The 70,046-nt window shown below is 33.9% G+C and overlaps 8 protein-coding genes and 1 long non-coding RNA gene across 16 annotated transcripts in view; 4 read left to right on the forward strand and 5 right to left on the reverse strand.

The window, feature by feature from the left end:
* Positions 1-5,438: 5,438 nt before the first annotated feature.
* LOC114718118 (CBL-interacting serine/threonine-protein kinase 23) lies at positions 5,439-13,657 on the forward strand. Of its 3 annotated transcripts, XM_028903380.1 has the most exons (16): positions 5,441-6,163; positions 7,428-7,490; positions 7,669-7,740; positions 7,830-7,937; positions 8,144-8,224; positions 8,307-8,360; positions 8,459-8,584; positions 10,004-10,093; positions 10,230-10,349; positions 10,440-10,565; positions 10,770-10,886; positions 11,632-11,688; positions 11,804-11,878; positions 12,546-12,618; positions 13,117-13,164; positions 13,296-13,657. In XM_028903380.1, the coding sequence occupies exons 1-15, from the start codon at positions 5,981-5,983 to the stop codon at positions 13,134-13,136; spliced, it is 1,365 nt and encodes a 454-aa protein (XP_028759213.1). In that variant the 5' UTR covers positions 5,441-5,980; the 3' UTR covers positions 13,137-13,164; positions 13,296-13,657. The 3 variants fall into 3 exon arrangements, 2 of the variants coding, with proteins under 2 accessions (XP_028759213.1, XP_028759212.1); XM_028903379.1 differs by having other exon boundaries at positions 13,117-13,657; XR_003737782.1 differs by lacking the exons at positions 11,804-11,878; positions 12,546-12,618; positions 13,117-13,164; positions 13,296-13,657 and adding an exon at positions 11,354-11,466 and having other exon boundaries at positions 5,439-6,163.
* Positions 13,658-15,758: 2,101 nt separating this feature from the next.
* Positions 15,759-24,715, forward strand: LOC114718116 (uncharacterized). 4 transcript variants are annotated; one of them, XM_028903375.1, is made up of 8 exons: positions 15,759-15,846; positions 17,273-17,522; positions 18,698-18,821; positions 20,285-20,643; positions 20,738-22,496; positions 23,445-23,698; positions 23,837-23,942; positions 24,285-24,715. In XM_028903375.1, exons 1-7 carry the CDS (start codon positions 15,797-15,799, stop codon positions 23,906-23,908), a joined length of 2,868 nt encoding a protein of 955 aa, XP_028759208.1. In that variant the 5' UTR covers positions 15,759-15,796; the 3' UTR covers positions 23,909-23,942; positions 24,285-24,715. The 4 variants fall into 4 exon arrangements, with proteins under 4 accessions (XP_028759208.1, XP_028759209.1, XP_028759210.1 ...); XM_028903376.1 differs by having other exon boundaries at positions 23,837-23,926; XM_028903377.1 differs by having other exon boundaries at positions 17,318-17,522.
* Positions 24,716-25,720: 1,005 nt separating this feature from the next.
* Positions 25,721-26,949, forward strand: LOC114718119 (transcription termination factor MTEF1, chloroplastic). Its single transcript, XM_028903382.1, has one exon. The coding sequence runs from the start codon at positions 25,757-25,759 to the stop codon at positions 26,663-26,665; it is 909 nt and encodes a 302-aa protein (XP_028759215.1). The 5' UTR covers positions 25,721-25,756; the 3' UTR covers positions 26,666-26,949.
* Positions 26,950-29,378: 2,429 nt separating this feature from the next.
* LOC114718089 (uncharacterized) lies at positions 29,379-32,948 on the reverse strand. 2 transcript variants are annotated; one of them, XM_028903331.1, is made up of 5 exons: positions 32,448-32,948; positions 31,100-31,688; positions 30,616-30,714; positions 30,116-30,292; positions 29,379-29,749 (listed from the first exon to the last, which is right to left on the reverse strand). In XM_028903331.1, exons 1-5 carry the CDS (start codon positions 32,933-32,935, stop codon positions 29,708-29,710), a joined length of 1,395 nt encoding a protein of 464 aa, XP_028759164.1. In that variant the 5' UTR covers positions 32,936-32,948; the 3' UTR covers positions 29,379-29,707. The 2 variants fall into 2 exon arrangements, with proteins under 2 accessions (XP_028759164.1, XP_028759163.1); XM_028903330.1 differs by having other exon boundaries at positions 31,100-31,709.
* A 7,116-nt stretch (positions 32,949-40,064) lies between these two features.
* Positions 40,065-44,233, reverse strand: LOC114718125 (pentatricopeptide repeat-containing protein At3g04760, chloroplastic-like). Its single transcript, XM_028903387.1, has 3 exons — positions 41,780-44,233; positions 41,269-41,635; positions 40,065-40,597 (listed from the first exon to the last, which is right to left on the reverse strand). Exon 1 carries the CDS (start codon positions 44,231-44,233, stop codon positions 41,801-41,803), a length of 2,433 nt encoding a protein of 810 aa, XP_028759220.1. The 3' UTR covers positions 40,065-40,597; positions 41,269-41,635; positions 41,780-41,800.
* Positions 44,234-54,898: 10,665 nt separating this feature from the next.
* Positions 54,899-59,240, forward strand: LOC114718092 (flocculation protein FLO11). The gene is made up of 6 exons (XM_028903334.1): positions 54,899-55,020; positions 55,628-55,799; positions 56,556-57,248; positions 57,685-58,129; positions 58,256-58,337; positions 58,778-59,240. Exons 1-6 carry the CDS (start codon positions 54,991-54,993, stop codon positions 58,979-58,981), a joined length of 1,626 nt encoding a protein of 541 aa, XP_028759167.1. The 5' UTR covers positions 54,899-54,990; the 3' UTR covers positions 58,982-59,240.
* Positions 57,905-60,784, reverse strand: LOC114718094 (uncharacterized). The gene is made up of 3 exons (XR_003737780.1): positions 60,516-60,784; positions 58,347-58,430; positions 57,905-57,990 (listed from the first exon to the last, which is right to left on the reverse strand). It is a non-coding gene; the product is annotated as an uncharacterized LOC114718094 (long non-coding RNA).
* Positions 60,785-61,218: 434 nt separating this feature from the next.
* LOC114718102 (60S ribosomal protein L38) lies at positions 61,219-62,746 on the reverse strand. The gene is made up of 3 exons (XM_028903348.1): positions 62,660-62,746; positions 61,676-61,859; positions 61,219-61,426 (listed from the first exon to the last, which is right to left on the reverse strand). The coding sequence occupies exons 1-3, from the start codon at positions 62,660-62,662 to the stop codon at positions 61,404-61,406; spliced, it is 210 nt and encodes a 69-aa protein (XP_028759181.1). The 5' UTR covers positions 62,663-62,746; the 3' UTR covers positions 61,219-61,403.
* Positions 62,747-66,830: 4,084 nt separating this feature from the next.
* The window catches only part of LOC114718100 (auxin response factor 6), a 6,644-nt gene continuing 3,428 nt past the window's right edge, over positions 66,831-70,046 (reverse strand). For both annotated transcript variants that reach the window (XM_028903346.1, XM_028903347.1), the window contains exons 9-14: positions 69,857-69,979; positions 69,468-69,543; positions 69,171-69,318; positions 67,863-69,019; positions 67,549-67,739; positions 66,831-67,269 (exon numbers count right to left, since the gene is read on the reverse strand). In XM_028903346.1, the coding sequence (XP_028759179.1) occupies positions 67,071-67,269; positions 67,549-67,739; positions 67,863-69,019; positions 69,171-69,318; positions 69,468-69,543; positions 69,857-69,979 (1,894 nt within the window). In that variant the 3' untranslated portion in view covers positions 66,831-67,070. The remainder of the gene's footprint in view (positions 67,270-67,548; positions 67,740-67,862; positions 69,020-69,170; positions 69,319-69,467; positions 69,544-69,856; positions 69,980-70,046) is intronic.

Below are 70,046 nucleotides of genomic sequence, written 5' to 3' on the forward strand. Positions count from 1 at the left end.
TTCTGTCAGGCATCCATTCCATAGAATCCGCATTGAGGCTGTGGTAACACTTCTCATGATCAGATGTATGAAATTTTGTCTCATTCCCAAACTCTTTAGGTTATCTTCAATGAAAACCCAATCTAAGCGATCATACGCTTTCTCCATATCAACTTTGATCACAACATATCCTTCTCTTTTTTTTATGGTTCTCATGATATGAATAGCTTCCTAGGCCAAGATGATATTATCGCTCCCTTGCCTGGATGGCAAATTCTATTTTGTTCTGCAGTAACGTGACCATTAACCAACAGGAATTACCATTGAGAGACAAGAAATTGAAATTACAATTTTTGTTTAATAATCAATTTTGTTGTAATTCCTCTATCTCTTTTGTGGTTTGATTTATTGAATTCTTATTAATCAATCAGGAATTGTTCTTTTTTTTTTTTAATGAACAGGGGATTTTATTGCTAAAAATATTTACGTCAAGGTTCTACAAGAAGTCCAACAATCAAAATAAGAGAGTACAGGAGATTAAATAAGATTTACAGATCTAAGTGTCCCAATAGTCTCAATGGTATATTGAGTGAGCTCTATGGCTTCTGAGTATCCCATGAGCGTTCGTCCTCTCATGAGGGAAAAGGCAAGCATTTTTGGCATTTCAAAACTTCCAGCAAAGCATACCAAGGAACAAAAAACGGACCAGATACTAAATCAGTTGAGATAGTGGTTCAAGAGTCAGTAGGTCAAATCGTAGTTAATTAGGGATCAAACTGGTCATATTAAAATAATTTAATTTAATTAAAAATAACAAAATATAATAACATTAATAATAACTAATAATAAAATATAAACAAATACAACAATAGTTTGATTATAATAATAACAAAGCATAATAACATTGAGAATTTTGATCTTTATGATTCCTCAATAACTAAAATTAATAACTACTGATACCAAAATTATCATTAAAATTCATTCAAATTTATAGTAATTGAGGTATTAGGAATTGAATGAGAAAAAATAGGATCAATAGCAACATAATCATTTAAACCAGTTTATACCAATTTTCATCGACTCATATCGATTTGACCGGTTTGATACCAGTTTGATCTTTGACTAGTTTAGCACTTGAACCAAACCAAACCGATGAACCGACCGATTCGATCACGTATTTCCTTCCACAGAGCAAACTAAAGAGTGAAGGGAGGAATAACTTTATTAAACTAAACTTGATGATCATCTATATTATGGCTATCGACAGGACCAATATAGTAGAGTCCAACCTCTTCAAATAGTATTGATCTAGAACCATTGATCATACCCCAAGCATATTCATCAACTTCTGCAGCCAACTCATGCATAGGGCCACCAATTTGTTTGGTTACTACCTGTAATAATCTCATTTTGTGCATAATTAGTTTCAATTAAATTTCAAAGAAGTGTTTACCCATCAATATGCTCAAAACCCTAAATCTAATACTCACCAAGAGCTTAAGTTTTGCACATAAAAGATGACCAAGTGTTTACCAAGAACTTTAACAATATAAAAAGGGTTTAAAGTAAACTTCAGCTTCTAATCTCAAAAAGACCAATTAAATATTGTCGAATAAAAAAAATATTAGTTTCTCTCCTATGTGAAGAAGCTATGGGAATATAGGAAGCACAAAAAAGAAGGTACCATCTGCCTTTTTAATGTAGCATGATTTTCATGGCCTGATGATAGTCTAGTATCAAAAGTGTAGAGTCAACCGATATGCATGTAATTGCAAAATTCATCTTCAAAACAAACTTGCCATTGCAGAATTTGGCATGTAATGTTCAGAAGCCTTAAAAGCTACTTTCAGAAAACATATATCACTACTTCAAGGAAACGGTGATCTGATTCAAATAAAAATGGCTCTAATACAAACCCAAAAGCATTCTCATTGCACAAGATATAAAATACAGAGGCAGAAAGAGGTAGATGTGATTAAGGAAGGAATGAGCACAAGTCCAGAAGCACAATGGGTCCACCGATGAAGCCATGGTGATTCTATCCCTTAACGATAATCTTCGACGGAAGATGACCATAATCGCTGGCATTTCCATCACCGTCATGGGTTAGAAGGGAATGGGAAATGACTTTCAGAGATGGCTAGGGATTTAGTTTGAACCGATATAACAAAGTGGATGATCGAGATTCAATTTTAAAAGCTGCATGTTGTGGCTTTTTTTTTTTTGAATGCTTGGATCAATTAGACAGTCAAAATTCAGAGATTTTGAGGGACACTAAGAAAATTGCTTCTAAGAGAAACTTATTCATGTTGATTATTGTGACTTTCTGCGGTGAACCTAACTCTAATAGTAAAAAAAAAATGGAACAACTAATGAAAATGACTCTGATACCGGTGTTCTTTTCACAATGAATTTGTAAACAAGTAATATTAATAGAAAATGCTATCCTTGTATCAACAATACAGGTTTCTGAGAGTTTTTAGCTAGCTATATAAAAATTCTTTATCACAATATAAATTTGTACACAAGAAGCCTCCTATAAACGATTTCATGTAATAATAAAAACAATATTACTTCCAATTCAATAAGTGAAAAGCCACATGAAAACAAAGTTGGCCAACACTTCATCTATCCAGAATGTCAGCAAATCATTTGAGTCAGTCTTCATGATCAGCCTAAAGGTGCTTGCCAATAGTCTGGATCAGTTTATTTCATCCTCTTCAACTCCCCTACTTACCATACATCAAAACTAGTACACTATATTGAAGATTTTTGCCTTCATTCAGAAGTTTAAGAAATGCATGCATGAATTTTATAACATTCAAATGTCTTGTGCACTCTAAAGCCACATGCTGTTTTTGAAGAACAAAAGTAATGGAAATGACTTTGATACCATCATTTTTTTATATGTAAATATTAATGTACATATCATACATACATGTTGCTTGTAACGTACAAAAAAAAATATTTTATTAAAATAATATTTTTATTAATATGATATTTTATTAAAATAATATTTTATTAGAAAAAAAAGAAGACAACCCCCCTTCCATGGAGAGTTGAAAATTGGGGGGTAATTAATACAAAGGAAAAAGAAGGGGTGAGGGACGACTGAAGGGAAATAGGATAAGGCGTAGGCAGTGAAAAAAATTAAACATAAGGCTATTAAATACCTTCACCCCAGTTGATTTTCAAGTCAAGGGAGTAGACGGAAGAGGAAGAGAGTAAAAGAAGAGAGAAGAGAGTGAGAAGCAGAGAGGAAAAGAGAGAGAGAGCCGAGTTGCAGAGTACCTGACAGTTTTGGGGATAGTTTAAGTACACAAAACTACTTTTTTTTGTCAAATTTTCTTTATGAATATTTCCTATATATTTATAGCTTTATATTTTTAGTATCATTATAATATTTAGAGAAAATTTTACTATTTGGGTATAGAGTAAATATGAAGTTTTGACAATGTATCATCGTAAAAATTTAAAGATACATTATTAAGAAATTTTAATCCGTTTATATTTGTTTATTGATGGTTTTGGGAATTTTAAATTAAGATTTTAGTTGAAAAAGTTGTTATTCAAGACTTATAGAATATTTTTACCGATTAAATTTAAGTTAAATAATTTGTTTGAGTTATTTAATATATTATTAAGATTTTAGTCGGTTAGAATATTGAGTATGTCCAAGATATATTGTTGAAATAATTTTTGGAAGTATAAAGAATTGTAAATTGAGAATTTTATAAAAATTAAAATTTATTTATACTTCAAAGGAGTTCCTTAGCTGATGAAAAATTTTAAATGGGACTATAATAAATAGTTGAGATTTTAATATAAAATATTTATATTGTAAGAAATATATATTTAAGTTATTAAATTTAAATAGTCTTATATGTAAATGATATTTTCAAAATATTATATTTATTATAAATAGCAAAATTTGGGAGAGTTAATATGTTTATGTATTTTTGGTTTAGAGGGTAGTCTTAGAATTTTAGAATAGTTTTGGAATAGTTTCGTGTTTTATATTAATAAATATTTATGTGTAATTTTGTAGACCCTTGAGAATTTTGGAGTAAAGTTTGTGTAATTATTTGTAAATTAAAGAGTACTAGATAACTCTGAAAATTCTTTCTTGTACATATGAATTGTGTACGATTATATCGTGGATTTACTAATCATTATATTATTGAAATATAATATTATGATTTTTTTGTAAAATAAATGTTTTGGTATGTTACGTGATTTTATTAAGATTTGTTGCTAGTAATTATTATCAATATTTAAATATATTAATAGCTATGAAATTATCATGAGTTATTGTTAAATGGTATATGAATTTTATTGCTATCTTATCATTAATAATATATTTGAGAATATAGTTATGATGTACCATTATTCGCATATGACATGCATTGTTGGATTAAGGATAGAAGGAGATTACATGGATATAAAATTACCACGTGGTATGCTATCACTCGGTGCACAGTGGATGGCACTTGTCAGGTCCCCTTCTTCCATTTTTCCTTTGGCCAGGAATTCATTGGAGCTGTGGGACATGTGACACCTCCCTATTCACAAAGGAGGGGAGCCATAATCCGAGCTTGAGCTCTATATCTTTGGCTGGGTATATCTCTCGTATCGGTGAGCTTGGAATAATTCAGTAAAATGGATTAGTTCCTATCGGACTATGTGTTAGCCTATGACTCCAGTCAGCGGTATAAGGGTGGACGGTGATATAAGGGAGGTAGCATATTGCATTATTTTTGGATATATTAGAAAAATGATATTGGTATATTGTTGACAAAAAAATGAAATTGAATTGAATGTATCAAATACTTTATTTTTAATATATTTATATACACATATATAAACAGATTTTTGGTTTATCATATATGATTTGCTTGTATAGGTTAGAATTTCAGTAGTTACTGAGACGTTTGATCTCACCCCCTATATTAACAATTTTCAGGCGAAAGATCTAGTAGGAATCAAGGGAAGGTACCAATAGAGTGAGCCGTGAAGGCTTTTGTGCTCCTCAAGCACATGCTATGTTATATTTTTATTTGCCATGACTATAAGACTTTAATAGTTTATGTTGTTAAGTTATGTTAGAAATGTTTTGAAATTTTGACTTGTTTGCAGTATTAGAAATATGTATAGACTTTTAAATTAAATATTTTATTACGTATATTGATATAATTACGTGAAGTGTTACATTAGCATTGCTCACCAAACACATTTTTAAATTTAGAAAAATTTGTTAATTAAATGTATTTTTTGATATATGAGAATGTATTATGAATGACTTATATTAGCATGCATATTACCAAATAGAATAAATATGAATTGTTTAAAAAAAAAAAAAAAAAAAAGGAGGTCGCCACTTTTGTCCGTATATGCCTCCTCCCACGCTTTCCCACGGGCTTGACAATCATGTTCCTGTGACTAACAGAAACGCGCATTCTTTTTAGTAATCTTGAGATCCCCTTCGTTTCGCTCTCCACCACCCATACCATTTCAATTTTGCTTTTCATTCTTCATACCAGATGCCTTCAGATCTCTGCCTGTCCAACATTCAATTTATTTCTCACACGGAAAGGAAAATAATTTATTCGATATGCTTTCTGAATTCTAAATTCTCTTGTATTCTCTTTTTGATCTCCTCAGAGTTTCTCCTCCGTTGATCCATCCGAATTTATGGGTCCTATCTTTGATCGAACAGTGGGCCACTTCACGACTTGTTTCTACTTTAAGTACGAAGGTTAAGATTATTTGGATTGATTCCTTCCATCTTAGGGTCCCTGCAGGATCAGGGGCGGTTTTTGTTTCTTATTTGGGTGCTTCACGTAAAGGAAGAGAAGATGAAGGTGACGAAGTCTCAGGTGTGGCAGCCATGCAAGAAGAAGAGGTATTGATAGCTTTTTTGGGAAGCTGTAGAGAGGCAGTGAAGAGATTTTAGCAGATACAGAACCAAAGGGCAGTTTCAGCAAAAGGGAAGAAGAAAACGATGTCATCTCGTACCGGAACTTCTAGCGCGAAAACCCGCGTGGGAAAGTTCGAGCTGGGTCGGACACTAGGTGAGGGCAATTTCGCCAAGGTAAAGCTTGCCCGGCATGTCGAGACTGGAGAGAATGTGGCTATCAAGATTCTTGACAAGGACAAGATTCTCAAACACAAAATGATTCGCCAGGTATGTGACTTTCAGTAATTTATGTGCACATTCCTCTGATCGTCTTAAGAAATGATCATGGTTTTTGTAAATCAAGTAGTTTTTCTCCCATCTTTTTAATTCTTTTTTAAATTGTTGATTTGATCTGAGGTTGTGTAATAGTTGATCTGGTTTTCTTTCTTTTAGACAAAGTTATAAAAGTCAAATTTACCGGTTTATTTGTTGAATTGATTTTTAATTTTCTGAACCGTCTTTAGTGTCTATTTTTCCACTATATGGTGGTTGTTGGGAGTCGTTGTTCTGCTTTATCAATTGAGAATATCCTTTGGTTATGCTGGGATTTACAGTTGTGAGAGGATGTAATCTTGCAGACTCTGTAATTGTAAATTAAGGAAAATGGTTAACTTTGATTTGATTTGTTCCCTGTAAACTCAGCTAAAGCTGAAAAATTATGAGAGAGAGTCCTGTAAATTAGAATCATGTATTTTTCTTCACTTTTGTGAAAAAGAATCAAAGTTGACTCAAATTACTTGCTTACCTTTCTGGAGCTTCTGATTGATTTGTCTCCAGGGATAACTTATTATTATTATTATATTTTTTTTTTACGAGTTTATTTGTTGAATAAACTTTATCAGTTTCTGAGCCGTCTTTTGTGTCTATTTTCCCGATACTTGGTTGTTGGGAGCAGTTGTAGATTGAGGAAAATGGTCAACTGTGATTTGATGTGTTCCCTGTAAACTCAGCTAAAGCTGAAAAATGGTGAGAGAATATATTATATGATTAGGATCATGTATTTTTCTTCACATTTGTGGAAAGTAATCGAAGTTGAGTAAGATTACTCAGTCATCTTTGTGGAGCTTCTGGCTGGTTTGTCTCTATAGATATTCTTCTATTTTATTGGATTCATTCACCTTCTGAACCTGCTATATCACTTCCTCGGTCATTGAACTTCCCTGCGAAATTGATTGCATCAAGCAAAAGTGGACTTTGCTGCTGTGGATGTAAAACCCCCTTTTGGTTGAGTTATCAAACCCAAAATTCTGCCCACTGAGACATGTATTAGTGATGTTATTGAGAGGCAACAAAATAGCTAGTGCTGTCAGTTTCATCTTATTCGTGTTGTGCAACACTGCAATAGCTTAGCTAACATTGCCAGGGAAGTACCCTGCTTTAGTACAATGTCATGCATAAATTGTGCGAGTGTTGCAATCTTCTGCTAAATAACTAAGACTATTCTTTCAAGCTTGAACATTCTAGTCTCATTTGTGTTTATTTCCTTATGCAGATAAAGCGAGAGATTTCAACAATGAAATTGATTAGGCACCCAAATGTCATACGCTTGTATGAGGTTAGGAGGAAGTAAATGATTGCTTCCATGTATTTCAATTTTGCATGATATATTTCTTTTACCCCGAGTTTGCTCAAAATTTTCTATGGGAGATTGATCGTTCATGCATACTCTTCCTTAAATTTTTTCCCCTTTGTAATATGTGTAATAAGCAACTTCCGCGGCATTTATGTTGTAGGTGATGGCTAGCAAGACAAAGATATATATTGTACTAGAATTTGTGACTGGTGGAGAACTGTTTGATAAAATTGTAAGACAGTTAACCTTTCTCTTTCTTTCTGATGTTAAACTATTGTAATTTGAGTTCAATGCCAATTTCATTCCTATGTTCTTGAGCAGGCAAGCAAAGGCAGGTTAAAAGAAGATGAAGCAAGAAAATATTTCCAGCAGCTTATATGTGCTGTGGATTATTGTCACAGTAGAGGTGTTTGCCATAGGGACCTAAAGGTGAGTCATTATTGTTGTTCGTAACTTCTGTATCTTTCACTATTTTTCTTGTTTTGCCTGGCTTTTTGTTTGGGTGGGGGTTTTTTTTTTGGGGGGGGGGGGGGAGCTGAAGGTCTCTTCCATGATGTATTCTGAGTGAACTTATATTGTCTAGGATGGAATGTACTGATCCATTAACATGTTTAACTGTATTTTGTCTGTTACAGCCTGAAAATTTGTTGCTGGATGCTAATGGAGTTCTTAAAGTTTCAGATTTTGGATTGAGTGCACTGCCTCAACAGCTTCGAGTTAGTATATTTATTAATTTATTATAATATCGAATACAAGTATATTCAATTTTTCAATTAATTATTCTTCGATCTGCCTCAGGAAGATGGGCTGCTTCACACAACATGTGGTACACCAAATTATGTTGCTCCAGAGGTATTTTGGCTGCTGCTGCAATTTAACATATTTTTTTCTCACGGACTTGTCTTTCTTTTTTTTTTTTTTTTTGGTGATTTCTGCTTCCATTTTTTCAGGTGATCCACAACAAAGGATATGATGGCAAAAAGGCAGATCTTTGGTCATGTGGTGTTATTCTTTTTGTTTTAATGGCTGGCTACTTGCCCTTTGAAGATACTAACATTATGTCTTTATATAAAAAGGTAATTATTTTCTTGGCTATACTTGGGAAGGAACTCATAATTTATGTTCCGAATGTGACCTTAATTAGGGGTGTTGTTACATCTTTGTAATTAGGACAAGAGAGAAAAAGAGAGAAGGGAAGAGAGAAGGGAAGAGGGAAGGGAAACAGAAAGAAAGAGAGATTAAGAGGGTAAAGAGAGAATAACAGAGGAGGGTTGAGAGGGACGGAAACAGGGTAATGCATGCATCCAGATCATAATCTGGGTTACAAGTAGGTGTTTACATCAATTTATAGGCAGTGCGATGACTTTGTTGACTAATTACTACCCCTTATTTTGCCAACTAATGCTCAAGACTGCTTACAACTACCTGTGACTTATTCTGTTATTTTTTATATTATCATTACATAACAGGTGTGTATGTGCCAAATATTGAAAAACCAATCAAAAGACAAATAAAAACACAAAATAATAGTTTTGGTTTATTGCCGTTTTTTAAAAGAAGAAGAAGAAGCAGTTTTTAATGGCTGCATCGGTTCACTTTTTGGCTGCTTCTTTGGTCTTCTGGACCAGGCATATGGCCAAGTCCCCGCCCCACTGGATCAAACTAGCTAGTCTGGTTTTGACAACACTGGCGTTATGTATAAAAATTTAGAGATATGTGATAATAATATGACAGATTGGGCTAAATTGGTTGGATGTCTTTGCTTATAGCCCAGCCCCACTCAGCTGTCCAGCCCTGGCACCTCCCCTCAAGATTGACCTTTTTGTGCTTGGCTTGTTTGGGCTGGCCTAGTCATGCCTGGTGGTTCAATGTATAGTATACCGCTGCTCTTAATGAGAGTGGATGGTCTGCCAATTTATATTGTATTCCATAAATATGTCATCCTGTAATAATTGTATATTACTTGATGAAATGCAATATTTTGAAAAGCATGCGTGATCCCACCTCAATGCCTGGCATTTTCATTTTTGTTGTCGCTACAACTTTGTCTTTGTTATATTTCCTACTTGTGTCACTAGAAATTTACTGCCTCTATGATACTAATACCTGTAATATACTGATACTGCTATGAAATATGCTGCTGTTGGTTATCTGTTGCATCTCGAAAAGTTGGCTAAACTCCAATTACTCAAATTCTTCTTTTAAGTTAATGAATTTTACTTGCTAAGTAGATGCTGAGAAACTGAGGAAAGGGTGGGAAAGTACTGTTGAGTTCTCAGAGAGACAAACATACATTATGAAAACAGTTTCTTAAACTCAATTAGAGATTTGAACTAGGGGCCTTCCCATGTCCTGTGGCTGTGCTAGCTAACTTTAATTTTGACTGCTAAACAATAGAATATAGGGCTTTTTCTGCATCTTTGCTTGAGTTGCTTTTTTGCTGTTTTCTGTTTATGTGCTACTTCAAATTGTTCTTGACATACCATGGCTCACAGATCTTCAAGGCTGATTTCACATGCCCTCCATGGTTCTCATCAAGTGCAAAGAAATTAATCAAGAGAATTCTTGATCCCAATCCTGCTACAGTATGCCCCTTGCCTATGTTAATTTAGCTCAAGTTACTTTATGTCTCCATAAATCCTTCTTTTAGCTGATGCCTATTAGGCCGTTTTCCATAAATGTAAAAACAAGCTGTTTTTATTTGTTGTTGTTGTGAAACAGCGAATAACATTTGCTGAGGTTATTGAGAATGATTGGTTTAAGAAGGGATATGTGCCTCCTAGATTCGAGCAAGCAGATGTTACTCTTGATGATGTAGATGCTATTTTTGGTGAATCAGCGGTGCGAGTTTTGTTTTTACTTCTGCCTTTATTATGATTCATTCGAGCATCTGAGTTCTATTTATGATCTTAGCTTCCTTATGGTGCACAGGATTCTCACAATTTTGTTGTTGAGAGGCGAGAAGAGGCACCAGTGGCACCTATGGCTATGAATGCTTTTGAACTTATCTCTACATCTCAAGGCCTTAACCTTAGTAGTCTTTTTGAGAAACAAATGGTATGTTCATAGCAAAAAGAATGGTAGCATTGACAATTCTTGATTAAGATTCCTCTAATTATAGGATGGTATATTTCGATTTTGACTCTATTATGTCGTTGGTTTGAAGTTGTTTGGAATAGGAGTACCAAATCTCTCCGTCTTGATGCAAATAGAATTTATTTTGAATATAGATTATGATTAGTTTACCTTCCTGGCAACTAGGGACTTGTTAAGAGGGAAACAAGATTCACATCCAAATGTCCAGCGAATGAGATAATTTCAAAAATTGAGCAGACCGCAGCACCTATGGGTTTTGGTGTTAGGAAGAATCACTACAAGGTAAGACTGCCATTGTCTTGTCTTATTCTCTTTTCAGTCAATAATTTAGTTCCATCTTTCTTTTAACTCAAGCGTACCTACACTTTGATGGCTTCTTTGCTCTTTTGTTATTATTCACCTATGTTACATTGGCATTGGCGCAAATATTGGTGTGGGGTATGGCAATTTTCAGAAAATATTGGGTACTGCTATCCTATAAGATGTAATTGTCCACAAAAAAAAGAAGAAGTAATATTTATAATTTTTATCAGTATTAAAAATAAAATATGCTTGATATTTTGTTAATCAACCTGATAAATTAAATTTGCTTAAATCAATCTAATGTTTATCTAATTGAATTGGAAATATAAACTTGAAAAACGAGGAAGTCACTTAGCTGGAACCTGGAACACACACAGACTGATGTTGAGTTCAAGAGGACCCACGGCAAGTAAATTAAACCAACACCATTTTATACAATTTTGCAACCTGCAGAGCTTGGAGAGATAATAGGAAAAATCCGGAGTGCTATCCAATAAATGTATCTGCCAACCCTATTCTTGCCCAAACCAATACTGGGTAGCCATCCTGCACTCCACAGGCTGACGCGCAGACAAACATTACAGTACTTAAAAACTCCTTAAGAATTATACTTGCCTGGGCTTATTTGTAACTCAGTCCTCACATAACATGGCTTCATAGTAATAACTTATTGTTGTGAATGTTTTACTTTTGATAACACCTATTGTCTGTCGCTTCATCTCAGTTAAAGCTTCAAGGGGAAAAGAGTGGACGCAAAGGACATCTATCTATTTCAACTGAGGTATGTGTTTTTCAAAGTATTTCTTTTCAAAAGGTGCTCTCTATTTCTGCTTTTTAATTTCCTTGTAATGAGGAGTAAGGTATATTTCTGGTGATTGGTTTTATTGTTTTTATAGATATTTGAGGTGGCCCCTTCGCTTTGCATGGTTGAGCTCCGCAAGTCTGGAGGAGATACTCTGGAATTTCATAAGGTTGCGTTTTAGAATGCTTAAATAAATGTTTAATTTTTTTTCAAATACCCTCCCTCCATTAGTGAAGGAGTCGGGTAAAATCTTTTTGCTCGTAGAGTAGAGAAGGCTTACAATGTAAAGGGGCTAGTCAGCGATAATTAGGCTCCAGATCCTCAAGATTACAATCGGTAAAATCAGAGTTCTAAGAGATGTATTTGATCCCATAATATCAGGCATACAATAAGACAAAAACCGACTAGGATTTGACTAGGAAAAGAAGAGGTAACAGGCCTATAGTATTGGGCGGAGCCTACTGTTCATTAATTAGTAAGGGTTTTGGTTCTTTTTCCCTTTAGAGCAGATTTTTTTTTCTGTCATTTAGCCAGTCACTGTCTATCGTGGTGCTTATTCACCCAATTACATGTTATTGAATGCTGCATCGGTACGCAAAAAGGTGTTTTCTAAAGAGGAAATATGAAAATGCATTGCAATATAAGGCTACACACCATTTCCTTTCTAGAAAACATTTTTCCGCGTACTAAACATTGCTTAAATGTCTGTATCCCAAACCATGTTCAGAAGCTTCTGCATGCTGTTCAAAAAACAAAAGTCCTTTTGTGCTATGTGAGTTTCATACAAATATTTCCTAGTCTGTTGGACTGAATTTTGGACCAATTGTCTTTTACAGTTCTACAAGAACCTATCTACGGGGCTGAAAGATGTTGTTTGGAAAGCAGAACCTATAGATGAAGAAACAAATGGTTAGTATCAATTAGCACTCGTCTTGAGTACCAACTGCAGTTTCATGCCAAATTCTAATGCTTAGTGTAGTGGGGATATATTGTTAGCAATCGTCCTATTCGTCTATTCCTTCTTACCCTCTTGCGTAGGATTTGAGAAGACTTAGCTTGGATAATGCTCCAAATATAACCTTGACATAGTACGTACAAAGAATTCTGGCCCAAAAAAAGAAGTCAAAAAGAAAGTTGGACAGCGTTTTTACGTTTTCCCCCTCTCAAAAGCATTTTTGGCGGGTTAAAGTTGGGAAGGGCAAGTCAATGGCTTTATAGCCTAATGACATGAAAGCTCCCTGTAAATGAGGGGTTGCAAGTTTCGCTTATCAAACTGTTAGCGTCTGCCCTTCTAATTCAAAAATAAAATAAAATAAAGTCAGGAAGGGCTTCTCTGTTTTTAGGGTCTTTTTGGGAGACTTGTTTGAAATTATTAAATAACATTTCTATGAATTCCCTTTTGTACAGGTGGTGCAGCATCAAAATAGCTTTGTTTCCACATCTTCACGACTGCATGTGAGCCTTCAGGATCTTAGCTTCCTTGGATTTTTCTTTTTTGAGGGGTTCTCTTGCTGTGTCATTCTGAATGAGACAATATTATGTGTGTCAAAACACTGGAAACCAATAAATGGCACTGGTTTTAATAGCTTCTCCGCTGCGCTGGCTGTGTGTGGACACAGATTTGTACTCTTGTTTGGCTTATTTTTCAGGATTTGGAATTTTGGATTCCCCCAGGTGGCGGCAAAAGAATCCTCGTGTTTGTGAAATTCTGTGTGGCTTGGCTTGGACTTTTGTTTGGTTTGTGCCATTTCAACAACTTGCTCTTCCAAGTTCTAATCTCTATTCAAAATCGATCAGGGTTCTCTTTGTTTGTTTTATTGATTTGAAAACTAAATTAAAAACAATGAAGTTTATTAAGAAAAAGACTTTTGTTATATCTTTGAATAACTCCTTTAAATATCTAACTTCGAAGACCAATGATAACTTTGATGTATTTTATATTGATTTATTGATTGTTGTATTACTGAATTTGATATATTTTATATTTGGTTCAAAAAATTTGTAGGTAATAAAGAACAAAACACGAAACTCTTGAAACTTAATTTTAAATGTCATGAGTAAATCAGTAGATAATAAGATCATTAGTTAGATAAATTTTGCATAAAGGACATTTGGCAATGGTGGCCATTGGTCAATTTATTTCAGATTGGGTTTTTTTGGTAAGAATTAATTTAATTTTACATTGTTATTGGAAAAACTACTGAGAAATGTTGGGAAAATGTTATCGTAAGAATTATGTTTTTATCGTATAAAAAGGTTTACATTTTAGACTTTTATCCATTATGCACGATGTGAGCAAGCCTCAAGTGGCTGTGTGAGTGAAAATTTTAATTGAGAATAATTGACTTTTAGGTTTTTCAAGCAAAAGATAAAAAGGATTATTTTTTTGTGAACTAATAAATAAAAAATGATTTGAAAAGCTTAAGAACTTCTTTAAATTTCTTATAACTAATTCGTTTTAGACGAGCTTGTAATTAAATTAGATATTAAGAGAATTCCTTCAAATTTCCCCAAAGATGGATTCAAAGGTATTGGAATTTGGAAGTGACCCCCAAAGCCCCCGGGGGGGTGGTTGGGTAGCAGAAGCAAGTGCAAGTGTGCATGATTTTGTGTTTCACATTACAACGTGAATTTTACGTTGAAATTAGCGAATTTTATATTACATTGGATTATACATTATTTTAAAAAAAATATAAATCACTTCATAGATTTTTATAAATTGACTTGTATTATATGAACAAGAGAAACTTCTCAAAGCTCACATACAAATAAGAGCAGAGAAAATATCAATATTTGTTGTGTTTTTTTGCTTGAAAGGAAGCATATATTTGTGACAGATTTAACATAACTCACTAATTCCAAAAAATAAAAGGGAAGAGTATTTTAGCTTTACGACTCAAAGCATTAAAACAAACAATCCAAAATCCAATATTCTACATCATAATATTATTTACGAGTTACATATATTATGAGAGTTCAAACACTTTATTATTACACACACTTCATTCTATTCTTACTATCTAAACTAGCCTAGCTAGCTTGTTGGAGTAATTTTGATCTAAGTTGTGATAAGGATTAGTAGGTATTTTAAAAATTGGAACTAATCATAAAATAATTTACTAAGTTTTAATTTACAAATAAGATTGATTTTTTTTCGGATTTTATAATCAAATTACAGAAAATTATGTAATTTCTTGACAAAATTATATAAGTATTATATGATAGTTGAAATGTTCTACAATTTTCATATTTACTATACAATAAAGACATTAAATATTTTGTATATAAATCATCATCAATAAATCAACATGCTATATTTTTAAAAAAATAACAATAGTGCTATTATTTTATTAGTTATATTGTTTTGTTAATCAATTGATTTATTTTCTTCTTGATTTTGTAGTTGTTTTTATTGAATTGAAGTAATATGAATTATTATGGGGATGAGGTATATTCAGCATCCTCAACTGTCTCTTGTAGAACATTAGGGTTTGTTGAAAGTTAGGTTCGATTTTAAATATAAAATCTTAATTTATTTTGTTTTGTCTTTTATTTTTCTTAAAATATTCTTATTGATCACTCACCAAAAATTTTTAATGTACATGATTAAAGAAGATAGTTTGTGAAAATCAACACACACGATAGTAACAAATAACTAACTTAACTATTATTTTTAATATCCTCAAATTAGTTATTTAGCTCTTATATTAAACATTTTCAAATATAATTGTTGTCTTTAAAGTTTTTTTTTTCAGGATGAATTTTAACATCACTATTAATTTTTCAAAAAGTCCATCAAATAATTATGTATTAAGCATATTAAAGTATTTTCAGCAATTTTTTAAAATGTTTGATGCACATAAAAGCATTTTTGAATAAACACAAAATACTGAGAAAATACTTTAACGTTTAATCAGTTAACCTTACCCAAAAGGATCCGAATGTCCAAATTCAAATGGACATTGCTTCCATGTCATCAGCAAACCTCTCATTCTCGGAGGCACGCGCTGACACTCGCCTATATAACGAAGCTCGCATCCCGCGTACGCAGAATTCCATTGCTTCGAAAATAGAGAAAGCGAGAGAGATGAGAGAAGAAGTAATCAGCTCCGGGGGCACCGTTGATCCCACAGCTAGGTACCTACTACCCCCCCTTCTCTCTGCCTCTCTCTCTCTCTATTCCTCAGGTTCACGTAATTGTGCAAGCAAAATATTGTAATGCTCTCTTATTAGGGTTTCAATCTACATTCCAGTTTTGAGATTTTTCTGTTTTGCCTTTGGGATTTTCAATTAGCTTGGTTTGGCTAAATTTCTAAGATTTAAACTTGAATTGGATTGTAAAAAGCTAATTTGATGGTTGCTGTATGTGGTATGAGTCTCTTTTGTTGGTCCAATGGTACTGTGGTTGCTTCTGCTGATGGAAAACTGGATCTAATGGAAAAGCATCGCTTGCTGTTTGTGTTATTGGCTTTTAGCCATTTGTCTGGACGTTTGGACTTGGTCAGAGAAGTTGTTTAACTGTTTAAATGAAATTTTTGGAGCCAACTCTCACCTTGAATGTAGGCATCATGCATACTGTTGGACGGTAGTCCTGGATAGTGTGGCAGGTTCTAAATTACCCTGCTGGATTGGGTCTTCGTTTGTCGCTTATTCGTTGCTCATGAAATTTTTGCTTGCACTTGATATAAATGTTCGGTTTTAGCCACTGACTGAGTTATCTTTTCTGATTCCAATTGTTGGAAGCAAAACAAATGAAACTTAAACTTTCTTGATAGCTCGACATTCCCTGGTTTACTCAAACTTCATATGGGTGACCCCGTATTGAATGTCTTAACATCCAGCGTCTGGAGTGTAAAATGAAGGCCTCCATTTTTACCTCATCACCATACGAAATTCCTCTTTTTTGATGTGGTTCATGTCATTAGGAAGATTGATGGTTGCCTGATTGGAAAGCTATTATAAGACTGTTCGTAGGGCCATTTCCCCCAATGTTTGCATGCTTATATACTGTAGGTTCATTTTTAATCCCTTTTTTGGTAATCTTCTATATATAATGTTTCAAAAGTGAAACATGACTTTCTTAAGCAGTTAAATATTAAAAAATATAATATATTCTGGTGAATTCATTTTCATATAGAATGATAGGTCATGTAGAAAATCAGACGTGAAGCTGTATGGGACTTTATGGAATGAAAATGCAAAATAGTTATATGTGAGCTGTAATTTTATTTAGGCCCTGTTTGGCATCACTTAAATAACATATAAGCGCGCTCTAAGACAAAACTCTTTTCACATACTTACTTGTATTTCATAAATCAAGATTGAAAAGCTGTTTATAAGCCATTCTAAGCGGGCCTTTAAGCAATAAGTTTCTTAAATTTTTGTGGATTTGAACTCCTACCAAAGCTTGCTTTTAAGTCAGAATGACTTTTGTATGTGGGATGTGTGGTTGGTGGCATTAAATGTTAGTATCTCGTAAGAGTATTTGATTATCATGCCTAGCTATCATTTACTTTTTTTATTGTAATTCCTGGAAAGACTAATCATACATACATTTTATCAGTTCTGCTGCGGCATCCTCACCAGCTGTTCCAGTAAATGTTGGCAGTTTAGATGGATCAAGTCATGGGCAAGGCTCCAAAGCAGCTTCTCTTTCTTGTGTTGGTTCGCAACCACCATGGACTTCCTTGAGCACAAGTGCTGGGGGTTCTACTTTTGGGTCGTCAAGACCTTCATGTAGGCCCTGGGAAAGGGGGGATTTATTAAGGCGTCTGGCAACGTTTAATCCATTAAACTGGCTTGGGAAGCCTAAGGTTTGAACTTGACATGGTTTTCCAAGAATAAGTATATTATTGTCACAATTATAATGGATATTTAGGTATCCCTCATTTTTACCACATTTTGATTGGTTGGTCTCTGATAATTGATGCGTTTTGCGTCTTCAATTCATTGTGTTTCCTTTATAACATTCAATTATTTGTTAGTCCTCATGCAAAATGCAATCTGCTTGCTATGTTAATACACCAAGCCTATAGTGTTGTACAATCCAAATCACTGTTATTTGTCACGGTTTTTCAACTTTTTTTTTTTAACTGAGAATAGTGATCTTGCTTTTTCTTCCCATCCTTTGATCTGATTATCTGTCTCGCTTTGGTCTCTTGATTTCTTTTGGCTAGTGATTACTAGCCCTTGAAATGACTCATTTAATGTCTTGGCTTTGAGAGAGGAAGTGGGAACAGAAAGAAGAAAATTAATTCATTGCTCAAATGGTGCAAGAAAATTTCCCATTTTATGTTTTTTTTTTTTTGGGAAAAAGTTATGAAGCCAACTTAAATATCAAAGCAACTTTTTTCTTTCTACAGAAATATTAACTAGAATGTTTGCTATCAGGCAATGCACCATTAATTCTTCTCACGCACTGGTCTTTATGATGCATTTCTGCTTTCTATGTTTGTGATATATGCCCTGTGGTGGTTGCATATCATAAAAATGATAGTTCTTACTCTCTCATGGTTTGTGGGCTACTCTTGTATACTTGGTATCCATGAGGGCACTGATACATTATTTATTTTGGGCGATTTCTCTTGTAAATTTGTGAAGGATCTGGAAAACTCATTCAAACTGATATACTGTTACTTCATTTTCTTTTTCTAGCAAGATTTCCTGCCTCCTTTTTCTGCGGTTTCTTTAAATGAATTCTTCTTTTGAAAAAAAAAAAAGACAGTTTGAAATGCTTGATCCAGTCAAAATTTTGGCTCATAGAGCTCTCGCATAGTTTGTGTGCTACTGTTGTATACTTGGTATCCATGATGGTGCCTATTTATTTAGGGGGCTTTCTCTTGTGAATTTGTCATTCTTTCTAGTATTGTTTCACATTTTCCCCATCCATAAGCTATAGCCTGATCTCTTTGATTATATTCATCACCATGGTTTGGACTTGCATTTTGATTTGGGCTTTTTGCTTGGCCAATGCCTTAATTTCTTCCAGATCATCAGCTCACTGGCTTGTGCTCAAAAAGGTTGGATGAATGTTGGTGTTGACAAAATTGCATGTGAGTCATGTGGTGCATGCCTGAGTTTTGCATCATCATCATCTTGGACATCAGAGGAAGGTTAGTAATTGCAATTTAAATATGTCAATTTACTTCCATTTGCTTTTGAAAGTTTATTGTTTCTTAGGTGAGGTGTGTGAGAATAACCAGGGCAAGGATTGCAAATAATATTCATTACCTTTAGGTGGACCATGGATGTTAATGAAGGTTCAATTTGATTCAGGCGCCCCTTAATTTATATAAGGAATATCTGAAGTCAATTATGATGCAGAGAGTTTTTTGAGAAGTTATAGGATCAGGATGAACTTCTCCATGGTTAAAATGAGCGTTTCTTTAATTTAATTTCTGTCTTTTGTTAACCAGTAAATGAACGAATATAAATATACTTGTAATCAGGCTTGTGTAATGTGTATGCTTAACAGTGGCGGCAGTGCTGCTGATAAATGAACGAATATAGTATGAAGATGAACCTAGTATTAATGGTTCATAATGATGGAATAATATCTGATCCCATACTAATGATACAGATTATATTATTTACATTAGTGAGAGATTATTCTAATAATATCTTTACAGCTGCCTTTATGGGCCTCCTTTTGTCAAAAGTCCAATATAACTCGTGATGCATAATTTGTATCCTATGAATTGTAATCCAATATTTGATATATCCTATATTATTTGGCTGATATATGTATAGGGAAAATTGCATTAAGGTCCCACTCTAGAGAATTAAATACAAAAAAGTCTCTTGAAACCACCATATTAATTTGAAGTTCCAAAGGATCTCATTGCAAGAAATTTACTAGTTCAATTACTAAATTGCCTTCATTTTTTTATTTATTTTAAGTATGCATTGTCAACTAAAGGGATAATCATTAACAACTTAAGATGCAATAATTAATAACTATCGCTGCAGGAATTAACACCCCATGCATTACATTTTTGTGATGCGTTGAGAGAATGTGTTGTTGATACCTGCCGTGATAGTTGTTAATTGTTGCACTTGAATTTGTTAACGACTACCTTTTCAATTATTAATACATACTTTAAAAGAAAAAATGAGGGGATTTAGTAATTGAACAAGTTGAATCTTTTACAATGACGTCCTTGGGACTTCAAATTAATTTGATGATTTCAAGAGATCTTTTTATATTTAATTCTCTTGGGTGGGACCTTGATGCAATTTTCCCATAAATATATTGCTATATTTTGGTATAATCTCTATTTGAGATTAATGCTGGGTACTATTTGTCCCATCAAATATCAGATTTCATAGTTTTAGGTTAGTCATCAAATATAGTAGCTTTTATAAATAATAGTCAGATTAATATATCATGGCACTTGTTCCAAGGTTCCCAAAGCACGGGGCAGTTTCAACTTTCAATTTAAAGAATCGACAGCTTTAATGCTTCCTAACTAGTTTTCCAAACTAACTTTATCTGATAATGTGGAAAAGAAACTTATCTTTTGTTATTGCTGATTGTATTCTTCCGTGTTTGTTAACTTTTTTTTAATGGTTGAAGCTCAAAACGCCCGTGAGTCCTTTGCCGGGCAGCTGGACTCAGGCCATACAGCTAATTGCTCATGGAGAGGTAATAGCTGTCCAGAAAGCTTGGTGCAGTTCCCTCCAACTCCTCAGTCTGCATTAATTGGTGGGTACAAAGACAGATGTGATGGGCTTGTGCAGTTTCAGCATTTACCTGTTGTTGCACTCTCTGCAATTGAGTTAATGCATGCTTCTCGAGGCCCACAGATTGATCGCTTTCTGTCACAGTCACAGTCACAGTCTCAGAATTTTATGCTGGCAGAAGTAGAAATCAAACCAGAGATTGTATCAGAACTTGAAAACTCTCGAGATGAGGCATACTGCCTATTTTCTCGCGTAAGAATTTCTATAAATTCTGTCCTTGTAGTTGGCAGTTAACTTTGTTATATATATATTGTTATTTTCTTCTTGCATATCTTCCTTTTGACAGGCACAGAAGCTTATAAGCCTTTGTGGGTGGGAACCAAGATGGCTTTTAAACGTTCAGGATTGTGAAGAACACTCAGCTCAGTCTACAAGAAATGAACATTCGTTTGGCCCGGGCCAGACTCAGCTCCATCTTACTCAGGATTCTGGACCAAAAGCAGTTTCTGCTTCTGCTAAACCGGACTCCAGAAAGACTAAGGTGTCTCGAAAGGAGTCTAGACCTGAACCTAGGTCACCTTTGCTTGATTGTAGCTTATGTGGAGCTACAATTAGAGTTATGGATTTTTTGACTGTCCCTCGCCCTTCTCGTTTTGCTCCTAACAGCATAGATATTCCCGAAACTAGCAAGAAAATGGGATTGACCCGTGGAGTGAGTGCAGCAAGTGGGATAAATGGTTGGGTTGCAGCTGATGATACAGAGAAAGATCAAACTGAAGACCGTGATGAAGTGACAACAACCAATGAAGGGAAATTTTTTACTAATACAGACGTAGACTTGACTCTTTCTATGGCAGGGGGTTTGCCATGTGCTTCATTGGGAAGGATAGCAACATCTGAAAAAAGTCATGATGTAGATATGGGAAGGGATTTAATGATTGGTCAACCTTCAGGGAGTGAGATTGGTGATCGTGCAGCTTCATATGAATCACGAGGTCCAAGCTCTCGTAAGAGGACTCTTGAAAAGGGTGGAAGCTCAGATGATAGGCCATTCCTTGGGTTGCAGCAGCAGGCTGATAGCGTTGAAGGAACAGTCATTGATTGTGATGGTGATGAGGTTACTGACTGTAGACAATATTCAGCTGGTCCTTCAAAACGTGCTCGTGACACTGATGTTTTTGATTGTTCTCACCAAAGAGATTCATCTGGGGCTGGTCCTAGCCATTCAGTGGGTTTTGATGCTTACACTGAAGGCAATCGGGTTTCTTCGTTGCATCAAGAGAATGACCGCCTTATGGGAATCCAATCAGCTAGGGATTCAACCTGTGCATCATCTGTCATTGCAATGGATATAGTATGTCATGACGTAGATGATGACTCTATGGAAAGTGTTGAGAACTACCCAGGAGACTTTGATGATGCTCATTTTCCCTCCTCTAGTAATGTGGACATGAACGAGACATCAGAACTGAATAACAGCAATCAAGTTCAGCAGAGCATTTGTTTGCAAACAGCTACTGAAGTTGCCCCAGGTGAAATGGGTGTAAGTAGTACAAATAATGGGGAAGAAATTTTCAATGCAGAAACTGTTCAGGCTCGAGATGGAATTAGTTTTGGTGTTAGTGGAGGGAGTGTTGGAATTTGTGCTAGTCATGAAGCTGAAATTCATGGAGCAGATATATCTGTACATAGAACAGACAGTGTTGTTGGTGACGTGGAACCTAGAGTAGAAGATGGTGAAAACCAGGGCCAAACTGGTGAATCTACTCCAGATCCTGGTTTAATGGATGAGATTGTCCCTGATATGAACAGGGAAGATCCCAATGGTGATAATCAGGAGATGTTGTCTCACTCAGCAGCCAGGACAGACAGCGGATCAAAAATTGGTTGTACCACAAAGGCTGAGTCTGTTGAAAGTGGTGAAAAAATTAGTCAAGATTGCAATATCCCTCCTGCAAACAGTAGTCATCCATCCCGTTCTTGCAATGTTATTGTGAATTCTGGTTTTGGACACACTAAGGAAGAGATTGTGAAGGATGGCAAATCGTCATTCACCAACAATTGTACTCACCTTGAGTCAGATTTTGCTAATGCCAATGAGATAGGTAAGTTCTTTCTTAAGGATTTTGAAAATGTTTCATCTCCCCATGATCACTTTCACGTCTCAAATGCATGTATCTTTTGAATCTTGAAATGGTGTCCTGAAGCTCATTTTTCTCCCTTCTCTGTCCTTTTGCTTTATTCCATTCTCCACCTTTCATTGGGAGAAAAAAAGTAGGATGTGGATATTTGGTCTGAGTAGCTATCACCAACATTTTTAAGTAGGTCCAAATTGATAACGAGTCAGGGAATAATTGTTGAAGCCTTTTGCTATCTCCCTATTCTAAAATTTTTATTTATATGAAGTGTTAGAATATAGAATTAGTTTGTCTTCTTAGTTGCAAATTGGTTGTTCCTCAAGATATACGAAGTTTTCTCTATAAATAACACGAGTCCATTGATATCAAGGCTTTTCAAAGTCTGCTCTCTCTCTCTCTCTCTCTCTCTCTCTCTGCACAAACACAGCCCAATTAAATTCAAGGGATTGGAAAACAGAATAAATCACCTTTTAGTTATCTGTCAAATGTTTAGAAAATTGCAGATCTACACCCTTATTATCGGTATGTAATTAGTAGTGCCAAGATGCCATCCACCCTATTAGCACTAAGTTGGTTGCCTTGTATTGAAAAGAAGGATTGAAGGAAAATAACGTCTTACTCTCTATTCTGTAACTTGCCGTTGGGAAGGAATAGTTCTTTCTCTGACTTGAGAGTTGAGTCCATTATTGAGAGGTTCCCTCGGTTGGTGTAGTTGTGCTTCTGTCCTTTAATCTTTTGGCTGCATATGACTAGTCTCAGTTTCAAAGGTTCCTCATATGTATACTACCATACTAACACACTACGAATGTGGTTGTATCCCTTTATTCTAATTCCATTCTAAAGTCCTTCTGAACTTTATTCATTAATTCCTGAGTGTGTTGGGACCACAGCAACTTACATTGTTCAATTATTTAGGCCCTCCAAAAGGAGAAAGCAACTATGAGGAAGCTCCAGAGTTTGATCCTATTGTCTATCACAACCAATATTGCCCTTGGGTGAACGGAAATGTTGCTGCTGCTGGGTTTGATAGCTCTAATCCAAGCGCCGGCGCTGACGCCATTGCACTTTGTGGCTGGCAACTGACATTAGATGCTTTGGATGCTTTCCGGTCCCTGGGGCTTAATGCAATTCAGACGGTACCATCTGAGTCTGCTGCTTCTTTGTACAAGGTGTGTTTGACTACTCGCTTCAATTGCTTTCTGTTTATCACCCCTCCCTTCAAAATAGAATTCCTTTTTCTTTATGATCCGTTTTACTGTAATAATTTGTGTCCGTGTAATGCCATGTGCGTGAATTCCTTCATACAGGATGATCAGCAAGTTCCTGGTCAAAAGCTCCTTCGACACCCTTCCATGAGCAGAAGTCACGGGCAACTTTGAGATCTCAGTCCGTTATTGGTGTTTCCATTTGCTTGTAAGTTGATTATGTCATATCTAATTAGTCATTTGCCCATTGTTATCTTTGCCTGACAAATCTTAGGGGCAGTTTAAGTGGTGTTTGTAACTAAGTTCTCAGTTCTCGGATAAAAAGAGGATTTCTTCTTTTTTTTTAACTTGTAAGAAACTTTTCTAGCCAAAAAAGAAAAATCTAATAACCTTTATACAAGTTTTGTGCGATTTAGGCTGCAAACTTGTAATGGAATTTATTATCTTTACCAACTTATTGTATAAACATTAAAGTTTCACTAGTTGCTGTTTGATGAAGCTGTGGTGATGTCTTGCTGATATTCTCTTTTTATTCCCATTATTCATGCAGATGTTATATGAGTTATAATGGTCCAGCGGAACTTGGATAATTCTTGTGTTAATCTGTTGGGCCAATGATGGACAAGGCTGATTGGATTTTATTAAGCAATATCTACCTGCTTCAAAGGCATGTGTTATTATAGTCAAGACTTGTGAGCAATGAACTGTAAATTATGAGAGACATTGGGTCTTATGACACAATGGCATGCGAATTTCTGCACATTCAAAGTATGAGATTTTAATGTGGGAAATGTTTAATAAATCATGGTTTCTTTAATGTCATATAGCTTTTAGGCTTTGATTCTTTGAAAGATATATATGGATTGTATCATGCTGAGTTGTTGAACCATTTGCAAGGGATAGGAATTTTTCTAAAGCACTTGAATGTTATTGACCAAGCTAAAAAGGTACTGAAATAATAGAGCCAGTTTTCATTGTTTACTTTCTCAGTGTAGTCTTAGTTTCCATGATTATTAATTGAGATTAATTCAGCCATTCCTCTTCGATGCGTTGCTGTTGCTGAATCCAATTATGCTTTCATAGTTTATTTACATTTTACTTGCAGTCCTTTTTTAATTAAGGGAAAAGCAAACTAAAAAAAAAAAAAAAAAGACAAAGGAAAGAAACCATGTTGACTGATGGACGTGACGTGAATGTGGGCATCTTGCCTAAAAATGAAAGCTGGTACGCCGCTTAGAAGTACTGTGGCGAATGGGTGATTAATAAGTGATTTTTTGAACTGAGAAATTAAAAACGAGGAATTACATGAAAATTTTTGGGCGTCCTACGACTGAGAAGAACCTGTATACAATAGAAATTTTAAAATTTATAACTTCAACTTGTATAACTGAGAGGCTTTTATTTTATGTTAATTTTCTTATGAGATTCTTAATTATTATTTGTCTTACGAAAAAAACATTATTTTGCCTTTTAGTTTACAATTAAACCGTTGAGATTCTTAACTTTCTACCTAAGGATTCAAATTAAATAAACATATATTAAATAATATTGAAATATACAATTAGTTTTAAAGATTAAGTTTTATTATCAAATTTTAGTAATTTACTACATTTAAAAAAAAAGAAATGTCATTTAATTCTAAATATTTATTATAAGTTCTTTTCTTTTTGCCAACTTATGATAAATTCTTAAAATTGAAAAATATTTCTTAGTTTTTAAATATCTTTTAAAATTTTTATTTTTATTTTTATTTTTATTAAATTCGAGACATCAAATATGTTTTTATATGGAAAAATATGACAAGGCGTTGGCCAGAAAAAATATGACAAGGAATGGGAACAATGGAACACCGATTCCATCAAAATGACAATCTATGAAATCCATTTTCAACCAATCAAATTCAAGAAAATCCCCCACGTGTCATCCCACAATAGTGCAACATCTCGACGATAACATGTATGAGCCGAAGATACACATACACATGCGCGTTCACACCCCCTTTCTCCAGTCTCTGTCTCCGCCATGGCTCCCGCCGGAGCCACCGCTCTTCACTCTTCCCTCTGCAGCTTCTCTTCTCACAAACCGTTGTCTCCAAATTCCCTGCAACCAAACACCCAGTTGGGTCCCAAACCCAAAAGCCTCCTCCAAAAGCACCCACTCTATACTCCAACACACACCAGACTCTCCCTTGAATTCAAAGAAAAAATTCTCTGCCTTGAAATAATGGGTGTTGATTCCGGCAAGGCACTTTCAGTAAACCCTGATCTCAGAACTGCAACCATGGAATCCATCCATTCCATCATCTCCTTCCTTCATTCCAAAGGCATCCAACAGAATGACTTACCCAAGATTCTGGGTATGTGCCCTAAGATTCTCACCTCCAGCATCAAATCTGAGCTTAGCCCAGTTTTTGATTTCCTCTCTCTGGACCTTAAAGTCCCAGATCATAGCTTTAGGAAGGTCATTAACAAATGCCCAAGGTTGCTCACTTCAAGTGTCAAAGACCAGCTCAAGCCAGCTTTGTTCTACCTTCAGAGGCTAGGGTTCAAGAATATGTCAGCCCTGGCTTATCAAGATTCTGTCTTGTTGGTTTCTAATGTAGAAAGGACTCTCATTCCTAAACTGAAGTTTCTGGAGAATCTGGGGTTTTCAAAGGAAGAAACAAAAGATATGGTGTTGAGATGCCCAGCATTGTTGACCTTTAGTATTGACAATAATTTCCAGCCCAAATTTGAGTATTTTGCTGAGGTAATGGGCAGAAAGTTGGAGGAGCTGAAGGAATTTCCTCAGTATTTTGCTTTTAGCTTGGAAAACAGGATAAAGCCTAGGCATATGGAAGTTGTGCAAAGTGGCATCAATATGCCTTTGTCTTTGATGCTTAAGAGTACTGATGATGAATTTAGGGAGCTCATAAAGCAGAAAACTGGATGACAATGGTGAGAGCTGATGTATTATTACTAAAGATAGTTTGGTCTTTAATCATTAGAGGTTGGGTAAGTGCATATGAAAAGTGAGGTCGGTGTCAATGAAAATTGTGTTAATATGTTTATATATGTCTTCCTCGGTGGTTTGATTTACTTGTCTTTGGTAATCTGTGTCTTCTTAAAGAATTTCTTGCTTCATATATTATGTTCTATAATTGTAAATGTATATGAATGCTTGCTGTCCACATGATATTGAGACTCTCAATCAATGTCTCCTCAATTTGTGTCAAATTTTTGCCAGCCCTTATTTTGCACTTGTGGACTATCAGCTAATGATCCATTTGTAGTTCGAAGAAAATTTCCTGAGAATTTTTAGACATGAACGGTCACCCAAAGGGATTGTGAATTCTTCATTACATGAACCACATGTTGTTTGTGATCCTAAGCATTGATCTTAAACTTTGACCATTTGACTACACATAGGCACTTTTATATTATACTCTATTTCTATTTACGAGTTATTCTGTGAAAAGAGGGCAATTTTGAGATAATCAATTAACATTAACTAATATTTTAAATTTACATGAATTAGTTAAAGGTAGAAATAGATAAAATACAAGTTGTACTCTATTCAGTGCCTGTTTGGAGTCATGTTTAAGTGGCTTTTAAGTAGTTTTTGGCTTTTAATATGTTTGAGTGTGTTTGGAAGAGCTTAAAAAATTAAAAGCTTATGTCAAAATCATATGCTTAAGCCAAAAGCTAAAAATTACAGCTTATAGAGTTGGAAAAGTGGAGAGAAAAAGATAAAATGTGGGTCCTATTTTTTTCACTTAAACAAATTTCTTTTTACTCAATCATAATCTAAACAACCTTTTACCAATTTCATTTTTATAAATTTTTTTAAATTACAATCCAAATACAATTCGCCTTATTCAATTTAACTTTTACCGAATCTTACTTTTTTAAAAATTAGATTAGAAATAAGCTATTTTTTCTACCCCTAATCCAAACAGACTCAAAATTGGTCTTATGAAGTTGTGCTTTGGTAATCATGTGCATTGTTTATTAGCTTCTCTTTCGTTCAACAATAGGTTTAAGAGAGTAACTGGGAGATTTTGTTGTGATCAAGCTAAGTGCCATAGCAACATGACATCAGACGATGATCAATATTGAATATAAAATATAAAATTTATATCAATTTATATTGTACATAAATTGTGAATAATACAATTCATGTTTTAGATTTCTATGCGACGCATTAATCCATTCAGTAATTCATAAAATCATCACACAACAGTTAAAAGCCTTTATTATGTTAAAAGAGAATGATATTTTTGTTGTTGTTAGTTTTTACTCCTTGATCAGAATAGTCCGGAGATTAATTGACATGATCACATTGTTGTTTACTTTAAGGAAACCCTATACGAAATGCATTAGGATGCTAAGGCTGTATTTGAATCCATGGATTACGTAATTAGTTGTTTCAGTCAAAACCGCATTTTGTAGGGGAGCTAGAACATAGTTCCAAATAAGCTCTAAAACACAGAATCATGCTTATCTACATATAGAATAACCAGCAGTGAAAAAAAAAGGGTAAAAATAGAACATGCTTTCAGAAAATTCAAATCTAAGTTAAACATGTTTAAAAAGTCCAAAGAAAAAAAATTAAGGATACAAGTAAATAAATTAATAATTCCTTGTTTCCATGTCATGATATTGAGACTCTCAATCGATGTCTCCTCAATTTGTGTCAAATCTTTGCCAGCCCTTATTTTGCACTTTTGGATTATCAGCTAATGATCCATTTGTAGTTCGAAGAAAATTTCCTGAGAATTTTTAGACATGATGTTGTTTGTGATCCTAAGCATTGATTTTAAACTTTGACCATTTGACTACACATAGGCACTTTTATATTATACTCTATTTCTATTTACAAGTTATTCTGTAAAATCTATTAACCAATTAAAGTTATTTGTGAAAAGAGGGTAATTTTGAGATAATCAATTAATATTAACTAATATTTTAAATTTACATGAATTAGTTAAAGGTAGAAATAGATAAAATACAAGTTGTACTCTATATAATTGGTCTTATGAAGTTGTGTTTTGGTAATCATGTACATTGTTTATTAGCTTCTCTTTCGTTCAACAATAGGTTTCAGAGTATAAGTGGGAGATTTTGTTGTGATCAAGCCAAGTGCCATAGCAACATGACATTAGACGATGATCAATATTGAATATAAAATATAAAATTTATATCAATTTTTATTGTACATCAATTGTGAATGAAACAATTCATGTTTTAGATTCTATGCGACGCATTAATCCATTCAGTAATTCATAAAATCATCACACAACAGTTAAAAGCCTTTATTATGTTAAAAGAGAATGATATTTTTGTTGTTGTTAGTTTTTACTCCTTGATCAAAATAGTCCGGAGATTAATTGACATCATCACATTGTTGTTTACTTTAAGGAAACCCTATACGAAATGCATTAGGATGCTAAGGCTGTATTTGAATCCATGGATTACGTAATTAGTTGTTTCAGTCAAAACCGCGTTTTGTAGGGGAGCTAGACCATGGTTCCAAATAAGCTCTAAAACACAGAATCATGCTTATCTACATATAGAATAACCAGCAGTGAAAAAAAAAGGGTAAAAATAGAACATGCTTTCAGAAAATTCAAATCTAAATGAAACATGTTTAAAAAGTCCAAAGAAAAAAAATTAAGGATACAAGTAAATAAATTAATAATTCCTTGTTTCCATGTCATGATATACAAGTCAAACACTAAGAGTGAAAAAGCAATCAAATGCCTTCTTAACTACTTTCAAAATATTACTTACAAGAGCCTCAAACAACTTATGATACAATCATAACCAAACAAAACAGTAGATCAACCTGTCAACTATTTGTACAAAGGAGCTTCTATCTTCATTTTTTTTTATGTGTATTTTCTGCGCGTAACAAACACTTCAATCATAAAATGTTTCTTTCTCATATACGTGTACGACTTGATATTCTCAGGAACTAAGAGTCATCCTCTAGTTAAAAAGAAACATCTTCAGAAACGAATGCAGCCCATGCATCCTGCAATGAACAAACAAGACACAAACTCACTCATAAGCGATTGAATCAGAAACTTGATGGCACGACTTAGTGATTTGTAGCAAGATATTAAGTCAACAGAAGTCTCTATTTGATCCTCTAAGAATAAGTATAACTATGAATTTGATACTGTCTTCTTTGAGCACCTGGAATTCTGAAAATATGGTTTCATCCCAATTTTACTCCTCTCAAGGTAAAAAGATGCTAGACAAACCTCCAAAGATCAGATATGCTATGTAGTTGGAACAAAATTTTACCCTCAGGAACTAAAAGGATACAAATATTGTATGGAGGATTAAATTGATAAAGAATAATGATGTCAACTTTAAATGACACAAATTTACATACCTGAAGAATGGAGAAAGCCTTCTCTGCTATATACTTGTGTTTCTGGGTTGCTCCTCGCTGCTGAAGTTTGTCCGGGTGGAGACATAATCTTGCTTTTTGATAAGCCTTCTTCACCTGTGAGCTTTCTATCAGGTTCATGAGAGGAATAGCGCACCAGCCGCTCTCGGGCCATAGAATCTAGAAATGAAAACAAAAAACCACGTCAATAATCTATGATCTGCATGCCTTCAAGCCTCCAAATGCGAGAATAAATTCATGGAAAAAAAATTATACACAGTTCTTTTTGGGTTTGTTGTTAAGCTCTTCCACATGACTACGAGATGCAGGGAAACTTTTTTGAATGAACGAGTCATTTACTAAAAATGACCAATTGTCGTCCTTTTATTCAAGAACTTAGCAGCATATCCTAAAAAATGGCACCCTTGTAACCTTAAATTACGTGACGTGTAACTAGTTGAATGTGAAAGACAAGAAGAAATTAGCGTAAAAGGAAGTCTTACGTAATGTAATGTTGAAAGAAGTAGCCGGATGTCAGTTTCCTTGCCTGATGACCACGATCTTATATCTCCGTCCAACTTCTCTGTTTCCACCTGTGGCTTCTGTTATAATAGCAGAACAATCAATCCAAAATCTTTATACTCAGGAAAAAGGAAAATAGTTTACGGAATAGGTGGAATATCCATAAACAAATGATTCGCTCGGCCATGGATGGAAGTTTCTTCAACTTCCTGATATGAAACACGTTATTTGCGTTATAATGTGCACTCATCCTCTTTAATAGAATGCCTTATAGAACAATCCAAAAGGCATGATCTAAAGCAGGGCAAATTAAATATCTTGTTCAAGAATTTGTTAATGACTACACTATCAGGGTTCTAGTTTATGAGCGAAGATCCTTTTTCAAGACCTTGTTTATCATTGCATCTTAGCAAGTTTTTTATCTGTAATATGATGTTCATTTACGTGCTTAATACGCTAAATTACCTTCAGGGATTGAATTGTTGCAGTTGCTTCATCATGGTAATCACTTGCATCAGGTTGATCCCCTTTTGTTCCAGCGCCTCGCTCATCACCATTATTTCTCATGTTTGAATCTTCATCAGAACTTCGCGTTTGGAACTTCTCTTTGGCCCATGCAATTGCTTCATCAATGGCTGTAGATCCACTATCTTCCTCTTTCAGGCTAGGGTTTACCTCTATGACATAAGAGCTCATAACTTCATCATCATCATCATCATCGAAATCCTGTTCTATAATTTGTTCCGGATGCACGTGATGCTGAACTGCAGATTTTGCCAGCTCAGATTCTTGACAAAGTGAAGAGACAGCAGAAAATGGTGAATTTAGCTCCCAGTCATCAACGGATACTTTGATAGTCTGATATGAATTGGTTTCAAGGCTAATGGTTTCTGGGGATGAGACTCTCTTTGAGAATCCTAAATGGGAGCTTCTGAAGTTGTCCTTGTACTCATGATCCTGATATTGAACTTCAAATAGTTGACTGTTACTTGGAAAAATTGGCCTCCCTTCTTTATTCAAGTGTTCCTCAGGCATCGTGGTGAATGAGTTCCATCTACATGGGACATTAATAGGCCTGTAAAAATCAGTAAGAAGCAGTCTCAGGACCAAATTCCTGACTTGCATCAAACAGCTAAATGTTTGACTTAAATGATTTGCTAATGCACAATACTCAAATTCCATGCAGTTTCTTTGGTGTTCTGAAAATTTTTTTACTCAGTAATACATTATCTAGTCTTTTAAAGAAGTTCCCTACAAGCTGCATGCAAGTTTTCTCCATTGCTAATGCTAATTCATCAAGTGATTTGTTGGCAAAAGCTGCTAAATCCCATTTGGAATGGTTTATCAATAGCTTTTCAATCGTGATTTATGAAATATAAGAAGTAAGAGGAATTTTATCTCAATTTATGTAAAATGTGTTTATAAGCAGTTACTTTTATCTTGTTAAGTTAAATTGCCTGCATATCTGTTGCCTAGGCTCTAAAATCTATTTTACCAGTTTATTTAACATTAGATAATAACAAAAAGTTATTTTTTTCCATATAAAATCTCCAGCTTCACAGTTAGCTCTAGTTTTAGCTAGCTGCTCTAATGAATGTCTAAACTTCTTAGGGTTCAAATGGAGATTTTAGCCTTTAAGATTGCTTAATGGAAAAATTCCTCCTTGCTGGTTAGTGGTTTCCCGAAGTGCTTACTGATGGTATTTCTGCAGATATACCAATGGATAAAGGGCATAAATGTCAATTAACGAGTAACAGAATGATCAGAGTGCCAGAGTGGTTTGTTTGTTGCAGTACAGGACCAGTACCAGTACCTGAGCTTCGAAGCAAAGACGGACAATGCCACGTCATCGCCGATCGCTGGCCGGGCTGGGCTTAGCTCCTCCGAACTCAGTACCGAGGATGAGTTCGACTTTGCCTTTGAGTGCGATCCTGATCTTTCTCTCGATTTCCGGTCATCGTCCGACCCGAAGATATCGCTGTAAAATCCCTCGTTCTTCGTCGGGATCCTGAAGACCGGCAGGTTTCTTCCACCTTTACTCGCCGGAGAAAGGAATTCCGGCGGACGGAAAATCTCCTCGTAGAATGAACTGGACCTCGGGAATTTGTGTGCCAGGAGGCTTCTCGGTGGACCTCCAAAGACGTCAGCGAAGTCTTCCGGGTCTAAGTTTTCCGATTCGCATCCGCTGCCGCCGCCGGAGAAGATGGATCGCCTAGAACGGGAAGACGACCTATCCTCCATGGACCGCCGTCGAGGGAGACCCGGCATTAACCCCATGCGCATCCTCCATGACTCATCCATTTGCAGCAACTCTCCTCCGCCCAACTCCGGTGACCAACCGGCTATTCAGTGGAGCAACACAGAGTAAAGCTTCTGCTTACTTTATGGTTTATATATACATAGAGAGAGAGAGAGGGTTGAAAATCATGAAACAAAGGAAAAAAAATTATTTAGGCAAAGAGATTCGTGAAAAAGCCATTGATTGACTTTTACTCCTTTCCTCATCCACCATCAAAGCACGCAAATTTCAATCAACAAATATATTTGGATTTGAAAAGTAGGATCGAAGCAACATTATTAAATACCAAAAAAAATCAAAATTATAGTTTATTAATCAATTTGAATGTATGTGAAATGGAAGAAGTGGCGAGATTTTAGAATTATGAATTAGTATTGGGGTGTTAGTGAGAATTGAGAGGAAAATAGGAAGTGGGATTGATGCAATGAGTTGTGCTTACCTGGAAAGAAGGTAAAGGATAGAAAGAAAGTGGGAAGGAACAGAATGATGAAGGTATGTTTTCTTTTGCCAGCTTTTGATTTTCTTTTTGGGGGTGGGGCATGTGTTCCTGTTCTCTGTCTTCTCTTTTGCTTGTCCTCATGCTCTCCCTCTGAAAACCCATCATTCTGTACTCTGTTCACAACGCCCTGTTCATCCAATGACGCAAATTCACATTTGTTTTTAACAATAGCAATTACCTTTAGATTGTGACATGTGTAATCTCATTTTCAACATGTTTTACCCAACTCAGAGGATTTTAAAACCCATTAACCCTGGCTAAAAATTTAACAAGTTCTCGACTTTGTCCTTATGAAAGGTACAAGGGAAAAGTAGTGACAAGTAAAATTGAAGACATGCCTTGTAATTAGAATAGAAAAACTTCGTCGCTCTTTGTCTTGTAAATGAGACTAGTAGGGTACACTCCAAAGTTTTTTCCTTTCAATACATAACCTTCATTTGCCACTAATGGAAAGGGAAAGAGTTAGACCATTTAACACAAACTCTTCAATTTGAGTATTTCTCTTTCTTTTTAAATACGGTTGATATCATAAATGTATCATAACTTGGTATGGGAGTGTCTTAACAAAATGGGAGTCTCCAATAATTGCTTCTAAATGGGGGGGAAAAGCATGGAGGTGAGAGAATGAAGGATGAAAATAAAAAAAGTGAAAAAGAGGAAGGAGAGGGTGAGGGAAAGGATGATGGATACCCAAAAAGGGGACAATGCATGCATTCAATTGATTTGGGATCACAATTCTATGCTTATGCCTTACTCTCTCTCTCTCTCTCTCTAAATGTTTTGGTTAGAGAGCATAATCAATCACTTTGTTCTGTTGAGATTATCAATATCATCAATAACCAGAGAGGCATACCCTCTTTGCTTTATTTTCTTCCTCTTTCTTTTTTGTGTTTGTGAGTATCCTGTTAGGCTGTTCTCAATAATTTGATTTGTTAGAACAGAGTTCCATAAACTTGTGGCACACAGAAGCACCAATCCCATCATTGTTCAAAACATACTATCTGTTTTACCAAATATTGAAACAATTTTCAAAACCCAAAAAAAAAAAAACGAAGAAGAAGAAGAAGCATCCTATTTATTGGCCTGCAAAAGTTAGTTTAGGTCCCTCTCATGTTGATTGAATCCTTCTACTTTTGAAAAACTCATCTAGGTGCTTCAATTTTGAAATATTTTCTACTCACCCTCGTGTTAATAATACTCAAGATTATTTGGATTTTCTCCTTATCCTTTCTTTCCTTTTGTTCTCCTCATCTCATTTTTTTTTTGGATTAAAAATTGAACAATTAAGATTTTGATTACATTCATTCCTTTATTTTAATAATAATCTACGGTTAATCTATAGTTGTGAACTGCTCAAATTTTAGCTATTTAATTTTTAATCCAAAAGTAAGAATAGAACGAAGAGAAGGAAATGAAAGAAATGATTGAAAAGAAGATTTAAATCACATAGTAATAACAATAACTTACTAAAGTGACAAGTGTATGCAAATTGATGGAGTGTAATACTTCCTCCACTTTAAGATACCAATTTTGGGTTAGACACACAAATTAAGAAAGCTAATAAATAGCCTTAATTTTGACAAAATATAATGTTATTTTGCTAAAATATCTGCATCTAGAACAATTCTTCGTCATTAATAAACACTTGCCACTCTGGTCCTTAAATCACATACTCTCTTAATATAATGTGTTTCAAATTGATAAAAATTACATTTTTTTTGGCCTCATGATTGAAAAACTATCTCCTCTCTCTTCTCAATTTAAAACTTTTCTCATCATAGTAACAAAAAATAACAGTGAAAAATTATCATTAATTATCGAATTTACTTCTTATATTTTGAACCAAAAATTTTTTAAATGACTTCTTATACTACATCTGGTCCTAATTATAAAAGCTAGTTGACTAATTTGAAGAAATTAAGGAAATAAGTTCATTTAGTTATTTGTAATAAATATGTGCTGTCTTTTCTAAAATATCCTTGCTAATCAAGTGTATTAGTTAGAACTATCATTATTAGAAGGACTATCTCAGAAAAAAATGAATAAATATAAAAAATAAAGTAGATTGGGGTTTTATATTTATGATCAAAATAAAAGTCAAACAAGATCTTATATTCAGGAACGGAGTTAGTATTTTGGACTGAAAAGAATACTGAAAAAATATTAAATTGATAAATTTTTCATATTTACCTTTATTAGAGTTTTTTCTTCCACTACATTTACAAAATCATTCTCCTATCTTTTACATCTTTCTCTCTTTCCAACAAAAATTCAACAAAAATAAAATTAAAAAGCAATTATTGAATACCCAACAAGTAACTTATATTTAAAATCGAAAATTTTTTTGACCTATAATAATAAAAAGTGATATGATTTATTGAAGGGTAAATTTTTTTTTTTGGCCAATACGAAGGGTAAAATTTTCAACGTAATAATTAATGCTTCAACTAAGAATTGACGTAAACATTAAAAAAGAAAGTTATCAGTGGGAAAGATTTAGTGAATGCTATAATATTACATATGATATTCAGTAATTATTAGTACTTGAACTTTAAAATCGTACTATTCCTCTTGCTCTCTCTTGCTCATCAAATCGAAATAATGAATACTGAAAACTGGTCCAAGGAAATGAAGTGAAAAATAATCAAACTGATCAATATATATATATATATATATATAGAGCTAGGCCTAGGCGACATTATATATTTTCAAGATTAAGCATATAAGTAATGAAGCTTAACGAACCAATTAATCCTATTAATTTCAGGACTTGCAATCTTGGGGTGGTCCAAAATCATGATAGAAAAAATTACCCGAATTGTCAACTATTGAATGTGTCTAATTAAAGGCTCCATCATTTTAAGATAGGGATAATGACAGTTGCCGACCATGAAGCAATTTTAAATACAATTAGGGACCTTAAAAATCTGGAAATGACGGGTAAAATTTTTTACTATAAAATTCTTTAGTGGGAGTTAGAAATTCCAATCATGTGAATCTTTTTTTTTTCCAAAAAAATTGGCATAATAGGATAGGATTAGACAGCTGATTTAATGGTTTCATTGCAGCTCCTAAACCTGCAAGGTTGTAAATTCAATTACACTGAATATATACTTGTATTTCCTCCGATTTCATATAAGAGCACTTAAAAAAAATGCGTTTTATCCTTTTTATAAATATTCAGTTAACTTCTATTCTTAACTCTGATAAAGTTAAAATAATTTATATTGTTGACTGAGAAAATATTAAAAGTTATTTAAATTTTTTGACAAAATTAATATCTTTAATAGTTTTCATTGATACGTGTGGTTAAAATAATTTATATTTGAAATAAGAAAAAAAGCATGTAATTATTTATGAGGTAAAAAGGTGAATTTTATTTCCCCAAACTTGGTTTTAACTAGTAAATCTGAGAGTGAAAGTTGAAGATTCATGATACGTAGTTTATAAATTTTTTTAACAAAATTTAAGGTGTGCCTTTATATTTAAGGGGTGTTTGGATGGAAATCAAATCATGGTTTCAAAAGTGATTTTACGGTCTACGGGGTAAATATGTGAAGGAATTTATCTCGATTTACGAAAAAGTATTTGTGAGAAGCACTTTTCAAGGTATCTAAACACCCCCTTAAAATTGATCCATGGTGACGTGGCTTCACCTTCAAATAATGATTATTAAGACATTAACGCTAACGCAACACTGAGGGGCCGAATCAAATCATTGTTCAGGTCCTGTTCATTGGGGCCACATTCTTCAACTCCACGTTACTCACACACCATCGTATAAGCTATAAATCCCTAACATATCTCTTTGTTGTGTTTGGTAGAAAGCATTAAAAATAAGAGATTGGGATTCAGACTGTAATTAAAAAAAATTATTAAATAAGTGTTTAATATAAAAAATTGCTTATTATATGAGATTAGTCAAACACATATATGTGGGATTAGAGAATACTATAGGAGAAGTGGTATTTCCCAATCTTATTTCTACGAGTTTGTCTAATCCTATATAATAAGTAATTACTCATGCTAAATACTATTTTAATGATTTTTTTCAATTACAATCTCAATCACAATCCCTCATTTTCAATGCTTCATACTAAACGGGACCTTAGTCACCGCTTGAGCTTGTTGATTCCATATATAGTATCACTCACTCTATGCCGATATAAAGGCTAGTACAATTGATAGAATTTGTGAGTTAAAATTTCACTGTTGATGTAATAATTTTATTAATGATTGATTTGTAAACACTCTTTAATTTAAGTGTTTAAAGTATTTCTCCAATTCTATTTATAAATTATTTCTAACATGTTTTACAAATCGTCAGAGAATTAAATTATTTATGAATTATGAATTTGTGAAATTAAATTTCAAAATAATTTTTAAAACTTTTGCACGAGTATAAGTTGATTCAAATCTTGCTTATAAATGCTTATATATAAGTGATGCCAAACAAAAGCTCAATTGAAACTTTTTCTAATGGCTCATTTGGATTTGTTTCTTTTAAATGTTTATAAATATTTTATATAAACCGAAATAAAACTCTCATCATAATTTATTTTATATTTTATAAATGGTTATTGAAAAGCTGCTTTTCAAATTTTATATCGTCATTTTAAACAAGTCCTAAATTTGCCTACCTTTTATGTTTCATAGGATTAATGCAATTTACAATTGAATCTTGGGATAGTCACTCACAAGAACAAAATTTGAAACCTATGCATTCTTAATAGAAGTTGGTAATTTTTGGTATTCTAAATGTTAAATATTTAAATTTGATTTTGATGAATAAATAATTTTTAATTTTTTCTTTGTACAGAAATTTAAAGTAGGGGTTTGAGTTCAACCCAAATAAAAAACAGGGCGCTTAAATAGCTCTTTCTAAATGATACCAGCGTTGGGTATGCCTCTCCAAACACGAAAAATCGAATTCCTTCCCTTTTGACACGAACGATTGGGTAATAGTTTTTAAATTTGATCACAGTGAATAAGTTTTCCATGAATGATACTTCACTGTGCTTCTTTTAATTTACTTATTATAACCATAAATTTGGCTTTTAGAAGCGCGAATATCAATAAGTAACTTAGATAAACACGTTGTAACTTTCATTCTCAATCACACAATCTCCTTTTCTTTTTTTTTTAGTGAAAAGTCTTTTTTTTTCCAATCACTGTTTCCTTTTTTTTCTTTTTCTTTTTTTTTTGTCATTGTATTTCCTTTTTCTTAATCATTCTTTACATTATTTTTTATGGCACATATTTTTTCATAATGAGCACGCACGCACAAGTAGATGAAAGCGAAACAATGGAGCTCTAAAGTTCTATACATACTTTCAATTTAATCATTTACTTTTAAATCATATTTTGATAAAACTTAATTAATCACAATCACTTTTATACCACTACTAAAATTGTTGCTCACTAATTAGCAAAATAAAATTACACTATACAACAAATCTCACACAATATTTTATTTACATAACAAAAAGATATAGAACCTGAGTGATATTATAAAATAAATAAATGAAAAATGCCCTTGATTTCCAATTGAAAAAGTAAAAAGAAAAAGGAGAATAAAGTCCCCACGACACGCACGCCATTTCTTTTCTACTTTTCTTTTTTTCCTTTTTCTCCTTTTTGATCTTCCCATGTTGTGTGATTGATATGTTTTTGAATGTTCATGCAACGAACTTCAACGTATTTACTATTAAAGGAGTGTTTAGATAAAACCAAATCATGATTTGGAAAATAACTTTTGAAAAATAAATTTTGTGAAAAAGTAATTCTGATAAAATGAGAGTGTTTGGATAGTTATTATCAGAACACTTTTTATATATGTAAATTACTAAAAAAGGCATAAGTTAATATGATAATTATATAAAATATAGATTTTATAATATTTTAATTTGAATGAATAAAATTGTTAATATATTTTTTCCCAACATAATTAATAATACATAAGATAATGTAATTAATAAATAATTAATATGTGTATATATATTTATAAGATACAAGATTAAATATGTTTATAAAAAAATAATTGAGGGGTGTTAAAGTCGTATTATTATTGAAATCTACTTTGACAGGCACAATCATACTGTCCAATTTGAGCCAGAAGTAGAATGGATTCACTTCTCCTGAAACCATAATTTTGGGCTCTAAAACCATGATTTTGGCCCAAACCATAGTTTCAGATTATTTCTCTCTGTTTGGCTCACTCTTTTCCCAAACCATGGTTTGGGATGATACCCAAACACCCCCTAAGTATCTAATCAAAATTTTGGGGAATGATATCTTTATATTCGCAATCTCAAAGCATTTCATTGGAAATCTTTTGGTCAATTTTAACGTGCATGATATTCTGTTTACTTTTCCTTATCTTCTCGTGACATAAACTGCTAAAATTAACTTTGAAAATTGATTTAAAAGGTTCAGTAGCTTCTAAAAATAAAAAGGAGTCGTTTTTTTTTTTTTTAAGTTGATGTTGAAAGTAAAGGGGAGGAGAAAAGGGCATTAGCAACATCATGTGTCTTTTTTTTTTTTTTATCAGGAAAAAAAACATCGCGTGTTAAACTGGCCCCTAAACGGATCGACATGATTAGAGCAACGAAGCAGCCGTTACCATCAAGATCTTATTGGACCAGAAAGTTCTCCTACCTTCAAGGCTTTAACTATACAAAGTATCCAACCAAATACAGAGGAATTGTAGGAAAAACTGATTCCAATATCATCAATATTTTTGGAAGCTGGTCCAAAAAGAATTATTACATTCTCACATCATCCGAGGTTGATGTTCATAACTCTGAAGCTGAAGAGATGAAAGTAATAGAGGTGAGAGTACAAAAGCCATTTGACACAAGGTTGGGTCAAAAGCTTCAATGCCATCATCCTGTCACCAAAATTATGTTTGGACCCATTATTGTCATCCACAAGGAACATCCATCATCTTCGTTTTTCTTCATCACCACAATGGGATCTTCATGATTATCCACTCAACTATTTGATGCCATCAAGCGTGCTTCTACCAACATGGAAGTAAAAAGGTTCCCGACATTTTTTTAACATGTCAAGAAATCAAGAGCTCTTGGTTTCTCCTAACAGTCAGCAAAAACCAACATTGCTCTTGTCTCTGCCAACCGACAATTATTCTTTGCAGCTGTATTCTCTGCAGTTACAAGGTGAACACAAAAGGTAAATACAACAAGAAACACATAAACCGCATGTTTAAGAAAGCTCCGTCTTTGACATGACATAAAGTTGGTGGGCAACATTAGAGATATATCCTGATTCATTCATATACATATTGGCAGCTAGATTGAGTGGTGATGCTTCAGTTGATTGTTAGCACTGCAAGGGCAACTATACTGGATGTTGGCAACAAGAGCACAGAAATAGCGTATTCAAGACAGCTCCATCTTTGACATGAAGCACAGTTGAATTTTAAATAAGAAAATTATAGCTATATTTTCATCCATATTGGCAACTGATTTGAGCGAGTGGTCATGTTTCAGTTTATTGTTAGCCACTGTCTTCCAAAGTTAAACAGTCAAAAAGCCATGAGGACAACAATTCTAGGCAGACAATTAGTTATTGGCGAGGAAGGATGAGAAATGATCGGTATTGTTAATGTTCTGTGAATATAGGCTGCTATATTTCAGTATTTCGTATCAATGAGACGTTGATCACAAGACTTGACAGAAGAAGGACAATTGTTGCATTAATTCAGGAACATCGGTTCTCTCAGTGGAGAAAAAGGAAAGAGAAGCATCAACAGTGAGTGATTCACTCATGAAGCTAATTTGAAAAAAGATTAAGATTAGAATGGTAACATCATACCTACATTGCATTCTCAAGGCAGCCCTCAAAGCACATCTCCATGTGAGCATAGCTTGATACACTTGACCTGACAACTCCTTCGCCCAGGTCAGGCATATACAAAGCCAAATTCATCGTCTACGCTCTTTGCAAGGGGAATGTATGAATCTAAGTAAAGCATCATTGTTCTTATGATAGGCACCATTATACTTATTTATTAACGTTTGCACCAAGAAACTTTGAGAGATCCTTCAACAGTTCAATAAAGGGCATCCGCTCCCAATTGTTTCATCTTCAATGCGGGAAACGCATAGCAGAGGGGGGAAAAAAACTTTCAACATTGATCCATAAGAACCAGCAGTAACATTACGTAAGAACAAGTGAACAACTGCAAAGAATCAGGACATAATCTATCAGTATTAAGCAGGTTAAATGCATGACTAAATAAGTATAAATATTATGTGAAAGCCTAACTAAAGAATATGGAATATCAACAATGTAAAATGATAAAGCAAAAATACCATGTATGTACCATTTGAATTTCAACCAAAAATTAACTCGACAGATGAGTCCCATTCTGTGGCATTATACATCCACGCTCAACAAATCTTAACATGAGGTTATCAGCCTCCACCAACATACCATCCGTTGTCAGTTTCTTGCTCACTTTCTCACACAACTTAAGGTCAGGAATCAAATTGCGGCTAAGCATTCTACTAGCCACCTTATATGCCGACAGAGCCATCCCTTTACTCAGATAGCTTTCCATCAGAACATGGCATGTCTTAGCATCAAGTTTTGAAGCAGTTCTCAAAACCTTCCCTAAAAGTTTATCAGCTTCCTCAAGGTTCCCAAAATCACAGAGCTTCTCAATAACCTGATTGTAAGCCATTCTGAATGTTTGCCTGGCAAGCATTTTATCCAATAATCTCAACAAATCCTCCACTCTGCCCCATTGACAATACCGGTGTATGACTGTCCTATATGTTACCGGAGTAGGAACCAAACCTTTGTTAAGCATTTTCATGATGAGTTCAGAAGCCTCTTCCAATCTACCTTTCTTCCCAAATGCATCAAATAGTGCCGTATATGTGACTGCATCAGGATGTTTGTTGCTTAAATACATGTCATCAAGCACAGACAAAGCAGCATCTAAGTCACCCATCTGACAAAAGCCGTTAATCACAGAGGTAAAGTTGACGGCATTAATGGCACAGCCCTTATTCAGACATTCTTCCATAAATCTTTTAGCCTCAGTTATTTTCCCTTCTTGACATAGAGACTGGAGAAGCAAGTTAATGTCAACTGGTGTTGGGAAAAACCCCCTTTTAATCATTTCCCTGACCAGATCACAGGCCTCAGATAATTTCCCCTCCCTCCGCAACCCATGCATGACAGCACTGTAAGTGACAGCATTTGGACTCCACCAATGCTCCTCACTTGTATTTATCATTTCTCTTGCCTCAACTGACTTTCCACTTCGACAGAGGCCATTCAACAGAGCTGTATATGATACAGTATTGGGCTTGCACCCATGTTTGTACATCTGTTGCATCATCCTTTTAGCTTCATCTACATTTCCCGTGTGACAAAATCCATCAATAACAGCAGTATATGTCACTACATCAGGTATACAACCCTGCACATACATATTGTTCACTAAATTCTTTGCCTCACCCATCCTGCCCTTCTTGGCAAAAGAGTGAACTACTGCACTATACCCAACCTTATCAATGCGAAAACCTTTCTCTTCTGCTTCCTTTAGAAAAGAAAGAGCATCATCTGCATGTCCATGCTTTGAAAGTACATGGATAAGTGTATTATATGTAACCTGATCTGGTATTAATTTACTGTCCCTTACCATATTCTCCATTAACTGCTTCAGTTCTTCAATTCTTTTCTCCTTACAGAGGAAAGTCATCACAGTATAGTAACTAACTTTATCAGGCATGCATCCTTTAGATGGCATACTAGTGATAAGCTCCAATGCACCCTCAATTTGATTTAAATCACAGAACCCCTTAATCAAGCAGTTATAACTAACAGCATTGGGTTTGATTCCTATTAGTTGCATTCTTTCCAAGAACCTCAGTGCATTTTTCAGTTTCTTCCCCTTCACCAAGACATATATGGCAGTGTTACATATCGATAAATTAGGGTCAACACCAGATTTCTGCATCAAGGTCAAAATTTGAAGGGCATTCCTTAACTTGCCTGCACGACTATATGACACCATCACATACCCAAAAGCTTCAGGCGAACACTCAACTCCCCTGCGGGTCATCAACCGAAGAACTCGCCTAGCACCTTGACACAGTTTAGTCTTGCTAAGGACTTCCAACATATTATAGTAGACCATAATGTTATGTCGATAACGCCACTGCCGATCAGCCCAATAGAAAAAATTCAAAGCTACACGCTCGTCATCTTGGGAGCGTAAAACAGCACAAACTTGAGGGGGCTTGAGGCTTCTTAATAAGTGCCTCAATTCTCCTTCCAGTTTTGGGTCCCAAGCTGACCTGAGCGTAATTAACCTGCTAGTTTCTCTGACTAAAGGGTGTCTATATTCATTCTCGTCAATGTCAAATTTCCTAATGTCTACTGTCTGTTTGTGACTGCCTTGAAAGGTGCTAAGAACCTCAAGACTATCATCATCACTACCATGCTGTCCTTCCTCTTCATGATCTTCTTCTACTTCATCTTGGTAGGGCTCATGCGACTCAACATTGTTAAGACACCCAAAATTGAAGTTTTGAGGGATACAAGTATCATCACGGGCACTTCCTGTAAAACGTAATTCCCCAGGAACCACAGAACCATCATACCCATCATTGATATTGTTGGCTTTACATTCCCCCTCACTCTGACTCCCAAAATTCGCAGTTGAGAATACACTCAATCTAATAAAACATAAAGGGTTTGCACAACAATGACTCAAGCATCTATAAGCAGACACCTTTATCAGTTGATTTAACCCCAGTACCATTACCGCAGAAATAATTCTTCCAGAAATCAGCACAGTTAAACCAGCTAATTAGAAAGAACACTCAAATGTCTCTGAACCCCGTTCCGATCCCTCCATGCCATTCTTATCGCCACTGCTTTCTCCCTCTTCTTCTTCGTCTCTATCACCATAGCGATTGGAGAGATGGATTTGCAAAGGCAAATGCACATGCCTGGCGCGTTAACGCTTGCAGCGCTGTTGGGTACGATGGCATCCCGAACTTCCTTTTGGGAGGGAACAACAAGAAGTTTCGCTGGGCCAATAATATGGGCCATTGGATTTGTTGTCTTTTTATAGGTCAGGAGGGCCTTCAAAATATCTTTTTCCATTTTTACCAACTGGGCCTTTGTATTGGGTTAACAGTCCTACAAATTATGGTAGAACATAAACAAAACTAGGTCATTTTTGGGGTGCATATTTGTTAGTAAATTAAATTGTGGATATAAAAATGTACACACATATAAATATATATAATTATTGATGTGTCTGATAAAAAATTTTTGATCAAAAAAATAAACTCATTAGAAGATAAGAACGAATGTTGAGTATTCCAAGAGTTATAATATAAATACTTTTTTATTAGATGCAAGTATCTTTTTAAAAACAAACTATATGCATAAATAAAACATCCATGATAACGTTTTTGGGGCCAAAAATTGCCCATAATAACTCTCAAACAAAAAATTTCTTTATTATAGAAAAACATTATTCGATGAAGGGGAAAAGTGTGTAGAAGCATTTTGTTATTTCTAAAATCCATAAGAACCCTTTATGTGCCACCTTAAGAACCCCAAAGGGTGTTAATTGATGATCAAAGTTCAAAACAAGACAAATAGGTATAATAAAGTGATGCAGACGAATGCATATGGTTTTTTTCCCCCGCAGCACAGGTATCTTGTTTTGGTGGCAATCAGACAATTGCTTGCTTTTCTGTCCTGCATTTAAAGGGTGTTTGGATAATCTCTTATAAACATTTTTTTGAAAATTGAGACAAACTTCTCCACATATTTATTTCGTATACTGTAAAAGCACTTCTGAAATCATATTTTGTTTTTATCCAAACACCCCCTCAAACCATCTTTTACAAGAATATTTGAATTTTTCGCCACTAAATGTTTAGTTTTTTTTCCATAAAAATGCTTTAAATTAAAGAGGCTAGCTCTAATTGGCCAATGCTACAAAACAAAAAATTAAACCTATAACCTTTTACTTGCAGGGCGTGCCACTGAATTCAAATATCATTAATCATAAAGATGTTGGATAATGCTCAAACCTATTCATACAATAATACTAGGTACCATGTAATTATACTACCTCCGAGATAACCGTGCTAGATAACCTCTCATAAACATTTTTCTGCAAATCGAGACAAATTTCTTCACATGTTTACTTCGTATACTGTAAAAGCACTTCTGAAACCATGTTTTATTCTTATCCAAACACCCCCTCAATCCATCTTTTACAAGAATATTTGAATTTTTCGCCACTAAATGTTTAGTTTTTTTCCCCCATAAAAATGCTTTAAATTAAAGAGGCTAGCCCTAATTGGTCAATGTTACAAAACAAAAAATTAAACCTATAACCTGTTACTTGCAGGGCGTGCCACTGAATTAAAATATCATTAATCATAAAGATGTTGGATAATGCTCAAACCTATTCATACAATAACGCTAGGTACCATGTAATTATACTACCTCCAATCCTAAATATAAAAACTAATTGACTAATTTAAGTAGAGTAAGAAAATAAGTTAAGTTAATTAATTGTAATAAATAAATATTGTATTTCTTAAAACATCCTTGTTACTCAACTATTATTAGTTAGAATTACCATTATTAGAAATACTGCCTTAAAATACATAAATATAAAAGATAGAGTGAACTGGGATCTTATATTTAGGATTAAAATAAAAATCAAACAAAATGTTATTTTAGGAAGTAGTGTATGAAAACTATAATAACTAAAACCCTTTGAGAGTTAGGTTGCAGATGGAGTTAAGTGTTAGAAGGCCAATAATCTAAAGCAAGCAATGAATGATTCCAACACATGGACTAGTTTGATTTATGAAGCATTAATAATGGATAATCGAGTGCCACACCATTGAGGGCACTTCTTCTACAACTGTGAGGATCTTTTTGGTCTTTCTCTTCTTTCAAAATTATCTTTCTCTTTCCATTAAAAGATGAGCCACTTTGCTTTAATTTAGATTCTAAGTTTAACTAATCCTCACTTTATAGAATAAAATTGATGTATAGACGTGTTAATTGGAGCTACCCCTATTAAAAGGTATATTTAATACTCTTTCATCCTTTTCATAAAAGAAGAATAACTAATTCTATAAGGATAAAAAAAATTAAAAATGTCAATTTTTTAATGCCCTCATTCAATAATTAATTGGTAACGTTTAATCATTGGTCTCATTAATAAATACTTATTTTTAATGAGGGTACAAAAGAAATTTTCAATAAATACTCTAGGTAAGCTGTTATTTCTCATAAACAGGATTGGGGGAACCCAACAATTTTCTCACAAGAAAGATAGAAGAGAGAGTACATATTATCATGAATACAAAACTTTAAAACTATATATACTAAAGTGATATCAGGTTGTCAGAACATTATATGTAAATAGTAATAATATTTTTATTTTAAATAAATAAAAATAAAAATAATCATTCAATTGTGGAGAATTATATGCTCGGTATCATCTCAATATAAGCTTTAGAAACTGATTGGCATCATCTCAAGAGATGAATTAGAATATTCACAATTAAATTTGAAGAATTATAATTAAATATTTGGTTAAGAAGTACACGTAATCCAAAACAAAACACATTAGTATATATAAAAAAAACATAAAAAAGCTCCATAGAACTTATTTAATATTCAATCTAATATACTTAATTTTATAAACTAAAAAAAATTATCTAACGGCAAAAAAAAATTAGACTAAACAATTATCGGAAGATATATTATCATACTACTACCTTCGTTTCAAAATGCCATTGACTTAAAATGCAAAACCAGACTAAATGGGAAGCAAAATCATAAATAAAGAATCAACTTTCCCACCAAAACTGCCAACGTTTTCAAAGATGGAGAAAATAAAAATAAACACAACCAATCATGCGGTCCCATCGGCATCATTCTTTGACTGCATCAAAGCGTGTGGTTTGGATTTTTTTTCCCTCCAACAAATCATGTGTGGTTTAAATAATAAAATAATAATTATAATAATGATAACAACAAAACTTTATAAATGTGGCTACCATGGCCTTTTTATGTCCTAACAGATTATTTGAACAAATTTAAAAATTTATATGTGATCATAATAATGATCTTTTTGAAGAAAATTAAATGACTAAAACTATCATTGATCTTTTTAAAAAGCGTAATAATGAATGCCTTTGTTGGACCAGCAAGAACTTGCTTAGATTTTTCCTTTTTAGTTGCCCAGAGTTTAGGTGGTTCGATACTTTTTGTTTTCAAAAAATATAGTTTAATTTAGTGTGTTATAAATAATAATAAAAAATTGCCACTTTCAACATTCGTAACATAAAAAATGAGATAATTAATTTGCAAGCTTCATAATTTCACTTGTACTTAATTAAGTCCCCGAAGGTTTTGTTTTTTTTCCTGTTAGCTTTCATTTCCCTCACGTCAATGATAAATAGGACACTTCAGTATCTGTCATTGTCTATGTCGGGTTAGTTATTTAAAAATAAAAAATAAATATATTTTGATTTTTAAAATAATAAAGAATTGATTTTAACATGTGAAAAACTTTACAAGAATAATCAATATCTTTATAAAAATTAACATCATTTATTTATTATTTTAAAATTTAATAGATATTTTATAGTCATTTTCCCTCCATTTGGCATGGTATTAAACCAAAAAATGTGACCATATATATACAAGACTTAAAGCTAATATTTATGAGTCCAAGCATTGCAAACAGTTCTGAATTTAGAAACTCACTCCTCTGATTCTATTTATAGGGCACTTCTAGCATATTTCATATAGATATAAAAAAATCTTAAATTATATTAACTCTCCATTAAAATATAACAACTTTCCAACCTTACTTCCATTTAATATAAATACCTTTAAAAAAAATCTATCTATACTGTAATAAATGAATGACAAGTTAGTATATTCATACTAAAAATTTAATAAAGTGACTTATAAATAGGATTAAAAAAATTTCTCTACCTTATACAGGACCGGAGGAGTAATTCTCTATTATGATTTTTTTTTTTGGGATAGTACTGTGATTAAGAAGACTTGTGGGGAAAAAATAGGAACAACAATATTCAGAAAAGGGGGCACGTGGAGGGTGGTCAAATATGTGGGCATGGATTCAAAGGAGAGAAGAGGGAGTGGTCAAAGCCATAATAAGTAAACAGGCAGATGACACGTCAGCACTACGGGACACAGGGCCCGTGACAATGGAAACACGCCATGTGAATTGAGAAACTCTTCCCCTTCTTCAAACATTTTCTTCCTAATTGCTCCTTACTTTCATTATTCTATTATTACTATTATTATTATCAATAATTTAAAAAAGAATGTTTCCTGGGCCCATAAAATTCTTATAATTAATTCTATTGCAGTCTCCAAATATTTGTAGGGTATAGGGAGGGACCATATATTAATTAGGTCCTATGACCTTGCCTTGTTGCCTTTTAATACTTCTACTACACTTCATCATGAATAATGTGGCAATTCTTGATTCTCTGCATTTGTTGTGTTTATATCTCCATTCAAACTTTGCAACAACTCCCCATTTTTTCATCCCTTTTCAACACACACTTTTACTTTTGGAAAAAAATCAACAACAAAAAACTGCCCCTTCAATTTTAAAATTTTAAAATCAATCTTAAACTAGTAATTAACTATATTTAAAAAAATGAATGATAACATATTTTTATAGTAATTTTTTATTTAAAATTTTGAAATTTAAGAGGTACTTTTTTAAAAAATTGTCCCTTTATTTTTTCAATATATGTACTCTTCTATTTTTTTTTATATGCTTTCATCAAGTTTGATAAGTTGTCAATTTTACCTTTATTTATATATATATTTTCTAAAAAAATAAAAACCTGCAAAACAATAAACTATTGATAAATCCCTACATTCATATAATAAACTCAATAGGGTGATTTATATTATAGACAAAAATTACTCACTCTCTACTCTATAAATAGAATTAAAGCATTGGTAACATTGTTCATAGAGCTACCAATATAAGTAGTACTTCATCGGATCCACAATATAAGTTATTTTAATTGATTTATTATAACAAAAATGGTAACTAACTCATTGAATCTATCTCAAATTTAATTTTTCTCTTTGTACTTATATTAAATAAGGCTATGAAGAAAATAAAGAATTTAAGAAATTATATTTAAGTATTGATTGCATAAAATTGCGGGAATGGAAAAAAAAAAAAAAGTTACTAGCGTGTTATAAATAAGTCTTTTCTCAAACTCAGAATTGCTGAAATCTGAATAGGCTGGCAGCACCATTGTGCCTAATGATGTTAAAAAATCGTATCAAACTCCAAAAGAAAATATGAATCTTGTGATTTAAGTGGAATGTATAGGCGAAATGATTTATATTATTAAGCCTGAAAAATAAGGGAAAAATAATGATCAAGCAAATTACTTGATGATTGCACACGTTACGTTTTTCATCACTAATCCACGTTTTGGACTTTTAGTTTATATGATGATGAGATGATGGGTGATTTATTATAAGCTATGTTTTTTTTTTTGCCTAAAGTATAGGTATCTTCCTATAATTCTTTAAAATACTGTTGGGTATTAAATATAAACATCTCTCTCAGCGTGAATTCGATCCTTGATTTGTCACGTCGTGAGAGATTAACCTTTTCTGCTAGACCAAACCCATGTTGGTTATTACTCCTCCGGTCCTTAATGTAAGACCCATTTAACTAATTTGATTAGATTAAGGAAGTTAGGTAAGTTAGTTAATTATAAGAAATGTGACACATTTTTCCCAAAACACCATAATCATCTTTCTTAATATCCCATCTCCCTCTTCTACTTGGTTATGGTTGAAGAGTATCCATAGGGGTAATTTAGAGAAAATTGATAAATATAATAAATGGGTCTTATATTTAAGACCAAAACCAACTCAATAATTGAGTCCTATATTAAGGACCGGAGGAGTATAAGTTATGTTTTGTTATTATTAATTACACGATATCTTCAGTCAATTGGCACATCAATTATAATACATGGCCTCCACTAATTAAGGCCTTTTTAAGGGCACCCATGCATTAGGACACTTTTTATTGAAGGAAAATCTGCGCAAGAAAATAAAAAATGAGAATCAAACACTCACTCTGTTGGAAAATTTCTGTTCTTTTTTTTTCAATTTTTTTTTATTCCAAGTGATGATTTGAACTAAACAGGTCCTTATGTCAATATTATATATATTCCCAAATTACGACAAGTGAAAAATTAAATATCAAGATTAAATGTAGATTACAGCGAGTCCTATTCATATATATATATAAAGTATTAATTAGTTTTTCTAATATTTTATATTCAATTAAATTTCAATATATTTAACGCCAATATTTTTTTTAAATCTTAAATTAAGGGTATTTGAACATACTATTACTCTGATTATTTTTTTAAGCCTGGGCAGAAAACCTCTGACAATGTTACTATGTTCCTATCCGTTCTTTTCAAGTATTTATTTTATAAATATTCGTGATATACAAACAAAATAAAGAAATGCTTTTAGAAATAGAATTGGGTAGATAAAATTTGTCTTGTTATTTACGAGCTTCTATGCTGTCTTATTACAAGGATGGCGTAAAAATAGGAAATGAAAGGTAAAGTCACATTATAGAATTCTGGACCATCTGACACTTTTGTATTCACTCTCATTCGCTTTCGTCCATCCCAACTCAATTTAATTTAATTTATAAATTATAAAAATAACTATACTAATAATTATAAATAAAAGGTTAAATTGTAAAAAAAAGGTGGTGAATGAATGCATGGGTGGGTGTGTATCTTTCTCCCATACCTTGTCAGGAGTATCTTTGACTAGTGACATCATTTTTTCCGTCTTTTCATATATAATAATAATATTAATTAATTAATTAATTAAGTTTAAGTATTTACGCAAAAAAAAGAAATTGGAGAAATAAAAGAAAATCGTGAATTCCTGGGGGGCCAAGTGCGAATAGCCCCATTTTGTCCTTATTGGCCGACCAATTTACATTGAATAATATTCGTCACATTCAAAAGCTGTGTCAAACCCCACTCCATTCCGAGATTATCGCCATAATGCGTGCTTTATTTTTTTTTATTTTGTAGTATTATTTTTGATCCTAAATATAAGATTTTATTTGTATATTATAAATAGGATCGTATAATTAGAATTAAAAATAGTATTATAAAATAAGTCTTATATTTAAAATCTAATAAACACGTATTTCATAATTATAAAGTAAAATACTACCGCTGCTGCTTTTCATGATGATAATTTAGACTTGATTTATTGTGGAATTTATTTGGATTAACCTTCTTAAAAGTGGCTTTTATTTAAATCAATTTTTGGATTAATCAGCATAATATGATTTATGAGCGGAGAAATTTTTATAAGACAATTAGTTTGAAATAAATTTATTTAGATGATATATCAAAAAGTTATTTTCAGCGTTCAGTAAATTTGTTCAAGTAAACATAATTTTTCCGAATTTTTATTCCAAACTTTCAGATACAGTAAACGGCAAAAAAGAAGTAGCAGGCAAAAAAAAAAAAAGATTTGAAATAACTTTTCAATGGTTAGTAAATTTTCTTCAAAACTATGTTAAATATAATTTTTTATTCGATTAATTTATCTTTGTTTCAACAAATTTTTAAGACTTCCTAATACCATCCCAAACATGCATTTCATTAACCTCCATTACTTGAATGAATTAAAATTAATTGGGATTAAATTTGGAAACATGCATTTTATAAATCTCTCCATACAAATAGTTTGAAGCAAATTTCTAGTGTACTGGGAAAAAACGAAGCAAATTCCCTGTGAATATATGATTTGATGGCAAGCAAAAAACTTACGAACGGTGTGTTTGGTTGTAGGAAAATGTATTAGAGGAAAGTTTAATGAATGGGGATTAAAAAATTGAAGAAGTGATATTCCAAATTTATAGTTAATTTTTTACTCTTTTATTTTTGCTCAAATTATTTATTAAAATTTTATAAATGTAAGGCATGGAGCAGAGTTAAAATTCTCACGTTCCCCAAAAGATTTTTTTTTTTTACTTCTCTGATTATTTTATCAAAATAATTATCCTCAAGAAGCTTGGTTGACCAAACCAAATTACCCCATAATTCCAAAACTCGTGTGTTAGAAAACAATAAGTTGCGTAATTTTTTTTGGGATTAATACAATTTTTATCCTTTAAATTTGTTTTTATTTTAGTTTTGGTCTTTCAAATTTTAAACTATAGATTTTAGTTTCTCAAATTTCTTTTTATTAAATATATTGGTCCCTATATCTAAATAAAAATCTGAACCATTTTATCTTTTAACAAACCATAATTTATGATTTGAAATTTGAGAGATTAAAATTAAAATTTAATGGGCTATAAATTATATTAACTCTTTTTTTTTGTCATTTACTGAGTTGGAAAGTTCGAAATCCCAACTTTTCATAATGTTCACTTTTCATATATCCAATCTGATTATCCTAACTATATTTTGAAGTAACTCAGCTGAAACAAACATTAAAAAATAAAATAAAAATAAAATACATATTTCATGCTTTATTGTTTCTCAATAACTATAGACTCCTTTTTCAATAAATACGATAATAATATAAAAACAAGACATGTGAAATTCACCCAAAATTGTATAGTCGACTCGGGCAATGGTCAATCAAGAGTAGGTGAAACTACTCAGTCTATAATTTATTTTTTTAGTGCATGGAAAAGTAGATAACATAAATTCCAAGAACAACAAAGTAAAACTAAATTGGCGGGTTATGTCTCAAAAAGGTAAATCAGGGTTGATATAATATATCAGTTTTTAATATAAAAATTTGTTTAATTTTTATTTTGATATTAAATATAATATTTTAATTCATTCTGTTTCATCTTTTTTCTAAAATGGTCTTTATAATAATGATAGTTCTAATCAATACACTTGATTAGCAAGAATATTTTTAAAAAGACAACACCTATTTATTACAAATAACTAACATGACTAATTTTTTTAATTTACTCAAATTAATTAATTAACTCTTATGTTAAGGATCAGAAATAGTAGTATAAAGCGTTATTTGTTATAATTATAATTTGGAAAAGAAATTTAGGTGAAGTTTCTTATATTTATTATGTCAATTTTTCTAATCACATGTGATCATATGTTTTTTTAGTTTCATGTGAATATATAATTAAATACTATTAAATACTAATATTTAAATAACATGACATATCAGCACTTGTGATTGGAGAACTTGTCATTACAAATATAAAAAACTTTATATAAAATATATAATTTATATATAATACATTAAATAGTAGGTTTCGTAGGTGGACATTTTTATAACTTAGGAATAAAGGACCACCGTAAATTATAACGTGAAAGGTGAAACTTGTATTTAATGCATAATTTAAAATACATTGTCTTTTTATGATTTATTATTAGTATACTACCTCTAGTCCTAATTATAAGAACTAGTTAACTAATTTGAGGAGATTAAAGAAAGAAGTTAAATTAGTTATTTATAATAAATAAGTGCTATTTTTCCTACAATATCCTTACTAATTAAGTTATTGGCTAGAATTACTATTGTTAGAAGGACTATCTTAAAAAAAATACATAAATATTAGAGACAAAGTGAATTGAAATATTATATTTAGTATCAAAATAAAAATTAAACGAGGTTTTATATTAAAGACCGAAGGTAGTATTTTTCTTTCTTAATTTTATATGACATATAAATATATTAGCACTATATTTCTATAACAAAAGACTATAGATAATTAATACTCTATGACAAATAATAATATTTGTCAAAACAAATAACTAAAAAAGATAACCAACTTGCTGAATTAGTTATCTTTTTTCTTTTTTGATAAAATGTCAATTTTATAACGAATGAGTAATTTTTTTGGGTGATAAATTATAAGTGCTCCCTACCTACCATGGATGTTTAATCACTGTTATAGTACAAATAATATACCTCCTTCAGCTGAGTTTGCTCCGTTCAAGTACGCCCAAGAAAACATGCTAGAGATAATAAATGACTTACCTGTTATGGTTTTATGTTTTCCTTTTTACTGAAGAAAAATTAAAAAAAGGGTCAAATCGGCAATTTCTCAGCACACGATGATTGGGGCAAATCAATGGGGGGATCCTGCAGCTGCAGGGAAACTCAACTCAGAATTCAGAAAGCACTGCCTTCCTGGATTTAGATCTCTCCTCTCCCCGTCATGGGGCCCACCGGAGGTCCCCACAGTGCGGCCATATCAAAAGTTGGATAGAGCATCCCCGTACTGCAGGGAGGAACCTTACTTATCAGAGAGAGCAACGCAAACACCTCTCTCTGCATCCGCCAAATAACAATACAATAAAACCATCCCCCGTTGCTCCACTCTCTGTCATGTTCTTCACCCTCAAGCCGTGATTCATCTCTTGTTTTCTCTACTATCTCATATTTCCGAGAGAAAGAGATAGAGATCCAATGGAGTACGAAAGGATTGACAAAACTCAGGTATGGCATTTTCTTGCAGCATCTAGGAATGAAAACCAGACCCTCATTCTCTGTTTCTTTTGAGCTTTTCTTTTTAATGGGACTGTCTGATCTTGTGCCTTGTGGGTTCGTGAAAAATTGAATCTTTATACTGTTTTTAAACCTGGGTTACGGGGGAAAATGGTGGGCTTTTGCTTGGGTCTGAGAATTTCTGAGAAGTTTTCTGTTATTGAGGACTTCAGAAACAGCCAATTCTCTTTGGTTTTCTCGGGCTTCATCTTTTTAATTCCCTCCAAAAGAACTTTTTTAGACTAATTTTAAAACCTCTGCTTTTCCTTTTTCTCCTTTTAGAATGACCAAAACAGTTGGACTTGACATGATTGTTTGTTTGGGTGAAAGCCGAGACCCAAAAGAAGAAAAGAAAGGGGAAGAGAAGAGCAAAGTTTGAATTACCCCCAGTGTTCTTGTTGAGGTTAAAAAGGGTATATTTGGATGGAAGAAAGTGGTTAATTTCCGGGTTTCTTTGTTTAAGCTTTGTTGAAATATATGTACTTTTTGCATTTTTGTAATTGTGTTTTAGGGTTTAAGTGAGAATGGATTTCACCGTTTGTTCTTTCTACACCTCCAGAATGGAATAATTTCTCCCAGTAAACTCAGGATGAAGCTCATGGGGGCTCACCATCACAAGAAGAAAGATGGATCCAACTGTAATTCATCTAGAACTTCACCTTCAAGGCTTGAGGATGCTGAATTTGTGAACAGCTTACTGGCCTCAAAAAGTGATAGCCTTGATGATGAAGGTTAGATATGGCAAATATATTTAACTTTGCTTACACTTACATTGAGAGCACTTCTCCCTGCTGAATCTAGATGTCTCCTCTTCTTTCTTATATATTCTTTTGATTATGATTTGAGGGGATCAAAACTTCATTTTCATCTTAAAGAACTGAATTTTATATTTCAGGACTTGTTAAAACATTTCCAAGGGTTTTAAGAAGTGACAACCTTCATGATGAAGGTCCACAGTCTTGATATATTTCTATTTTATTTTCACATTTATTCTTCCATTATGGATGTTGGAGCGCTGGTGCCCGGTTATGCTAGCTCTTTCATCCTGCTTTCCCCCCCTTTTCCTTTTTCAGTTTTAGACCATCAAAACTTCATGCTCATTGAGAAGCATAGGACTTTTCATATCGGTACTGATTAAAGCACATTTTCAAATTTCGAAAGTGACAGCCTTTCTGATGGAGTTCGTCAACTTTAGTACGACTTAGTTTTGTTTCATTATATCTCTAATATGTAATAGAGCGCCTAACTGCTCCCACCTTTTTGTTCTAGGGGATCAGAACTTCACGTTCTTTGGAAGAAATAGGGTTTCGTATTTCATTTTGTTTCTTATTCATCTGGTATTTATTAAAACACTTAAAACAGTTTAAGATAGCCGTTTTCCTTTTTCCCCTCTTCTCCTTTAAGTTGTTGGCGATTAAAACTCAATGTTCACTGAAAGCTTCTAGAGTGTTGAATTTCATGACCAATTAAAACATATTTCCTTTCAGTTACATCTCCCAGCTTAGAGATACTCTCATCAAAGCCATCCAGTGATGTATTGCCAGACCAAAGAGACAATGTTCAGACTTCTTGTGAACCAAAGGGGACAATGCCCAGCGAAAATGTTAACACGGGTCGTTTGAAGATGCAGCATTTTTTGAAGCATGATAGTGGCAATTCTAGTGCAATTCACCCAGTGAGGACAACTGAAGATGAAAATCTTGATTATGACAGTAATGCTAGCTCATCAAGCTTTGAGTTTCATAAAGGAGAGAGATCAGTGAGCAATCCTGCAACGAGATCCCTATTGAGACCTATCCCCTCTAAGTGGAATGATGCTGAGAAATGGATAATGAATAGGCAAAATATACAAGCGAACTACTCAAAAAAGAATGTTGTGCAAAGCCAAGCAAATCGCATGCCAGCAACAAGCATGGCAAGGGTTGCTCCAGAGTCTGCTAATTATGATCATCATAAGTTAGCAATCAGCAGAATGACTGAAACAAAGGGAGTTGATTTCTGTCAACCAACAACTTCGCATGTTGCGTTAGAGAAGTTCTCTTTTGTTCCATCCGAGGCTCATTCAGTTTCAGGCCAAGCTCATGGAAGGGTTCCAACAGTAGACTCCCTTCCCCAGAGCAAAGATTTGAAGGATGTAAATGAATTAGTTATATCCTGCTCGAGTACGGATGATCAAAAAGGTACGAAAAGCATTAGTATATAATTTTTTAACCTCAAGCATTCTAGACAACACCACTATGATTTGTGCACGCACTGACTCATATGTGTCATATTCAAATCTCATTTTTTAAATTTTTATTTGTTGATCTACTTCCACAATCAATTGATCCTCTCCCTTGTTGAACTTCTTGAAAGGAAGTAGCTTTGCACAATCATGCAACGCAACACATCAAACACAAGCATACATGTATTTGCGTATGCATGCGCTCGCAGATATACATATGCCCTTCACCTCAATAACTGAATGTAGATGTGGCTATATCCTGAGATGTTGCATAATCTATATTTAATAGACTGTGTCTTGCAATTAGTGGATGAAGCATCTGGGTGACAGTAACAAGTGCCATTTGGATATCAGTATGTAGATAAGAACATTGTCTTGTTCATTTGCTGCAGCTATTCCTGGAATTAGATCAGTTGCTATGAGAGACATGGGAACAGAGATGACCCCTATGACCAGTCAAGAGCCTTCGCGAACTGCTACACCAGTTGGGTCCATAAGTCCAATGCGTAGCCCAACTTCCTCAATACCTTCTACTCCTGGGAGGGATGCACCCGCTCCTACACCTTTTGAGAGCAAAGTATATGAGGATTCACAAGTTCCAGTTGGAAGCAGGAAACAGTTGTCAGAAGAAGAGATTAAGCTCAAGACAAGAAGAGAGATTGCAGCTCTAGGAATGCAGCTTGGTAAGATGAATATCGCTGCATGGGCAAGTAAAGATGAGCAAGAGAAGAATAAATCTTCTGTTCAGAACACAAATCAAGAAGAACTTGAGAGAATTGAATTTGAAAAGCGCGCTACTTTATGGATGGAAGCTGAAAAATCTAAGCACACTGCAAGGTTTATTGATGACTCATTCTCTAAGAACTAGAATACACTGTCTTTTATCCTTTAGTTTTGAATGACATCATTATATTTTCAGTGCATAAGGCCATTATAATCTGACAATGGATGTTAATAATGCAGATATAAGCGAGAAGAGATTAAAATTCAGGCATGGGAAAGTCAACAGAAGGCAAGATTAGAAGCAGAGATGAGGAGAATTGAGGTTAGTTACTCTTTCGTTCTCCGTGCACGTTAGGAACAAAAAAGCCAGGAAACTTCATGTTCTTTCTGATGCTGTGTCTTTGCGAATATCCTGCTGGACAAGATTAAAAAAAATATTTTGAATTTTCTATAAGATATGCTAATTTGCTCTGTCAACTTTGTTCTGATTAATACTGATATCTACTTAAAATATATATTTGTTTGGATAATAGTAATATCTACTTAAATGTACATCTGTTTGGAAATACAATAAGCTGAAAGTCCTATTTTGGTTCTTCGGAGGCAAACCAATTTTCAACATGGTCCCTAGCATTTCAACGCTCTTCTATTTTGGCCCTTCTTTAACTGCAGTTGCAGTATGATATTATAAGTTGTAAATCCTTACTAGTTTCTGCTGAATAGCTGCTACTTTGTCACTGATGGAAACTTTGTCTGTTTTAGTCCAAAGTTGAGCAAATGAGAGCCCAAGCTCATGCAAAGATAGTGAAGAAGGTTGCTTTGGCAAGGCAAAGATCGGAAGAAAAGCGTGCGGCCGCTGAAGCGAGAAAAAATCGAGAAGCTGACAGAACTGCAGCTCAAGCAGAATATATACGTCAAACAGGACGAATGCCATCTTCAAATTACACTTGCTGTGGTTGGCTGTGATACAAGCAAGGCACTGCAACTAGAAGAAAAATGTTGCTTCTCTTTTGATGCAGTAGATAACGGTCATTATTTTTACACACGGCATTTTGTGTTATAATAGGGGGAAGTTGGTGCATGAAGTGAGAGGGAAGAGAGAGCGATTATGTTTACAGGTCACAAAAATTTGTAAAGATCTGCTTGTGATCATAAGGTGTGCAACATTTCTTTATGTTCAGTTTGACATTCCGTCTACAGAAATTTCTAGGCAGTTTATATCTCTTGTTCATGTCCTTGTATATCCGAGACACTTGCAAAACAGGCGAGCATTCTAGGAGACAAATGACCATGAAAACACAAAACTAATTAAAGTCGGAAAAAGGTCCTATGAATCCATCACATCCACTGCAGAGGATGCAATAACTTGGCTTCATATTGAAGAGTGAAAACTATCTAGAACATGACTTTCGCAATTTCAATCATGATAGTCAAACTTGTACTTAATGGCATCGAAAACATGATACATGTAGTTGGGGTTGTCTGACTAGTTGAAATGAAACAGAGATGGTAAAGTTAATCTTTTTAGTCATTCAACTCAATTCCTTATCTTTAACTCTTGCGACTCAGTTTCTTATTTTTTTCATCTTTTATATTACTTTCTTGAGTTTTAAATATAGGACCTGATTATTGAGTTGATTTGATCCTAAATATAAGACATATTTTTATATTTATCAATTTTTCTTAAATTATCCCTATAGATACTCTCTCAATCATAATCAAGTAATATTAAGTAAGATGATTATAGTATTTTAAGAAAAACAAGTCATATTTCTTATAATTAACCTAACTAATTTCTTTAATCTAAGCGAATTAGTTAAAATAAGTTTTATGTTAATATTATCCCTGTCAGTTTTAAAGCATCCTATGTGGCATAACACTTGCTTCCACCTAGGCTCCACGCAGATTTTTTTATAAAATTTAACGAAAAGAACGGAGGACTGGAGACGGACGAAGCGGGGAAACTAAAAAGAAATCGCAGAGAGGGAATAAGAGGCCATCGTGGGTCACCCAGAATGGCCTTGGCTCGACTCGATGGGGGCCAATGATGGTAGACTCCATGTCGTTCGTGCAAGAGGATCAGTGGGGAGTTGACGCTGGGTCTTTGTGATTCAAGTGTGCCAATTTCATCAAGTGGGTTTGCTTGCTGGGTGAGAATCGAATGGAAAACTAACGAAATTAAAAATCAGCTCACTTGACCCTTTCTGTGACCTCATTAGATTATCCTGTAAGATCCAGAGACTACCTCCATATGGGGAGGTTTCACACCGGCACACCCACAAGACAAGGTTTCCAATCTACTGTAATGTCTGAAATGTTACTATACATATTCGATAGCAGCAAGCACCTTGATCATCTTCTGTAATTAACGGCATATGGTATATATATGAAAATGATTGTTATGTGTAAGAGATCATTTAATGCCTTTTGTTTCTAACATCAACTGTCCGGAATTAAATGTAACCCGACAGAACAAGAGTATTCAAGTCAGAAAGCATACTTGGAGCCAGATAAACCTTGATCCAGCCAGTTCGATAATATGCAGCCCAGGAAGGAGAATGGAGAGGAGACGCTCTGGGTCGGAAAGGGAAAAAAGTGAGGAGTTTGGGGGAGGAGTCCACAGGCGTCAAACGATGGTGGAGCTTCGAGCTTAGGCGGCAGCGAGTCTTACGCCACACAAGATGATTATGAAATGAATTATAAGTGAGTCAAATTTAAAAACTGAATTATCAGTGAGTTAAAAATCAAAAAAAGACGATTAATTTCTCTATTTTTAATATAAAATTTTTTTTGGTGAAATACTTTTAAATAAATTCTACATGCATTTGCTCATATTCTAGGACATTATCCAAATATTCCTATTTTATGAAATTAACTAGATTTGTAATGACAAAATTAAGAAGCGGTGAAAATCTGTGTATTAAATTTTAACTAAATTTAAAATTTTATAATATAATTATATAATTACATGATGCCATGATTAAAAATTAAAAATGGCTATAAAATTAAAGGAAACATGAGATATACATACACACACATACCATCTCAACATTTAACAAAACGAAGAATGGCTAGGATTAACGTTGAGCTGCAAACCGAGTCGTCTTCTCGAATTCTACCCTTGTTTAAAAATGTTCTTTAGCTTTGAGTTTTAACTACGGGAGGAACGCAAACGTGAAAGGTGAAACAGGGAAGACTACATATCTAGCTAAAACTAAATATCATTCCTTTTCAAAATAAGAGACCAAAAAATCATGTTCCTTAATACGACAAGCAACAATAAAATTCTCCAAACATGCCAAAATAACACATCTCCCGGTGCAAAGCACTATAGAATAACTAAGAATCCGGCACCAAATAAAATACATAAAAAACTTCTGCAGTTCTTTCACAGATCTTGGACGCTCAAACCTGCAAACATAAAGACGAATACTAGTTAGAGTGGCCAAAATGATATAGCACCCTAAGAAGCATGAATAATTATACTTAAAATGTCATGTTTTACGCATAGCACACAAGCCAAAGAAATAGAAAGAAAAGGAGAAGATAGGTGTAAAGAGAGTATATCTACAGTCTAACTCGTTAGTATCACTATATAGCTACACAGAATCAAATTTGCATGCATCAAATAAAGGACAGGGTTCGTTTGCTTTTACTAACCTGGAGGAAGTGATTGCTTCAACTTATCAGCCTTCTCTGGGTCAAACACACAAAGTGTGTACAAGTACTTGGAGCACCGGACCTTGAACTTCACAACATCCCTGCTCCTCATAATTTTCACTGACCTTGCATCCTTCCTTCTTGCAGTAAGAAGGAAATCCTTAATCTCGTGGATTTGCTTAGGCTGCGTGGACCATATTAAGAGAAATGAGTATATAATACAATACAAAGGAATCCAAAAACTTGGGATTTAGACATTGGTATCATGGCGAGCAAAATACTCCCCTTCCCACCCCTTCCCCACAACCAAATACGACGTAAGAGAAATGATCTTTGTCTCAGTTGAAGCTATTAATTCAATTGACAAAATTATCATGAACTTCCAGCAGAAAGAAAGAGCAGGTAAAAGAAGAGAAGCATGGCAGTAAGGTCCATGTAGCTTGAATAATCAGCAAAGATTTTATGTACTGTAGGTACTAACCAGCTCCATATTCAATTTTCAAATGCTAAGCATAGTCCACAACCTACATTCCCACTGCTCCCCAATCGGACATTTGAGCAAAGAACAACAATAAGTTCATGAACCTTGTTCCTCATATACAAATATGCAGTCTGTCAAGAGATTGAAAATTTTCTCGTGTTCATCTATATTTACAAATCGGTTATAATATGCTCTGCAATTCCATAAGCCTGTTCATAAAACTTCGCTTCACTCAACTTTTTCTTTCTAACAATGAACCAAAGAATACGAGATCCAATCATCTCTGTTCACGTAGAAAAATCCCACCCCAAAAATGTTTGGCACAGCAATCAAATCCCAAAGACAAAATTACACATGCTATAGATTGTCCAGAATACAAACATTTCCTCGAAAAGAAAATTTGAATCCCTTCTCACTGTTTTTATCCATGCTCTACCACAAAGAGGATAATGGAATTTGACATAAAAGATCAATAACTATAATGGGGGAAAGCAATAGCGTACCATGGTGAGGTGATGAGCCTCGACGCCTGCTTCTACAACTTACGACCAGAGACTCTCAGCGTCACCGCGCAGTCTGAAATACTGAAGCCAATCGGGGCAACTCATAAACCCTAATCTCAAATATATGAATTCCCCAATTTAACCCTGCAGCCCAAACTAGTCCCGAAATGGCCAATAGCCCATACCTAAATACCCTATTGGCCAATGCAATTTGCTGGACTCTTCTAGGCCGCGCATTGACATTTCAGTGACCCGTTGGGCTCAGTTAATGGATTGGACTTGGGCTCAATTGCCCAAAAAAAACCAGAGATCACAAATGACCAAATCTGACCCAATGGCCCTCCCCAGGTCAGTTCTGTTTTATGCATATTTTAGTGACTTGTTTGTTTTAATCACAAGAGATTAACAATCAACATATGGAATTACCGCATTTTTTTCACAACTCACATTCATTTTATCTTCTATGAGGGCTTTGAATTGCAATCTCACACTCAAGAAAGTCTTAAAGAAAGCATTTAGTGTCAGTTGGGCGATAAAACTCAGACAAAATTGAAACTAGCGTAAAAAAAAAAAAAAATTGATGACAGAAAAATATTTTACTAATGATGTTTGAGAGAACACATTTTTTTCCTATATAAGAGTTTAGGTGAGTTAATTCCTAGGGCTCACTTGGGTCAAGACATATCTCTAGGCTCAGAAAATACTTACAATAGTGTTTACAGATTACCTATCAACAAGGTTTCATATTAGTAGCGGGACTCAAACTCATGACTTTATAGGTTAAGAGTCGACTTCTTATCAACTGGATTAACTCTTGATAGCAGTTTTTGGTCACATTGCGTAGCTCATACATGCAAATTCCTCCCCCTCCCTCTCTCACCCTCACACACCGAAAGCTAGTTCATAAAAAAAATTGGTAAAAAAACAACACATGTTAGTCTTAGTGAAAAAAGTTTTAGCCCTTAAAATCACAGTATTTCAGAGTTCATGTAAATATGGAAAAAAAAAAGGATTATTCTTAATTAGGCCCGAAAATAGTTGAATGTGATTCAGTGTTTGTATCTAATTTTGATCGAAGTTCTCTGAAAAAAAATGTTTCGTTTATCACTTTTTTTCCTCTCCAGTTATATGTCATTTTTTCCATGCATGTTGAATAAGTTAGATATTTGTCAGGAGAAAGAGAGGTGCAGAGTAGGGAAGTCCCCACCTATGGAAAATGAAGAAAAGGGGAGGGATATGGGAGGGGGTGCCCTACCTCGTCATTATTGCAGAACCACAAAGATAGAAAGAAAGAGTGCCTCCAACTGATAGGGTAAGGGTAGCCCCACCCCCATGTGTCCGTTCTCTGCCCTCAATCCAACTTTCCCCCACCGGTCCATATTAAATGCCAACCTCCCCCCAAAAAAAAGTTTATTTTCTTTGTGATAATGAAATTATATATTTAATAAAATAATTAACATACAAAAATGTTTGTGTCCAGAATTTATTTTCTTACTTTATTCTCCCTCTCTCTTATATCTAGTTTTTCAAGAAAAATATGGCACGGCAGACTTGCAATGAATGTATTTGCGTGTGAACGTCTCCTTACAAAATTTTACATAAAAAAAAAAAATTTATGAAAAGCTTAAGAACCAGATTGTTAAAAAACTGTATTATAATCAAGTCAATATGTATGTGAAATTGGAATCTCATATCTTATAATCTAATTATACCAAATATTCCTTCAATCTTAAATGTAAAACTCAAAATGAGTCTTATATTTAGAATCGAAACTTTTTTTAATATGAGATTGAGTTTGAATTCTCCATATAAACATATAATGTACATGTAAGTTAAATAATGTGAGGCAAAAAAATATGTGAATTATGGGGAAAAAAAGTATTTTCATATGTTGAAAATTTGTATCATGACAGCGTACATTATGGGAATGAACTGATTGTAATTTGTCCATTATGCCGACAAAATTGTCCTATATGTGTTATTCATAAAACTGGACCTTTTGCAGGCATTGAAAATTACAATTCATCAAAATAATTGCCCAACCTGGATTCCTTTTCTATTCGTTTGCAAGGGAAATTGGATAATTCATTTGTGTTTGTGTGGTTATTAGATTTCATAACTCATAATTTGATAATTCTGTTTTATGTAAAGTTAAATTATTGAAGATCAAATAAACTAATAATAACAGAGTCAAGTGAAAATTCTCAATGATTTTGTGAATGGAAAAAATAATTACATTATGATATGCATTAAACGACACATACATAATTAATTTTAAAACAACATTTTGAAAATCGATATCACAATTGTGTCTCATAAATAATACTACATCCGGTTTTAATTATAAGAGCTAATTGATTAATTTGAGGAGATTAAGAAAATAAGATAAGTTAGTTATTTGTAATGAATAGGTATTATTTTTCCTAAAATATTATTGCTAGTCAAGTGTATTGGCTAGAATTACTATTATTAGAAGGACTTTATTGGGAAAAAAAATACATAAATATGAGAGACAAAGTGGATTAGGGTATTATATTTTAGGACCAAAATAAAAATCAAATAAGATCTTATATTAAGTACCGGAGTTAGTACCTAAACATTCTCCTCTCTCACACGTCAAATAGTCAAAAGGCACATACATGTTTGAGTGGATGACAGGGATATGCATGTAATGCCCTTTATTACTTTTCCTCCCTTTTCAACATCTCCATATGTTAGCAATTACTCTTGATATTTCATGACTTTAGAAAAATATCAAACTTCAAAATATGTTAGTAAAATGTCGGCATAGATTAGAGGTCTTCATTATTCTTAGCTTCTTTCTAAACATAAATAAAGCCATTAATAATAACTAACATCCTCACAAATCAATAATACTACCTCAGCTTTTAAATATAAGAAGTAGTTAAGAATTTAGTTTTGATTCTAAATATAAAGTCTCAATCCACTTTATTTTTCTTCCAAAATAGTTTCCATGATAATAACAGATGTTAAAGGATTTCCATTTAAATACATATGATTAACCACAATATTTTAAGAAAAAACACACTAGTTTATTATAAATAACTAAACTAATTTTATTAATATTCATAAATTAGTTATTTAACCCTTGTATTAATAATGAGAAGGAGGTTGTATAAAATTCTATCTTCATTTGTTTTCAATTTCTTTTTAGAGAGTGTTTGGCAAGATGAAAAAATGCTTTTGAAAAGCACTTTTTTATAAAACGAGGTAAACTTCTTCATATATTTACTTCATATACCGTAAAAGCACATTTAAAATCATAGTTTGACTTCCATCCAAACACCTCCTTATTCTCATTATAAACATGCATGGGATATTTAGTTGGTAAATGTCAGAGATCTTGATGGATGCCATTTTGATGGATGCACAGCCTTTTTATCTTGAAGAAAGGATGCATGGCTAAAATCAAAGAACAAAACAAAGCAAATATGACCCTCTCTCCATACTTGGATACCTCAGACAAGCAAATCACATGCCCATTGCATCCTCCTGCTTATATTAAACTAAAGGTTATGCAATCTACAATAGTGATATGAAAACTCATAATGTATAAATATTTTTGTAAACATTCTAAGAGTTATAACATCTATTTTGACTCTCAAGAATGAGGTTTTAAAACATCAGTTTTCCTCAAAAATGATTTGCCCGCATCGATTCAAGTAGTTGTGAACTGAGGCTTATATTTTAAACATACAAATGCCTGATTTGCAATTAAAACTCTTAAATTTGTAACAGTCTGAATTTTGCAAACCAAAAAAACGTTGTTGAAGCCCTAACTGTAATTAAATTGACATTCTTTGACCTAACTGTCATTCTCCCAGTGACTTTAGAGGCAGCAAACCAAAACTTCTTTGAACTAAAAGACTAAGGATACATGAATCCCAAGAGAACAAGTTAACGTGACATGTCAAAAATAATCTCGTGCAGTTTCTGTATCACGAAATAGTAAAATAGACAGTGAATCTTTTCATTATCCAACTCCATACCAAAATGCTTGGTTAGGAATAATTAATGGTCAAGAAATCCGGCTAACGTCACATTCACTGTCCTGTAGAACACTTCGCCTACTCATGACTTTTTAAAGATTTGCCAAAAGCCCAAAAGTGTCGGAAAGTTTCCATAAAACTGTAGGTATCTACACAAGCAATTTCCTAACAAGTCATATATTGCATGTACTTCAGCACAAGGGTGAAATGTAATATAATTACAGTACTTATATATCCTTATGAATGGTCCTAGCAGGGAGAAACAAAAACGAAAGGCTTGTGAGCAAAGATTATAAACTACAACTAAGCAGAACTTCCCGCCATTAGCGAAAGGTAAGGAAGCAAAGCTAATAATATTACAGGAGACAGATGAAAATGCAGAATCTAGACTGTCACACAGCTTAGTAGTCTAGAGACCCCACGGTTGTGATCCCAGAGCTTAAACTTCTTGGGTCCTGTCGGCTCACAAAGTCTTCACATGTTCCATTGGAAAGTCTTTGAATCGGAACTGAATTCAAAAGCTCAAGACGATTATTGTCCGTTTGTTGCACTTCTTGTGGGGAAAGTATCTTGATACACCATACACTGTTGACAAACTCCCTGTGATTTAAAAGAACAAGTTTTAATAGAATATTTTAAGAATAGAGCAACAGCAAGAGGGAAGTAAAGTACAGAAAAAGATGCGTGATGGTCGAATTTAATTAAAAAAAAAAAAGGAAAAATAGAATGCTTGTAAGCACAAATAATCATCTCCACAATATAGAGGGCCAAAAAACAATGGCATGAGATCTTTTATCTTCATACCAAAAAAGAAAGGAAACAGATAGCTTGAATTACACTAAGTTTTGTTTAAAAGGGCATGGGCAGATGGATACTTACGGCCAAGGGCCATCACCAAGGAGAAGAACATCATTCTCTCTGTCAACAAATACAAGCTGCCAGCCTGATCTTACAGGGTCCTCCAACTCGCCTTCAAGGCCAAACATGCGAGCAAGCTCGCGACGCAGCTCATGGTAGCCGCTGAATTTAGTGATATCCAGCGACCTTCCAAAGGACCCTGCCTTGTAAACCTGTAAAAGGCATACCAAATAAAAATGCTGGAATTAAACTCTCTTATGCATTACAACAGCGTGGGGGGTGAGTGAAGGCCTCACTCGAGAATTTGACATCAAAATTCCAGATGGAAAAATCACCTTTACAAAGGTTTTTGGAGAATTTCCTTGGCCCATATTTTCTGAGGCCTGCAAGAATCCTGATTCACAAATGGTTTGTGACATTGCAGGATTCAACGCAGATTCAGGGTTTGCAGTATTCAGATAATTAGAAGACTGAAATGGTATGGTTGTGGAATCAATGTTGCTGCGAGCCCCCTTAAGGCTTGACATCCCATTGTGCACTAAAAGAGATGAGGGCTCTATATTAACACCAAATAAAAGATGGTTTTGTGGATCAGTACTCCCTTCTTGGTCAATCGAGCAATCCCTTCCAGGAAAGGGTGGCAAGGTAACCACACTTTGAGACAGTGTATTCTGGCGCTGCCCTATCTGATCCATGTGAGGCAGATCACATTGAGAAGCTCCGGAAGAAAGAAGAGGGTCCACAGCAACACGCTTGGAAGGCCAAGTAGCAGTAGCAGTAGAAGGTTGAACAGGAATCCAAGAACTAGTCCTAGGAATATTGAGAAGGTGGGAAGTTTCTTCCTGGGGAAAAGAACTCAAAATACTATGGAGGGGAGAAACCATAGCAGCAGTTACATTGTTCCCATTTGAATCAGAAAAACTTTGCTGATGGCACAATGAAGGAATAGCTTGAGCCGGTGGCGACTGAGGTTGAGGTGCTGAAACAAATTGAGACATTGTAGAGACAGTATTGGAGTGATCAGAAAAACTTTGCTGTTGATGTTGCTGTTGTGGCTGCTGGTGGTGGTGGTGCTGCTGCTGCTGCTGATGATGATGATTAATGAAAGAGTTTTGATGCTGAAGATGAGTCTGACTTAGAGCCTGAGATTCAGATGGTTGCATATTCTCTTGATTGTTTTGAAGAGCTTGCTGAGGTTGAGACTGCTGCATCATCTGAGCCTGCACTAAAGCAGCAGTCCTGTTGGGGAAGTTCTGTGGTTGCTGAAATTGAAACAGGGATGTTGCATGCTGTTTGGAAGGATCTACAGTCCTTATATCTTGAAGTGCAGCAGCAGTCATGGCTTGGTACATGTCAGATTGCAAATTCAGAAAGGAGGGATCAAACCTTGGTTGCATCCAAGGAGTAACCCCAATTCCAGGAAAATTAAGAGACTGAAGCCCTCTATCCAAAAACAGTGGAGTATTCATACCCAAATCATCATCCTTCATACCTGCACAAATTTCATACAGAGTGAAAACTTTAGCTCCCAAGGATGCTTAGTTAAGGATTTGAAAATGTAATCATCTTTTAGAGTTGTCACTCGTTTAAGTAGTCAAGTGCACTTGGGAGATTTTCATCAATGAAATTAGCAAGAAGCATACCATGGAAAGAAGGCAGTCCAGTAGGCCATGGTCGTTTAAGCCTAAGAGGGAATGGGGAAGGATACATTGGAAATGTTGTTAATGGCTCGATTTCCCACAAGGAGACTCTAGGTTGCCTATCTCCTGCTGTGGACTCATCCCAGCCAACCTGCAATTTGAATCAAATCCACGCTTGTAAGATCTTCCTCAGTTAAAAAACCATTCACCAGGCAACATATTAGAAATCCAACATCTGGATCAGCATTCAAAACAATTACACGACATCAAAGCAATGAATATTAGTGTTTCCTTACAGACCTTAACTGATCGCCAATGTGAATTCGGCCACCTCACAGGATCCAGGTCGCTAATACCAGTGATTGTGCCCATGTATCTGATCAAGGACGAAATGCAATAAATTCAGAAGCTAGTATCACAAACGCTGAGGTCACTGGAGACATTTATCCAATCAATGATAAAATGTATCTATTCGTCAATTCTCCCAGGGCAACACTAATGCCATCATAGAGATAAAGACTACTGCTGGTTATAATTATAATCAAAAGGATTCTAAATCAGTTGATTAAGCTAAGGCATGCAGAGGTATGAAAAAGACAACCTAACTTCCTTAAGTTTACTAACAATTCAGAAGTGCACATCAATCATGAAAATATCTAAGAAATTCAAAAACATTATATGAAACCTACCGCCGGACACTTGATTCCTCCGTTTCAAACAACATCCGGAAGCGCATGCCAACTGAAACTCGGGTATGATACACAGCTTTAACATACTTTGCTAGGGGTATGACAAATTCTGATGGGCTAGCACTGAGATTTCAAAAGAAAAATAAATTATCAATAGGAGGTAGTATGTGGTATTTTCAAAGATTGACAA

This window comes from Neltuma alba, unplaced genomic scaffold, assembly GCF_004799145.2.
Source record: "Neltuma alba isolate B1F8T4 unplaced genomic scaffold, ASM479914v2 tig00011812_pilon, whole genome shotgun sequence".
Taxonomy (NCBI): Eukaryota; Viridiplantae; Streptophyta; class Magnoliopsida; order Fabales; family Fabaceae; genus Neltuma; species Neltuma alba.

Bases quoted from the DNA above. Each gene is read 5' to 3' on its own strand.
- LOC114718118 (XM_028903379.1), top strand. From the start codon at position 5,981: ATGTCATCTCGTACCGGAACTTCTAGCGCGAAAACCCGCGTGGGAAAG. The intron at 7,491-7,668 runs GTTAGGAGGAAG...TTTATGTTGTAG, and splicing joins ATGTCATACGCTTGTATGAG to GTGATGGCTAGCAAGACAAA. The intron at 10,887-11,631 runs GTAAGACTGCCA...GCTTCATCTCAG, and splicing joins TTAGGAAGAATCACTACAAG to TTAAAGCTTCAAGGGGAAAA.
- LOC114718116 (XM_028903375.1), top strand. From the start codon at position 15,797: ATGAGAGAAGAAGTAATCAGCTCCGGGGGCACCGTTGATCCCACAGCT. The intron at 15,847-17,272 runs GTACCTACTACC...ACATTTTATCAG, and splicing joins ACCGTTGATCCCACAGCTAG to TTCTGCTGCGGCATCCTCAC. The intron at 20,644-20,737 runs GTAAGAATTTCT...TCCTTTTGACAG, and splicing joins CATACTGCCTATTTTCTCGC to GCACAGAAGCTTATAAGCCT.
- LOC114718119 (XM_028903382.1), top strand. From the start codon at position 25,757: ATGGCTCCCGCCGGAGCCACCGCTCTTCACTCTTCCCTCTGCAGCTTC.
- LOC114718089 (XM_028903330.1), bottom strand. From the start codon at position 32,935: ATGGATGAGTCATGGAGGATGCGCATGGGGTTAATGCCGGGTCTCCCT. The intron at 30,293-30,615 runs GTAAGACTTCCT...TTTCATTTCTAG, and splicing joins TTCTTTCAACATTACATTAC to ATTCTATGGCCCGAGAGCGG. The intron at 29,750-30,115 runs GTATGTAAATTT...TGTTCATTGCAG, and splicing joins AGGCTTTCTCCATTCTTCAG to GATGCATGGGCTGCATTCGT.
- LOC114718125 (XM_028903387.1), bottom strand. From the start codon at position 44,233: ATGGTACTGGGGTTAAATCAACTGATAAAGGTGTCTGCTTATAGATGC.
- LOC114718092 (XM_028903334.1), top strand. From the start codon at position 54,991: ATGGAGTACGAAAGGATTGACAAAACTCAG. The intron at 55,800-56,555 runs GTTAGATATGGC...ATTTCCTTTCAG, and splicing joins TGATAGCCTTGATGATGAAG to TTACATCTCCCAGCTTAGAG. The intron at 57,249-57,684 runs GTACGAAAAGCA...CATTTGCTGCAG, and splicing joins GAGTACGGATGATCAAAAAG to CTATTCCTGGAATTAGATCA.
- LOC114718102 (XM_028903348.1), bottom strand. The intron at 61,427-61,675 runs GTTAGTAAAAGC...TTATGTTTGCAG, and splicing joins GAAGCAATCACTTCCTCCAG to GTTTGAGCGTCCAAGATCTG.